This window comes from Giraffa tippelskirchi, chromosome 3 (genome assembly GCF_054371585.1).
Source record: "Giraffa tippelskirchi isolate mGirTip1 chromosome 3, T2T-mGirTip1v1.2.pri, whole genome shotgun sequence".
NCBI classification, from domain to species: domain Eukaryota; kingdom Metazoa; phylum Chordata; class Mammalia; order Artiodactyla; family Giraffidae; genus Giraffa; species Giraffa tippelskirchi.
The window spans coordinates 134,884,966-134,957,054 of NC_137277.1; the positions used below are offsets into that span (position 1 = coordinate 134,884,966).

Below are 72,089 nucleotides of genomic sequence, written 5' to 3' on the forward strand. Positions count from 1 at the left end.
GCTGTACATTATGTCCTTTTTGCTTATCTATATCATACAGAGTAGTTTGTAGCTCTTAAACCCATACTGTATCTTGCTTCACCCTCCTTTCTTCTATACACTGGCAACAATTAGTTGTTCTCTATACCTGTGAAATTGATTCTATTTTGTTATATATATACACACATTAAAATTTTTTTATACATTGGTTTTTATTTTTTATATTCCACATAAAAGTGATATGTATCTGACTTACTTCACTAAATTTAATATTCTCAAGGTTCATCTATGTTGTTGTAAATGGTCATTTCATTCTTTATATGAATGAACAATATTCCACAGTATTTTATGTGTGTAAAATACACCACATCTTCTTTATTCATTCATCTAGTGATGGGCACTTAGGTTTTTTTCCATATGTTGGCTATTTTAAATAATGCTGGATATGAATATTCGGTTTATACACCTGTTTGAATAAGTGACTTCATTGTATCAAATATATATAAATCCATGAGTAAAATTACTGGATCAAATGGATGTTTCATTTTTAGTTTTTGAGGAATTTCCATCCTGTTTTCCATAGTGCTTGAAAAAATTTATATTTCCACCAAAAATATACAAGTGTTCCCTTTTCTCCACATCTTTGACAATATGTATTATTTGTGACCTTTAATGATAGCTATTCTGATAGGTTTGAGGAGATATTTCATTATGGATTTAATTTTCTTTTCTCTGAAGATTAGCAATGCTGAGCATCATAACATGTGCTTGTTTACATTCTCTATGTATTTGAAAGAATATCTAGTCAGATATTCTGCCCAAACTTAAATTGCGTTCTTTTTTATTTAGTTTTTACTATTGAACTAAAGTGGGCTTTTTACTATTGAAGTCAAGTGGGCCTTAGGAAGCATTACTATGAACAAAGTTAGTGGAGGTGATGGAAGTCCAGTTGAGCTATTTCAAATCCTAAAAGATGATGCTGTGAAAGTGCTGCACTCAACATGCCAGCAAATCTGGAAAGCTCAGAAGTGACCACAGGCCTGGAAAAAGGTCATTTTTAATTCCAATCCCAAAGACAGGCAATGCCAAAGAATGTTCAAACTACCGCACAATTGCACTCATCTCACATGCTAGCAAAGTAATGCTCAAAATTCTCCAAGTGAGGCTTCAACAGTATGTCATCCGTGAGCTTCCAGATGTTCAAGCTGGATTTAGAAAAGGCAGAGGAACAAGTGATCAAATTGCCAACATCTGCAGGATCGTTGAAAAAACAAGAGAGTTATAAAAAAACATCTATTTCTGCTTTATGAAATATGCCAAAGCCTTTGACTGTGTGGATCACAACAAACTGTAGAAAATTCTTAAAGTGATGGGAATACCAGACCACCTTACCTGCCTCCTGAGAAATCTGCATGCAGGTCAAGAAGCAAAGTTGAAACTGGACATGGAAAAACAGACTGGTTCCAAATAGGGAAAGGAGTACATCAAGGCTGTATATTGTCACCCTGTTATTTAACTTATAGGCAGAGTGAATCATGTGAAACAGGGCTGGATGAAGCACAACCTGGAATCAAGATTGCCGGTAGAAATATCAATAACCTCAGATATGCAGATGACACCACTCTTATGGCATAAAGTGAAGAAGAACTAAAGAGCCTCTTGATGAAAGTGAAAGAGGGGAGTGAAAAAGTTGGCTTAAAGCTCAGCATTCAGAAAACTAAGATCATGGCATCCAGTCCCATTGGTTTATGGCAAATAGATGGGGAAATAATGGAAACAGTGAGAGACTTTACTTTTTTGGGCTCCAAAATCACTGCAGATGGTGACTGCAGCCATGAAATTAAAAGACGCTTACTCCTTGGAAGGAAGGTTATGACCAACCTAGATAGCATATTTAAAAGCAGAGACATTACTTTGCCAACAAAGGTCCATCTAGTCAAGGCTAGGGTTTTTCCAGTGGTCATGTATGGATGTGAGAGTTGGACGGTGAAGAAAGCTGAGTGCAGAAGAATTGATGCTTTTGAACTGTGGTGTTGGAGAAGACTCTTGAGAGTCCCTTGGTCTGCAAGGAGATCCAACCAATCCATCCTAAAGGAGATCAGTCCCAGGTGTTCATTGGAAGGACTGATGTTGAAGCTGAAACTCCAATACTTTGGCCACCTCATGTGAAGAGTTGACTCATTGGAAAAGACCCTAATTCTGGGAAGGATTGGGGGCAGGAGGAGAAGGGGATGACAGAGGATGAGATGGTTGGATGGCATCACCGACTCGATGGACATGGGTTTGGGTAAACTCTGGGAGTTGGTGATGGACAGGGAGGCCTGGCGTGCTGCGATTCATGGGGTCGCAAAGAGTGGGACATGCCTGAGTGACTGAACTGAACTGAATACATATGTGGTAATATTTCACTGAACCTTCAGTGTTCATTTAGTAGTAGCGTTAGTCACTCAGTAATGACCGACTCTTTGCTACCCCACAGACTGTAACATGCCAGGGTCCTTTGTCCATGGCATTTTCCAGGCAAGAATACTGGAATGGGTTGCCATTCCCTTCTCCAGAGGAGCTAGCTGACCCAGGGATCAAACCTGTGCAATGCAGGTGGGTTCTTTACTGTCTGTTTTATGGGGAAATCCTAATGTTCATTTACGTGTCTTTTCAAATGCTTATTTGCCCTGTCTAACCTCTTAAATGAAATGTCTGTTTATGTCACTTGCCATTTTCTAACTTGATTTCTGTTTGCTTGTTTACTTTTGAACTGTGAGAGTTTTTATATATTCTAGATATAAACCTTTTTGGGGTATATGGTTTTATACACATTTTCCCAATCTATAGCTTGTCTTTTCAGCCTCTTTATATGGGCTTTTGCAGACCAAATATTTTTAATTTTGACGAATAATTTTTCAATGTGTTTTTATGGTTTATGCTTTTCATGTCAAGTTTTGCTTAGCCATATGTATCAGAGATTTTCTCTTATTTTCTTAACTTTTAAGCATTTTAAAAAATAATTATAGTTTTACATTTCATGTTTAAATTTATTATTGGTTTGACTTAATCACATAAAGGTGTGAGGTCTGAGTTGAGGTCTATATTTTTCGACAATATTTGTTGAAAAAATTACCCTCTCACAATTGGATTTCTTTTGTTCTTTCCTCAAAATTCAGTTAATAATATCTGATGACTCTACTTCTGTGTCTTGTCTTTACCATTGCATTATTTACACATTGTCTTGAATTTTATTGGTATAAAATAAGTCTTTAAGGTTGCATAGAATGATTCTTCCCTCTTTATTCACTTTTCAATATAAATTTTAGAATATGTTTGCTATGAGTAAAAAAGTCTATATCAATAAGTAGTTTTGATAGGAATTGTCTTAATCATATGAATCCCCTTGGGGAATATTGATGCTATTACTATGGTGAGTCTTCGAATCTGTGAGCAAGTTATGTGTCTCTGCTTATTTATGTTGTCATTGATTTTTTTACCCATATTTGTATTTTTCAACACACAAACTCTACATTTGTTTATATGGGCATATATTTAACTTTTCATTTCCTTTAGAGTGACTCTGAGTGGTTTTGCACTTTAAATTTTGATTCCTACATGTTCATTATTAGTAGAATGATTGATTCTTACATGTTGCACCTCTATCCAATGAATTTTATCAGTTTTAGGGGTTGTGTCTGTGTGTTTGTATGTAGAGTATCTGAAATTTTCTCTATATATAATCATTTATAGCCTTTTGTTTTCAAGTTATATGATACATGTATATATATATATATACACATACACACACATTGGCCTATTAAGCTAGATAGAAGTTCTGGTACTTTAGTCAGTAATATTGGTGAAAGTGGATACTCTCTCTTTTTCTCCAGTCTTATAGAGAAAGAATTCAGTTTTCCACACTTAGGTATGATACTGGGTATGAAGTTTTATTTGTTTTTGTTATTTTGGGTAAAAGAATATGCTCTTTCTCAAATTGAAGGAGTTCCCTTCTGTTACTGGCTTGGTGAGAGTTTTTCGTTTAATTGCTCACTTTTAAACAGGAATAGCTTCAGGATTCTAACAAAACCAATATGAATCTTTCATCTTCATTGATAGATGACATATTTCCTTCTTAGCCTGTTTATACAGTGGACTATATTAATTGATTTTTAAAACATTGAACCAGTTTTTCATACTTGAAATAAATCTCACTTGGTCATGTATAATTATTTTATACATAGTTGAATTGGGTTTTCTGTATTTTCTTGATATTTTGTCTAACTTCATGAGATATATGTATTTGTAGTTTTCTTTTTTACACTGTCTTTGTCTGCTTTAGGTATCAGAATAATACTGTTATTACATAGTCAGTTGGGAAATGTTTTTTCAACTTCTATAATCATATAAATACTACCTGGAGGTTACACTTTTTCACTTATTATTGGATTAATATCAAAGTGTTACAACTTTATGTTCCCTATTGGAGGTTCTGTTCAGTTCAGTTCAGTCACTCAGTTGTGTCTGACTCTTTGTGACCCCATGGACTACAGCAAGCCAGGCCTCCCTGTCAATTGCCAACTCCCAGAGTTAACTCAAACTCATGTCCGTCATGTCAGTGATGCCATCCAACCATCTCATCCTCTGTCATCTCCTTCTCCTCCTGCCTTCAATCTTTCCCAGCATCAGGGTCTTTTCCAATCAGTAGGTTCTTCCTATCAGATGGCCAAAATATCGGAGTTTCAGCTTCAGCATCAGTCCTTCCAATAAATATTCAGGACTGATTTCCTTTCGGGTTGACTGGTTGGATCTCCTTGCAGTCCACGGGACTCTCAAGAGTCTTCTCCAACACCACAGTTCCAAAGCATCAATTCTTCGGTGCTCAGCTTTCTTTATAGTCCAACTCTCACAACCATACATGGCTACTGGAAAAACCATAGCTTTGACTAGACAGACTTTTGTCTGCAAAGTAATGTCTCTGCTTTTGAATATGCTATCTAGTTTGGTCATAGCTTTCCTTCCAAGGAGCAAGCGTCTTTCTGGGAAGCTCTGGGAATAAATCAATTCCCTTGTCCTTTCTAGTTTCTGAAGGTCACCTATATTCCTTGATCCATTTCTTCTTCATTTATCTTTTGTAAAAGTCAACAACTAAAAAGATTACTTTTTCTTATATTCCCATTTGTCCAGTTCTCTCTCTACTGTCTCCCTCCTCTAGTTTAAGTCATCTCCTGATTACATTGAGCCTACCAATAAAATGCAGGATAATCTCCAAGCTGGCACTGTTTCTACTATTATACGATTCTACAAACATATGTGAGCCTTCCATGCATTTCTCTGGGATTCACTCCATTAGACAAACATTTCCTCTACTTAATCTCATCTAGATTTTTTGGTTTCTGCTTAAATGGCTGAGAGGATCTATGAGTCATATGCTTAATTTCCTCACAGAGCCTTTCACATGAGTAAATACTCTGACTTTTTTATCTTTTTGAGATATCAGCAAAGGGCTGTCTAGCCACATTTTTGGCTTTTTCTCTAGAGCAGATTTCTTACCATGAATCTCCTAGTGTAATGTTTTTTGTGATCTGATAGACTGTGACTATTCCAAATCACCAACTTCTGATTTCATTTTGCTTAACATTTCTTATCTATAGCTGTCTCTTTCTTTGCACATTTTGCTATAAGTGGCAAGAAGAAACCAGGCAGCAAGACTTTGCTGGGAAATTTTCTCAACCGAATGCGAAATTACACATTTTACAATTCTGTGCAGCTTTCTCCTACTGTATAGCAAGAAACAGCTTTTCTACAATTTCTAACAAAACTGTTCTTCATTTCCACTTGAGCAATTGCCCTCATGAACAGTGCTATAAATGCACATGGTTTTACAAATAATCTACTCATCACAATTTAGGTATTCTCAAAGGCAATATATACTTTATCTACCATTCTTCTTGCTTTTTCCTAGAGCCTTTAACATTCATGTTTTTACTAACATTTGTTCAGGTCAATTTAAGCTTTTTCTATCATGTTCCTCAAAAATTTTCCAGCCTTTTCCCACTGCCAAATTCCAAAGGCACTCCTTGTTTGTAATTTGTTTTAGCATCACTCTATTTCAGTTAGGAAAATCTATATTATAGAGCTATATTGATGCTGTAGCAAATTACCATAAATGTCATGGCTTAAAGGAAAACACATTTATTATCTTACAGTTTTTTTGTCTTGTTTTGTTTGTAAATCAGAGGTCTGACACTGGCCTCACTAGGCTAAAATTAATTTGTTCAAGGCTATGTTCCTCTACAAAGGCTTTAGGGAGGAATCTGTTTCCTTTGTTTGACTTGTTTGTTTTTTCAGTTTCTAGAGGCCACCAGCATTCCTTGGCTTTTGGTCCCTACTCCATCTTCATTAGCAATTTCCTGCTAAGGCTTTCTCATGCTGCCATCTGTCTGATTCTCTCTCTTTTGCTTCCCACTTCAATTTTTAGAGACCACAGTAATTACATTGGACCCACCCAGATAATTCAAGAGATTCTCCGTAGTTTAATATCAGTTGAGTAAGTAGAAATTAGCAGCCTTACTTATATCTTCAACCTTGAGTTATCTTTGATAACATATTTACAGATTCCCAGGATTAGGGTGTTGACCTCTTTGGGGCCATTAATATAATTACCACAAATAGTAAAATTCCAGATGATCATATATGCAAAGTTGCTATATAGTTCTCAGCTTCTCAGGAGGTGCTCAGATTCTAGGAGTTTTAAGGAGCTGTGGATTAAAGTTGACAGCATTTTTCTCTACCACTTTTTCTAAGAGCATAAAGGTGTGTTGGACAGGGACTCTGGTTTATCAGTCTGGAAGATATGCCTGTTGTTCACAAAGATACAAATATTGATAACGTATGTTAACCTCAAACTCAACAACAGAGCAAATCCCTTCCAAAGGTTTTACCTTCATATGTTTCTCTCTTTTGGTACCAAGTCGGCATCAGCTAGATTAGTTTAATTTTAAACAATTAACTTTAAAAAGACACCTTAAATGAAAAGGGGTTTGATTTGAACTATTTTCTTGCAAGCTCTTAGAAAAGAGATTTGAATATCTATCTAGAGTTTTATGTAAACCTTAAATTTACACATATTAAATTTGTTTGGGGACTGTGTAATTTCCTCGGTTCTGTAGATCAATGTTACAGCTCAGTCACAGTTCAGTTTTATTTGGTAAGCAAAGGAAAATACATCCTCGAGCATGAGGGTGGGCTGACCCAAAAGAAGTGAAGAGAAGAGCACGAGTCTCAATTTTGACTCCTCTTTTTTTTAAATTTCTTCTCCCCTTGAACCTGCCCTATGTAAGTTGGGCTAGCCAGGAGAGATGTTTGTTTCACCTGAGGTTCTCACTCTGGTCCTGGGACCTTCCTTTGTTCTATTTTTGCAGGCTTTTCCCTTCTTTGTCTTTTAGCCACCACCATTCCAATCCCAAAGAAAGGCAATGCCAAAGAATGCTCAAACTACTGCACCATTGCACTCATCTCACACACTAATAAAGTAATGCTCAAAATTCTCCAAGCCAGGCTTCAGCAATACATGAACCATGAACTTCCAGATGTTCAAGCTGGTTTTAGACAAGGCAGAGGAATGAGAGATCAAATTGCCAACATCTGCTGGATCATCAAAAAAGCAAGAGAGTTCCAGAAAAACATCTATTTCTGCTTTATGGAATATGCCAAAGCCTTTGACTGTGTGGATCACAATAAACTGTGGAAAATTCTGAAAGAGATGGGAATACCAGACCACCTGACCTGCCTCTTGAGAAACCTGTATGCAGGTCAGGAAGCAACAGTTAGAACTGGACAAGGAACAACAGACTGGTTCCAAATAGGAAGAGGAGTATGTCAAAGCTTTATATTGTCACCCTGCTTATTTAACTTATATGCAGAGTACATCACGAGAAACGGTGGGCTGGAAGAAACACAAGCTGGAATCAAGATTGCTGGGAGAAATATCGATAACCTCAGATATGCAGATAACACCACCCTTATGGCAGAAAGTGAATAAGAACTAAAGAGCCTCTTGATGAAAGTAATTAGCCTCCAATTAAAATAAATAAATTAAAAAAAAAAAAGAAAGCGAAAGAGGAGAGTGAAAAAGTTGGCTTAAAGCTCAACATTCAGAAAACTAAGATCATAGCATCTGGTCCCATCACTTCATGGGAAATAGATGGGGAAACAGTGAAAACAGTGGCTGACTTTATTTTTCTGGGCTTCAAAATCACTGCAGATGGTGATTGTAGCCATGAAATTAAAAGACGCTTACTCCTTGGAAGGAAAACTATGACCAACCTAGACAGCATATTTAAAAGCAGAGACATTACTTTGTCAACACAGGTCCATCTAGTCAAGGCTATGGTTTTTCCAGTGGTCATGTATGGATGTGAGAGTTGGACAATAAAGAAAGCTGAGTGCCAAAGAATTGATGCTTTTGAACTGTGATGTTAGAGAAGACTCTTGAGCATCCCTTGGACTGCAAGGAGATCCAACCAATCCATCCTAAAGGAGATCAGTCCCGGGTGTTCATTGGAAGGACTGATACTGAAGCTGAAGCTCCAATACTTTGGCCACCTGATGTGAAGAGCTGACTCATTGGAAAGACCCTGATGCTGGGAAAGATTGAGGGCAGAAGGAGAAGGGGACGACAGAGGATGAGATGGCTGGATGGCATCACCAACTCGATGGACATGGGTTTGGGTGGACTCCAGGAGTTGGTGACAGACAGGGAGCCCTGGTGTGCTGCGATTCATGGGATCGCAAAGAGTCGGACATGACTGAGCAACTGAACTGAGGTGATTCTGGACTCCTTTTTTCTATTCTAACTACCTAACAAATTCAATTAAAATTAAACTGTGCAGTCCAAAGTACATTTGCTGGTTGAATTTAGCCTCCTGGCCATACTCCATCTTTCTTGAAAACACTCAAAATTTTTTAAAACTTTTGAGATGACTGCAAGGGAGACAACATTCTTGCAAGCTGGTATGATTTTTGCGATGTGTGATGAGAGTCTCACTTTCATGTTTTATTATTCTCAAGTTCCAATAGCTATAAAGATGAAAAATAAATATATGGTGTTACCTGATGGCTATTTTTTTCTCTAAAATTTCAATTTTATTTTCAAATTAAGGAAGCTGGAGAAAAAAAAAAAAAGGTCTTTTTAAAGGTACTTTCTGCACAGTTCCCATTTCCCAACCATGCTCTCTTTTCTCAGGGCATCTCAGAGTGGATCAGAGATAAAGGGTAAGGCAGGAATTATGTAAATTACTAAGCTTCCCTTCTTTCTTCCACAGTTGCCATTACCTGAAAATGATTACATTCTATTATAGCAACTACAGCAACTTTTAACTCACTGACAAAACTTTTTTACATATAAATAACTTGCCAATCTAATAAAGGCATAGAAACTACTTGTTATGGTAATGGATGAGAAACTTTCAACTAGTCAATGACAATATGATTTTTTTCAGAAACTAACAGATAATGATAGATAATAGAATGGCATCAGATTGAGTTTTCTCTTGTCTTATAGATTATTAGAATAAGACTCAAAAAAAAGTCTTGTTACATTTATCAAAATTTTGTGCTTTGATTTCTTTTGAATTTGATACTTTCCCAGTAGAATCAGGAACTGTTATTGAAAAAAAAAAATACTCACAGAGATACACTTTAGACAGATAATTCTCTGTGTAGTGTTGCTTTCTGTACATTATCTTTTTGCCATTCCAAACTAAATTCTCACAATGGAACTCAGATGATCATTCCAGCCAGAACAATTCAGATCAACTCTTAGGGAGTCTCTTAATTAAACTGCTCATAAAACATGTTGCTTTTACCATTTGTTCCAGAAATTGTCCCCACCTAACCCCCAAATATTCTTCCCATGGGGAGTGCTACTAGTTATGTGGGGAAGGTATGACTCACGAATTTTGATCAACCAGAGTGCTAATCTCAACTCTGCCACTTACCAGCCTGTGACTATCCATAGCAGTATTCTCATGTATAATGTAGATGAAAATTATACCTCTCAATATAACCATATTGAAAGATTAAGTAGGTTAAATGAGGGACATCTTTAAAGTGACTGGCATGGTTCCTGACTTAGAGTAGTTTCTCAAAAGTTGTTAATGCCTCCTGTTCTTCTCTTCACCTCTACATCTGGCTCTAGATTTATCTATTTCTAGATGTAACGCTGGCTAATATTTCTTTTTGATCATTGCCTTGTTTAATGTTGTCTCACTAGATTACACATATGTTCTAGTTATTGTTTATAACTTGATATATATTCTGAGCAGGTTTTGTGTTTTTACCTCCTTATATCTGCCTTTATTCTAGAAAATGATACTTATGATGGTGTGAATTATAAAAAGAATGAGCAAGACCAGGAAGAGAACTCATTTTGACCTCATTTATATTCCCAATAGTTATGTTCACTATCACTAAGTTAGAAACAAATAAGATATGTATATTCCTTCTCACTAGGGAGAATAAAAATTAGTAGTATAGCTTATCAGTTACTTTCTACACCCATATATTACAAGGGACATTCATAAGCTCAGAACAAATTATTTTCTTAGGCTCAAAAGTCAAAACACTCTTCACTTGATGATGACTATTTATCCTTAATGATACTTCTTGACATAATATTTTACTTCTGCTTACTTTGGTAGACTTCCCAGATAACAATAAGAATAGTGATTACTTACAATTAAGAGTAAACACTGGCTGGTCAGGAAATCTTTTCATCACATTTTTCTTAGAAATAGATGTAATTTTTTCAAGTTTAAAGATGAGAGAACTAAGCCTTTGGATAATAAAATAAAATTGACAAATGTCAGAGGCTAAAAAAGGAGAGAGATAGGCTTTCCATTCAAATGTGTTTAGATCCAAAATCCATACCCTTCTACCAAACTCAAGTACTCCCCCTTGTATTCATCTTTTCCTCTTGGTTCTACAGACCTTGCTTGTGTCTCTCTGTTTAAAATGACTTTCTGACTATATTGTTATTATCTGCCAGATATCGCACACTTAAATAGACTTCTAGATTATTTCCCTCTAGGCTTGTCTTATCCTTTTGCTGCCTGTGTTTTGGCTCATGAAGCAAAAGTTCATGAGAACAACCACAGAAACAGATTCCAAGACAGCAATGGCAGTGGATGGTTGTATCAGCTCATATATATAGCCCCATTGCTAGGGAATTGCTATTTGACTGCCAGTCACACACTGCAACAGATTTTAGTTAAATCAAGCTTTGACATGATTGGAACAAAAACCAAATGAAACATCTGCCAAAACAGAAACTGTATCAAACTCCTAAACAGAAAGAATGTCTCTAATGGTATAACATCTGAACAATAGTAAAACTAGTTTCTATAAAGTTTCACAAAATTGTCAATGAATTTTTTGGTGTCAGTGGAAAATATTTTTTCTATTCTTTTCATTCTCATCTAAGAATTATTTTCCAAATGTACAAGAAAGAAATAAGTTGAAGTATCAGAATATTGGGTAAGACTCAATTCAATTGAATTCAGTGACTATGTAGTCATTCAAGAAGAAATGGAACCCACCTGCTAGGCATCTGGGACGCATTCTGCATCAGTAGTGTCTAGATAACAATATACTGCCTGATGAAAAGAGAGGCTCGTATATGTCCAAATAGCAGCTGATTTGCTGAGTTTTCCCATTTTACCTTAATGTTTGTGATTATATAAACATCCCATATTAGCAAAACTTAAATAGGCCTCCCTTTGCATGACTGAACATCACCATCTATGAATGAAAGTGAAAGTCACTTAGTTGTGTCTGCCTCTTTGTGATCCCGTGGTCTATACAGTCCATGGAATTCTCCAGGCCAGAATACTGGAGTGGGTAGCCATTCCCTTCCCCAAGGGATCTTCTCAACCCAGGGGTCAAACGCAGGTCTCCCACATTGCAGGCAGATTCCTTACCAACTGAGCTGTCAGAGTGCATTTTGACTGGGTTGTACAATAAAAAAGCAATATCATATGATACAAAGTTCCCAAGAAGGATTGACTATGATGCTTGCTCCTTAGGTTAGCCTTACTCATGGTTGTACAATGTCTTTTCCATTTCTAAACGTGAGATGCAAATACAGTAGTGTCTACAGAGGAAAAAGAACCCATCATCTTATGTCTCTAATTTTATGTCATTCTGGACCACTTGGCCGTCTGAAAATGAAACAGGAGGGAAATGGGCAAGGCACAACTTTTGAAAGAATGACATAGCCTAAGGACGCAACACAAACTGATTAAAATCAAATGGGTCCAAGAAGGAAGACAAATCAACTTTGACTGGACCTTGCTCCTCAATCAGCAAGCTAATTGATATACCCAGAGGTGCCATTAGGGTTCCAAGACCAACCTTCAATGGACCTTAAAGTAGGTATTGGCCCAATTCCTGGAAATCTCCACCCTTCCCCAAAATAGTTGGAAGAATCCTCCCACTCATTAGCCTATGAAATTACCCAGCCATAAAATCTAACCAGTCTGTATTTCAAGGCTGTGCTTGCCCTGTGTGATGGCCCACATTCTGTCTGTGGATTGTGTTTCCTTTCTGAATAAATCTACTACTTACCTATCACTTTGTCTCCCACTGAATTCTTTCTGTGATGAGACATCAAGAATCTGAGTTTCATTAGGTCCTGAAAACCAGATCTATGAACTCAGTTGAAAGACTGTGAGTTTTGGCTGGGTTTGAGTCCCAGACGTGTAGGTTAGAGTCCCAAACTGGGTTTCGACTGGATTCGAGTCCCAGCACGTGTGTTCAAGTCCCAATCTGAGGTAAACGGTTTCAAAACCAGGCACCAACAGAGGGAGTGGGATTATCCAGGCTGTGTTAGGTTGATCATTCAAGGTCAGTCTATGATGTAGAGAATAAAACACCATTATCATCAAGGCACATGGGACTGCACATCAGATGTGTCCTTGCTATTACCACTGTGTGATATAAGAAGTAGTTGAGGACAAGAAGTTGAAAGCAGCAGTTACATTGATGAAACCAACAAAAACAATAATAATATATCTCCAAACCAAAGTATTGCTCTCTTGAGATTGATTGATTGATGTAGGTTTCCTAAGCAATTAATTAGGGAGGAGGTTAGACATGACTATACATTTTTCTTTACAAAATATATTTGGTTTGTATTTTATCATCTGTGACTTTGAGCAAGGTAATTAATCAGCTATCGCTTGGATTCCTTGCTGAAAAATGAGAACCTTACTAATAATTGTTCTAACTATGTCCTAGCCATTACAAGATAATATGATAGTCAGATGAGCCATTATTTTTCATTCAGTGATCTTTTAACAAGTTCTTCCTACATGTACTGAATATAAAAATGCATAAATGCATATTTATACCCACATAATATTATTATTTTAATCATATTAACTTTTTTGAATGTCACAACTAGTTCAATTTTAAATACTCAATTACAGAAATGAATATATAAACACATAGATTATTTTTACTGTTCTTCTTCAATTTGTGCCTGGAGTCTTCTGAAAAAAAAGTTTATTTTGGATTCTCATCAATATAATCTCCATACCCTGAAACATACAAAAAAAAAAAAAGAAGCAGAGAAAAAAAATTAAAGCAGACAAGACTTTGTATTAAAATAAACTTTGTTTTCTCCTTTTAATTGACTTCATTTTATGCTAATAATTTCCCTTTGAACATAATCCTGCTTCCCCAACTGAAAATTTTTAGAATCAGAAGCCTATGTTTATGACTTTTTTTATGGACTCAAGAGGTTACACAGAGCATATTAAGTCCTAAACTTTTTGGACAAATCACCACTGCTGTTATTGTGAAGATTTTCTTTTTATGAGTAGAATTTAACAGCTCATAAAATTCTCTTGCAGTTATGTTCATTTGGATTACAGACTTGTGCACTTGGTTAGCAAAACTATTGCTTGGAGACTCTACTCAAATTGAATGACTATTTACCGACAAAATTAGTGAACATACTACTTTTCTAATGCAAACTTATCTGAATGGCTTTAGGGTATAAACATAACATGCCTATTGCTCTGTATACAGCTGTGTCATAATATGAAAATTGCAAAGGAAGAGGGATAAATTGGCTATTAAAAACTAGATCTTTGCATGTTTTGAGTGAGTACTACTGACCAGCATTTTAGGGTGTGGCTGGAATCCACCATAAGTTAGCAGTCCAGTGTCTGTCTCCTCAGCATGCACATACGCATGCATGCTAAGTCACTACAGTTGTGTACATATGCTTTGCAATCCTGTGGACTGTAGCCTGCTAAGCTCTTCTCTCCATGGGATTCTCCAGGCAAGAATACTGGAGTGGGTTACCATGCCCTCCTCCAGAGGATCTTCCCCACCCAAGGATCAAACCCTCATCTTATGTCTCCTGCATTGACAGGCAGGTTCTTCACCACTAGTGCCACAAATATTAGTTCACACCCCACTCAACACCACCTAATCCAGCTCTGCAACTCTCTCTTGCTCCCATTACCTGCCAAAGGTACTGGCAATATGCACATTTTCATGTGAAACCCATTGCCTATAAACTTTTTATCACTAAAAGTAGTTCATAATTTATTTTACACTATATCTCAAATTCGTTCTATCTTCCTCTACTAATTGTCATTCAGACACCGTCACCTAATATGCTTTCCACACCCAATCTCTTCTCCCTAATCTATTCTGTATAAGGGCAGATGAATCTTCAATTGTTTACCATCATCGTCTGCATAATCATCATTTGCATTGATCATCCATTCCATGCTAATTATGAAACTTCACCAATGAGATTTCACTATTCCAGTCATGTATGACAGGTATTATTACCCCAATTACCCAGAATATTAAATAAAGGCTCAGAGAAGGATAGTAACTTCCCCAAGATCACACAATTGAAGTGTGGCAGAGCCAAAATTAAAACACAGATCAATGAGACTCCAAAGTCTCATTTTTAGCCATGTCACTGATGATGGGGACTTGAAACTGAAAAGAACCTATCAATTTTAGAGAAGCTGCTGTGGTTGGATGTAACCATGATATTTGTCTATCATTCAAAATCAACTCAGGTATCTTCTCTTAAAAATTCCCATGAGGGATAATTTTTGTTTATATCAGTCACAAAAGATAAATTGAGAAACCATAAACAGATGCTATAAATTGGTCAATGTACTTTACTTGTATGCAAAGAATACATTGATATATTTGCTATATGATCTTTCATTATGTTAGTCCATCTGGAACATGGTATGAACACAATTAATATGAGCTAATTAAAATGATTATTGGTAAATTTCTTAACCAGGATTATGCAAGCTACTTTATTGTGATTTATACATTACAGTTGAACTCTGGTGCCCCATTTTACCTTATGCATTGATCAGTATGAATGTGTAATCACATGATAACAGAAAATTGCTGGGAATTCTGCATAACTAGTGTGAAGTTATTCAAAGTTTTGTTTTGTGCACAATTCACAAAATCTTCTGTTGCTGGTTCAGTTCCAAACTGCAAATACACAAACATAAGAAAAGCAATATATGCTGGAATGATTATTTTCCAAACTGAATTTATTTAGGAAAAAAGCAGGAAAAGATGTTCCATGAAGAAAGAATTTTATGTTCAAAAGATATTTGAGGAATCTTACATAAAATATTCCTATCTTGGAGACACAATGAACTTTAATATATTATGAGCCCTAAGAAATCTAAAAAAAAAAAGCTTTTATTTTTAATGCTGTTTCTAAAATATATTTGACCAGAGAATATTTGGTCAAATAAAATGAAAATAAATACAATAAAATTATTTTATTTATTTTTATTTTATTTTTTTCTTGTATGACTTTAGTATCCCATAATATGTATTTTAGAAAGTGTTAATTTGTATGTTTCTTTAAACATGAATGCCATGGGTTTTTTCTTTATTTTATCATTTTATTTTTTTCTTGTATGACTTTAGTATCCCATAACACATATTTTAGAAAGTGTTAATTTGTACGTTTCTTTAAACATGAATGCCATCTCCAAATGTGTGCTAACTATGAATATTGAAACAATAGAACAGTATGTGTTTAGTTGTCTCAAAATAAAAACTAATTTGTCTTGAAAGCTCTTCCCATTTTCCAAACCTATTTTCATTTATTATCTCATTGGAGCTTCATCAGTTATATTTTAGTTGCAATATCTCTGGTTGAATTTTCATCATGGCATTACAGGAATCTTGGTGTTTTACTGCTTATTTCCATCCAATCAGACATTTTTCCTATACAGTTCCATTGTTGAATTAAAACCATGAAATGTCATCCAAAGCTGTTCATTGTATGTCTGCAACTATTGTAATTTGAGAACCTTCATCAACTTACCCTGTCTTAGCTATATAATCTTATTTTCCACTGGTCTCCAATACATTCATTCTGAATTATATTAGTGTGAAGTAATTAAATAGAACCACCAAAGAACCATTTCTAGAATAAAAATTGAGTAGTCTTACAATAGAAGATTCAAAACATCTATATTTCTATTTAATAAGGTTGTATCTACATCTTAGGCTCAATTTACAAGGTAACACATCTCCTTTAAGGGTCATAAAATAGTCTATCTACATCCAGAAGTGTGGAAAAAACAGAACATAGAATAAGGCAGGCAGAGCTATGCTACATGAAAGCAGGAAGAGAATAATCTTAAATTCACACTTAAAGGATATACTTTTCTCTTCCTAATCCAATAAATCTTTGGACCAATTCTCTACCCCATTTGACTATACATAGAATCTGGGATTAAGGTATCTACCTTTGTTTCTCTAACAAAAGATATAGTATTGGACAAACAAAAGAGGAACAATAGAAACTAGAACCTAAATCTTCATGGAATAACATTAGCAATTTCCTTGACTTGGCATTTTTACTACTTCATTAATTCAAGGTAAGTTTAAATTCAGTATATGCCAGTGCTATCTAGTATCTTGAGTGAGTGAATGAAAGTCACTCAGTCGTGTCCGACTCTTTGTGACCCCATGAACTATACAGTCCATGGAATTCTCCAGGCCAGAATACTGGAGTGGGTAGCCTTTCCCTTCTCCAGGGAATCTTCCCAACCCAGTGATCGAACCCAGGTCTCTTGCATTGCAGGCAGATTCTTTACCAGCTGAGCTACAAGGGAAGCCCATCTAGTATCTTAAATGTATATAAATATATTTACTGTGTGATTTTGTCATCCTTAATATATAGTTTTATCATCTGCATTAGGGTTCTTTAGAGAAACAGACCAATTACATAATGTATGTGTGTGTGTGTGAACTGAAAAGCCCCCAAGATCTTCAGTTGGTAAAGCTATTAATGTAGTTCTGGTCTGGTCCAAAGTCCTGAGAACTAGGCGAATCAGTGGTGTATGTTCTAATTAAAACCCAGCAGGTTTGAGACTCAAGAAGTGTCACTGCTTCAGTCTACTTCCAAAGGCCAGAAAAGACCAGGGTCACGCTCAACTCCCCATACAGAAGGCATTCCCTCTTGCTTTTTGTTCTGTTCAGGTCTTCAGCTGATTGGATGAGGCCCATCCACATCAGGGAGGGCCATTTGCTCTCTTAGTGTGTTACATATTAATCTCATGCAGACACATCCTCACAGACACACCCAGAATCATTTTTGACCAAAGTTTTGGGAACCCTATGGTCTTGTCAGGTTGACATATAAAATTAACCATCTTTACCCCCATCTGGTATCCCAATTTTTGTGGCTGCAAAGGAGTATGACAGGGCTGTATGTTGTCATCCTGCTTATTCAACTTATGTGCAGAGTGCACCATGTAAACTATTGAGCTGGACAAATCATAAGCTGGAATCAAGACTGCCAGGAGAAATATCAACAACCTTAGATATACAGATGATACCACTCCAAAAGTGAAAAGGAACTAAAAAGCCACTTGATGAGGGTGAGAGAGGACTGTGAAAAAGCTGACTTGAAACTTAACAGTAAAAAAACTAACATCATGACATCTAGTCCCACCACTTCATGGCAAATAGAGGGGAAAAAGTAGAAGCAGTGACATTTTATTTTCTTGGGCTCTGAAATCCCTGCGATTGGTGACTGCAGCCATGAAGCTAAGACACTTGCTCCTTGGAAGTAAAGCTATGACAAACCTAGTCAGTGTATTAAAAAGCAGAGACATCAGTTTGCTGACAAAGGCCTGTATAGTCAAAGCTATGGTTTTTCCAGTAGTCATGTATCGATGTGAGAGTTGGACAATAAAAAAGGCTGAGTGCTGAAGAATTGATGCTTTTGAATTGTGGTGCTGGGGAAGACTCTTGAGAGTCCCTTGAACTGCAAGGAGATCAAACTAGTCAATCCTAAAGAAAATCAACCTGAAATATGCACTGGAAGGACTGTTGCTGAAGCCCTGATACTTTGAATATCTGATGTGAAGAGCCAACTCATTGGAAAAGACTCTGATGTTGGGAAAGATTGAAAGCAAAAGGAGAAGAGGGCAGCAAAGGATCATCGACTCAATGGACATGAATTTGAGCAAACTCTGGGAGATAGTGGAAGACAGAGGATCCTGGCATGCTACAGTCCATGGGATCATGAAGAGTTGGACACAACTTAGCAACAAAACAACAGCAAGCCAGGGGACACCTCTATCACCTAGCTCTGGCAGCCAATGGGTCCCACAGAAATATAACTAATGGAGAAAGAGTATTAAATAGGTGTCACTCCCAGGGCACAGTAGGAGGCAACAGACCCACGAACTCCTGTGAAGAAGGCCTTTCAGCTAACTCTCATGGCTGTGCCCTGAGGGGTAGTCATCTAAACATCCATTTGAGACTGATTAAAACACTGGCTTTTAGAAGTGGCAAAACCTGCCTGCCAATGCGGGAGATGTGAAAGATGTGGGTTCAGTCCCTGTATTGGGAAGATCCCCTGGAGGAGGGCATGGCAACCCATTCCAGTATTCTTGCCTTGAGAATCCCATGGACAGGTGAGCCTAGTGGGCTACAGTCCAAAGGGTCACACAGAGTTGTACACAACTCAAGCGACTTAGCACGCATGCATGATACTTTCCAGAAATATCAAAGGGTGTGAATCCTCTGCATACTCTCTCTGCTGCTCTCCAGAGCACTGTGGAGAACTGGATTCACTTCTCCTGAGCAAGGAGGGAAGAATTCTGTTGGCCAGACTGGGCAATAGTAGGTAAGCAACATCTTTGGAAAATGCCACTAGTGTCATACTCTAATCCCAGGGATGTGGAAATGTTGAACACAATGGTGAGTAGAAAAAAACCTGGGGTTGCACCTTACTCCAATTCATACACCTGCTTCTTAGAGCCTGCATGCAGGGCTTTCTTAGCATATGCTTATAAAGTAAATATATGTGTCAACTGGCAAGTGAATGAATAAATGACTGTAAAATTAAATGAGTGAATAAATGAAATAAAAGTCATGACCATTGGTCACACATTTTTTCTTTCTTCATTAGAATATTCTAACATCCTTTATTTCATGTTGAATTTAGAGATTGGACCCAGTGGCTTAATTTACACTGTGGGATGATGAGTATTTTTCTAAATATTTCTATTGTAAATTCAATGAGATTAAATATATATGTGCACTTGACACCAAATCACTAATTTTCATGTCAAGGAATTTATTAGGGTTAAATTAGTGCAAGTAAATTATTCACAAGCTGATGTAGATTTCAAGTTGAAATGCTAGTTATTATTCATATTAAAATTATGAATAATGTTCACAGGTAGCCTTATTTCTATAGTGTGTTATTTTTAGTTTCTTTCTTTTGAGTCTTGGTTTGATATAATGGTAATGAGTCATTTGACAGGCAAAATGAATGTTTGCCATGATATAATATTTAAGGCAATTATCAAAAATTAGTCACTGATCCATTTTCTCCTGAAAGGTTTGTGAAGACTTTCCTAGTTGTTTGATTCATATCAATCTTTGCTCTCCCTGAAAGTTTGTTTCTTTTTAAATATCCATATTTCTCATTTTGTAGTTCATATTTTTGTTGCTAGCTATATTAATTTTCTGTTTTAATCTTGCTAGGGAAGAAAGTCATCTTTTTAAAATCCCATTTATACTTACATGCATTCAGCGTAGAATGGTTTACGTAACATTAATTGTATTGTCTAATAGCACTTACAAGGCACCAAACTCTCATCTAGACTCCACAGATACTGTGGTGAAAATGGGATTCTCAACCTGAAATCATTAGCTTACAGCCTAGCACTATAATTTCTCAATTGATTTGTATACAATGCTAAATTGAGATTCTTAGTCGTTGGAAAAACCTTTATTAAAACTAAATATTTGTGTATGCTCCTCTGGGAAGAAACACTTTTGCCCCCATGGGAAAAAACAAAAATCACTTTTCCTACTGGAAGCTTTTCCTCAAAATAGGTTCTTACTTTATTACATCCGAAGTGACAAATTGTCACATACTTCTAACCTAAGTCCCATCTAAGGAAGGAAATGTGAATATTTGTGAGTGTATGTATGCAGGCAAGGTGGCAAGGAGGCTACAAATACTCCTACTTTCTCAGCAAGGTGAATATCAAGGGTCCCAAAAACCTGGTGGGGAAGGATGACTTGCAGCCCCTATAACAGTGTTGGTGTGAGGGTGGACTTGTGGATAATAAATTCAGCTTTAGATGGGGCAGAAACACCTTTCTGTGTCAATATCTAAGTGGAGGAATCTAGGTTTCTGTTGTTGGTCATCTTTCACTCAAGTCTTGGAATTGACGATACTGGAACTATTTGGGCAATTAATGTTAAGTAACATTAACCCTAATGCTGGCATTAAAACAGTATGACAGTCTGACTAAGCAGTTGTTTTTGTTCAGTCACCCAGTCGTGTCAGACTCTCTGAGGGAGACAGGTTAGGACACAATGAGATAGGGAATAGAAAATGTAATGGCACAAACCAGTCAGTAAACTAGAGACATAAGCTATTTCCAACCAGTTTCAAATATATACTCTCAGGTGTCCCATATGAACACTTTCCAATTTAGTTGGGGTGTTCCAACTGTCTTTTCTTATCTTCGCGTGCATGAGCTCCCACTTATCTTAAAAATATAGGAGAATCTTTTGAAAATTCAAAACAAAGAAACACAAATCACAAGGGATACCATAAATTCTACATACAAATTCAAGAAAAAATAAAGAAAGTGTGATCTCCTATAGAAAGAGGTAAATAATATATCTCAAAATATATTATATGAGAAATATATGTTCTAAAATCAAGAAGTCAAATGAGGTTCAGGTAAACGAGATTGTATATTACAGACCTGTACTTAAATGGACCAACAAGATTTGCATATGATTCTACTTTTGTAAATGAAAATATTTCAACACAACAATTAAGAAATTTGTTCAGCAACCAGCAAAAGGGTACTGCATATAAAACTAGGCTACTTGGAAAATAAAAGACTGAGCTTTATGTGAGGGATGGTAAGATTGTTGGTGTATGCAAGATATACTCTCTACAATAAAGCATTGGTCATCTTACCCTGATTAGCTTTCATTATGTCACCTTTTAAACTTTATCAGAAGCAACTTTAGAAAGCCTCATCTCTAGGTCATACATGAAGCTCCCATTGTAACAGCCTAGAGGGATTGTTTGGGGAAGGAAGAGGGAGTAGACGTTCAAGAGGAAGGGGACACATGTATACCTATGGCCAATTCATGTTGATGTACGGCAAAAACCATCACAATATTGTAAAATAACCATTCTCCAATTAAAAAATAAATAAATAATAAAAAAGAAAGAAATTCTCATTTCATAATGTATTGAGATCTACTAATGAATAATCTTTGGTTTCATAAATTCTGATAAATGCAAATAAGCAGCAACGGAGGAGCCTGGTAGGCTACAGTCCACGGGGTCGCAAAGAGTCGGATACGACTGAACGCCTTCCCTTTCCCTTTCCCTTTTCCCTATGTTGGATAATGGAACATTACCCAACATGGACATGGAACAACAAACTGGAAGAGAAGACTGGTTCCAAATTGGGAACAACAGACTGGAACAATAGACTGGTTCCAAACTGGGAAAGGAGTACTGCAAGGCTGTATATTGTCACCCTGCTTATTTAACTTATACGTGGAGTGAATCATGCAAAATACTGGGCTGGATGAAGCACAAGCTGGAATCAAGATTGCTGAGAGAGATATCAATAACTTCAGATAAGCAGATGACACCACCCTTATTGCAGAAAGTGAGGAGGAGCTAAAGAGCCTCTTAATGAAAGTGAAAGAAGAGAGTGAAAAATCTGGCTTAAAACTCAACATTCAGAAAACTAAGATCATGCCAACTAAGACCATCACTTCATGGCAAATAGATGGGGAAACAATGGAAACAGTGACAGACTTTATTTTTCTGGGCTCCAAAATCACTGCAGATGGTGACTGCAGCCATGAAATTAAAAGATGCTTACTCCTTGGAAGAAAAGTTATGACCAATCTAGACAATATGCTAAAAAGCAGAGACATCACTTTGCCACCCAAGTCCTTCTAGTCAAAGCTATGGTTTTTCCAGTAGTAATGTATGAATGTGAGAGTTGGACTATAAAGAAATTTGAGCACAGAAGAATTGATGCTTTTGAACTGTGGTGTTGAGGACGACTCTTGAGAGTCCCTTGGACTGCAAGGAGATCCAATCAGTCCATCCTAAAGGAAATCAGTCCTGAATATTCATTGGAAGGACTGATGCTGAAGCTGAAGCTCTGATACTTTGGCCACCTGATGTGAGGAACTGATTCATTGGAAAAGACCCTGATGCTGGGAAAGATTGAAGATGGGAGGAGAAGGGGATGACAGAGGATGAGATGGTTGGATGGCATCACCGACTCAATGGACATGTGTTTGAATAAACTCTAGGAGTTGACGATGGACAGGGAGGCCTGGCGTGCTGCAGTCCATGGGGTCACAAAGAATCAGACACGACTGAGCTACTGAACTGAACTGAATGTTGAGTAATCTGAAAGCTTACTAAGAAGTAAACCCTATTTAAATAATCCTCTGTTCTAGTGTCTGAAGTTCTTCTTCTCTTTTTAAAATTTTGTATCATTCCTCTATGCCTCTAATGATTTTTCAATTTCTGAGAATTAACCACATCAGTTATTACCCATTGCCAGTTTTGAAAGTTTAACATTGAACACAATAGATACTCAAGAGCAGAGGATACTAATAAGAGAAAATAGTCTAGATGAAAGGGTGGACCACAAAGGAAATCTTCACAAAGGTTTAAATTAGTCTTGGGACTGGCTCTTGTGCAGTCTCTGTAGGTGAAAGAGTGGCAGAATGTGGAGCAGGGGAGAATATTACACTTGTCCCTTTGAATAACCTTGGAAGATTTCAAATTGGCAATCCTGAGAGTGTAGCTCATGGATTTGACATGTAATTATATTGTACTTAACTCCTTTGAGGTGCAGGTTTTTGAATTTCCTCCATACATTGATCTCTCTGTCATTTTATTTTAAAAATCTTCATCTGCAAAGCAAGAAATTAACAAGCCCAACTTTGGGACCTCTACTTTGCCTATTTAATGAAGTCTCATCTGAATTTGAATTTTAAATATTTTCTTTCCTCATCAAACTGATTTTCAAATATATTATTCTTCATTATCTTTAAAGATGACTACAAATGTAATGACCTAATGTTATAGGAAACTATATTTAGGGGTTAGTGATGACTTTCAGAATATGTTTAATTCAAAAACTCAAAGGAAAACTAGTTTTTAAATCATTAGTATTGTCCTTTTGCCCTTTCCAGTTTATTTAAATTTTTTAAAATTATCTTCATTTACCTCTGATCCCACTGGCCAGAAAAAAGATTACTATATTGTTACTGAGTCCTGTCTCTGTCTCTGTGCTAAGTTGCTTCAGTCTTGTCTGACTCTTTGCAACCCTACAGATCGTGGCCTGCCAGGCTCCTCTGTCCATGGGATTCTCCAGGCAAGAATACCAGAGTGAGTTGCCATTTCCTACTCCAAGGATTCTTGCCAACCCAGGGATTAAACCTGGGTCTTGTATGTCCCCTGCATTGGCAGGTGTGTTCTTTGCCACTAGTGCCACCTGGGAAGCCCTAATGAACCCTAGATAGTTTATAAATAAATAAAGCACTGTCTCCTCAAATTATTATACCAAATGCCCACTTTCTACACCATGTGCATGATTATTTAACATAAAGAGGTAGAAGTAACAGTGATTTTGGAATTAAAGACAATAAATTCTAGATCCACCACATTTTTGTCCTTAGGAAACTTAGCTAATTTGAAGAAACACTACACTTAGCAGAGTTATTTTCCTCACATATAAATGAGGACTATTATATCTACCTTTCAAGGTTACTGTGAGAATTAAATGATGTTACAAGTAGTTTTGTAGATAGAAACATGAATTGCCAATAAACATATCAAGTTATAAAAATTTATGTGATCAAGGAAGCACAAATTGAATGTAAGTTTTTAATAGAATGCCAGAAGTAATTAAAAAAAAAAAGAACTATAGCTATATACATACAGGGAAAATATCAGTCTGGATCAAATAAGGACAGAAAATCACAGAATCACAGAGCAATTTAAACAGAAAATTTTAATATAAATAACCATAACAAGGGATTGTAGTAACAAGGCATTGTCTAATGGAAAGTAGCAAGAACTCTAATGAAGAGTGGCCACCACACCTTGAGTAAGTAGAGCAGCCAGGTTGGAAACACTTGCCAGGAATGAGATTCAGCCCTTGATGGGGTGAGCATATCCATGGCCTCTGAATGGCAAAAATGTCACTGTGCTCTCATGCTGCAAAACATTCTAGAATTCTGCCTTTGGGGACTTAATAGAGATCTGCCCTCAAGGAAGTTAGTCACCAGAGCTAATATACCAGGAAACCACCTGTAAAGAAGTGCAGGGAAGGCTCTTAGCTCACTTTGTTGACATCCATAAACTGCAGGAGATGAGGACAGGATAAAATGTGGCAGATACAGAACCAGGGTCTGGGGAATCTGTGTGTCCAGAATGGTATACTGGAACCAGGAAGAGAGATCCTTTCATCCTGATTCGACTTACTAGGGCCATATACTGGCAACGCTTAGCACTGTACCAGCTGACTAAGGACAAAAAGAAGAAAAGGTCCAGATTCAATTTCACAGAACAGACAAAAAGGATACTTGTAGAACTGAGAGGAAAGAAATCAAACCAGACTTGCAAACATCTTTGAGCAGAAATTATATAAGTTATAGATGAATAACTACAATCATTTTCATCTACATTACTATATTCATGTAAACTTAAATTCAAGATCCATACATATGATAAAAATGTGAAGGAAAGCAGACATAAAATTCAGGTTTATAACAGGAAATGGGTATATGTGAAGGCAGGTTTTAAATGGTTTCCAAGTTGTTGATGATGCTGAGAAGTGATGAAATGTGTGAACTGAGGTGCCTTGTAAAATCCCAAGGATTCAAAAAATACATTGGCATCAATAAAGAAGAGGTTAAAATTGAACCATAAATCACAGAACATATTCTTGGGTGAAAGTAGTTTGAAAGTTTAGCCATAAGAACTTTCAATACACTTTAGTGCCCCATGGAAAGAACACCCAAAGACGAACACCTATCTCCAAGACAGAACTTTAAATAGATATTTTTCCAAAAAAGTGACCTGGATGTGCAGCAGTTATAGCAAAGGATAGAAGTGAGATGAATCAAGGGACTCAACCGGCATTTGCACATAGATTAGTATGAGCACAATGTTTACAGTCTGGCTTCCACATTGTCTCAGCCTGGTGTCTTCTCCCTTTATTCTCCTTGGATAAGAGTTTCAGGTTGTTCTTCCCTGGAAAAGCTAACATTCGAGGAAAGATCTCTGTTGAGAGTCCTTCTCGATAAAAGGAGAGCAACTAGACCAAGTACACAAAACTAAAACCAGCTTGTCAATAAATCCTAATCCAAGAACACTATGTTTGCAACAAGCATCAGTTTTAATGTCAACAACCAATAACATATCCAGGGGCATCAGTGAGAGAAAGATAAGCAAAGGTACACAAAAATGGGAAGTGATGGAATTTAGATGATTTTTGAAAAATAAATGCTTCAGGCTCACAAATGTTATGATGTTGCATCTATATGACAAGAAAATATATGACACAAAATATTAAAGGATCTTAAGGAAAAGAAAAAAAATTCAAGTATATTAATGACTTCTGGAAAATAAAAAACATTATCGCAAGATAAAATATTTATATACAGAAATGGACTATAGGGTAAAAAAATCTTAAAAAGTAAAATAAAAATGACAATAAAATGGAAATTATTAAAAAAGTAAATAAAAATCTACAAGAATTAATCCAAAACTTAAACAAGTCAGTGAAAAAATCTTCCAAAATGAGGGATTAGAGGAAATATATAATTGTTAACAGATTGTATTTTTCAAAGGTGATCATGATATCTCCCTTCTCATATGACTTTGACACTGCTTCCACTCAGACATGAGATTCATATTTTTCCATATCATAAGGATCATGATCTCCTTATAATGAAAAGAATGTGGTGGAAGTGATATCATGTGATTTCTCAGATTATATCAGAAGAAGCAACACAACCTCTTTAGGTCACTGAAAACACACAGTCTTGGACTCTTGAGCCCCAGTATAAGAAACAAAAAATATGATCATTCTGAAGCTGCTACACTGTGAGGGAGTTTAGTCAAAGGGAAAATTACATTTGGAGGCACTCCATTTGTATATCCTAGTCTATAAATTTTCCCACCTCAAATGAGGTTGTAACTAGCAGTTTCTTCCTTTGCTCCTCAGGTTGCTTCAGGTTGTAATTGGTACAGATTCTGATCCTTGACAGCAAAACTTCAGACTCTAATTCCTCCAGCTTCTTCCTTATTTATTTATCCATGAGTTTCTATATTACTTCTTTGACAGGCATCTTATTTATAGCGTCTCTAATCTAACCCAGACAGATAAAGTATCTCTTTTCAGATTAAGAAAATGCAATGGCTTCAAGAATATTCCTGAATATTCAAGAATATTCTTTTAAAGAATTCAATTTCTTTAAAAGATTGGAATAATTTGAGTTTTCTATTTCTTCTAGAGTCAGTTTTAGTCAGTATTACTTTTTAAAGAATTTATGTTTTTATCTACACTGCCAAATTTGCTGACAGAATTTTTCACAAAGTTATTTTATCATCCATTTATATATACTTACAGGATCTTGAGATCTACATTTTTTATTCTTAATATTAGTAATTCTCTCTCTCTTCCTTCCTCCCTCTCTTTCTCTATTTGTTAACAGACCTCTTGATATTTTATCAATTTTATGAAGCTTTCCAAATGAGTTTTTAATACTAATTGATCTTGTTTTTTATATTTGTCTTTATTTCTGCTTTTATCCATATTATTTCTTTTCCTCTATTTTTCTTTAGTTTATTTTGCTTTTGTTTTTTAACTTCTTGGAAGAGGTATTTAGATCTCTTGTCAAAACTTTGTTTGTAATATATTTATTTGGGTTATAAAATTGTATTTAATATCGGATTTAGACTCATCCTATAGCTTGATATATTTTATTTTTATTATCTTTGGATCCCTAATGTGTTCTTATTTACATTGTGATTATTTCCCTAATTCATGTCAAAATGTATTTCTCTAATGACAAATGAATCAAAGAATAATTTTTACTAAATAGTAAAATAGCCATATTTAAATGATAGTGTTAATAGATACATTGTATTAATAAAAATATTAATAGCATCATCACATACTATTTGGTTCCATATATATTATACACATTAATGTAACCTTACATCTCTATAAACAATTGAGCAACTAACACATCTCTATAAATTGATAAATGTTAAACATATAAAAAAAGCTAAAGATAAATCAATGAATTTATCTAATAACCAAAAAGAATTAATACTTAAACTTAAATTTGGAGATATCTAATTGGACTTGTTTACATAACATTGGTAAAATGTCTCAGAAAGATGCATGGTAAAAGTTTTTGTTACCTATCCATTGTTCTTTAGTCGTGATTCTTGAATTTCTATTTAAATTATTTAATTTTTTTTTCTTGAGTGCTTAGCATATTGAAGTGTCTGGTGTTTAATTGATAGAAATGTATTCACCTGCCTAAATAATTCACTCCCCTATCTCTTTGTCTGCTTGAGGAACCATAAACTGAATTATTATAGTTTACCTTCCTTTGCTTCTCTGGAAAATTTTTCTCTATCCACTCACCCCAAATAAATTCATACGTTCAGAATCCCAATGGAGTTTAATAGTTTTGCTTAGGGGTTTGACAATTCACTTATTATGATAATAGACCTGAAACTTCCTAATTTTACCTTGCTCATAATCTTCATCCTTTAACTCTTATCTTCTTGAGTGTTTTTGACTGAATGAATAATAGCTGTATAAATTACAGAATCATCCTATTAAAGCTTGTCAGTTTTGCCAATAACTCTTAATCCAAAATTTTGCTAAAAGTTTGGTTGGGGATTAAAATTTAAATCTTTTGGTTTAACGTGTCATCATCTTCTCCTCCAATCTTTTCTTATTTATTTTAAATTTTGAAGTTTGCTATCTTCTGACCTGTCAAGGTGTGGGTAGGAAGTTGAGATAAGAATGGGTGGTAGATAAGCCCTTACGTAGGGCAGGCCCTGGATGAAAATAACCACACAGATACATGCATAGAAGGAGATCCTGGGCAGAGATGCAGAGCAACCCAGCTGTTAGTCAGGATGCAGCAATGTTCCATGCATGGATTGCTGTCTTCTCCTCCATGGGGTAGGAGGAAAAGGGTGCAGGAAGATTGATACACAGTTAAAATGGATTTGAATACTCTCCTCCTACTGGCATTTTGTGTGTGGCAATTTTGTAACTAGTACAGATTTCTATAGCCCCAAATCATTTTTCACACTCATTTGTTTAAATATTCATTTCTCCAACTGAACACTGACTTTGAATGAACTGTATTTTTACTACAAAATTTTAAGATCATTCCATGAAAATAAATATACCAAATGCATACATATACATCCAAATAATTCATTTACAAATTGTTGTCTTTTTTTTAAAATAAATGGCAGGTCATGTTTGCTTTGCTCTTGTATGTATTTATAGTTTATCAAAGTTTTAATTAACAACCATAAGAACCTTTGCTTTGGAAGTTCAGTTTATTGGTGCTCTCTGATTTAAGACTACCATTAGTTCACACAATAAATAATTAGTAACTATCTACTCCACGTCAGACCCTGTTGTAGAGGCCACGCAAACAGAACAGTCATAGGAAATGATGACTCTGCTTCATAAAATTACAATCTAGAAGGATAAATACAATAAATAAGCAATGAAAAAGTAACTGTAGAAATAAGTGCTTAGAAGAAAAACAGAGTGGGATAAGGAAGAGTAAGTGATGGAGAATAGCTGTTTTGGGTAAGATAATCAGTAAACAAGGCTTCCTGAGAGCCTCAGTGGTAAAGAATCCACCTGCCAATGCAGGAGACATGAGTGTGATCCCTGGGTTGGGAAGATCTCCTGGAGAAGGAAATGGCAACCCACTCCAGTATTCTTGCCTAGGAAATCCCATGAACAGAGGAGCCTGGTGGGCTATGGAGTCACAAACAGTCTGACACAAATGAGTATGCATGTGCAGTACAGTAGTCAGTAAACAACCCTTTAAGAAGGTACAAATTTGAATGGAGACCTCACTGGTGTGAAATTTCAGCCCATAAAAAATCTGGGGTGAATGGACTCAAAGTCATATATTCAAATACAGAGAAGACAAGCTGATTAACTAAGGGACGTCATTCTTGTTTTCTGTCACTAAGTCATGTCCAACTCTTTAAAACTCCATGGGCTGAAATACACCAGGCCCCTTCGTACTCCATTATCTCCTAGAATTTGCTCAAATTCATGTCTATTGAGTTGGTGAGGCTATCTAACATTCTCTGCCACCCCATTCTCCTTTTGCCTTCAATCTTTCCCAGCAACAGAGAAACTCATTCCCTTTTCCAATGAGTCAGCTCTTCATATAAGGTAGCCAAATATTGGAGCTTCAGCTTCAACATCAGTCCTTCCAATGAATACTCAGGATTGATCTTCTTTAGGATTGACTGGCTTCATCTCCTTGCAGTCCAAGGGACTCTCAAGAATCTTCTCTTGAGCAACACACCACAGTTCAAAAACATCAATTCTTTAGCACTCAGTCTTCTTCATGCTGCAGCTCGCACATCTCTGTGTGACAACTGGGAAAACCATAGCTTGAGTATATGGACATTTTTCAGCAAAAATGATATCTCTGCTTTTTAATACACTGCCTAGGCTTTCCTTTCAAGGAACAAGTGTCTTTTAATTTCATGACTACAGTCACCATACACAGTGATTTTGGAGACCAAGAAAATAAAATCTGTCACTGCTTCCACTCTTCTTCTTCTATTTGCCATAAAGTGATAGGAGCAGATGCAATGATCTTATTTTTTTGAATGTTGAGTTTTAAGCCAACATTTTCACTCTCCCCTTTCACCCTCATGAAGAAGCTCTTCAATTCCACTTCACCTTCTGCTATTAGAGTGGTATCGTCTACATAGCTGAGGTTGTTGATATTTCTCCTGGCAAGCTTGATTCCAGCTTGTGAGTCATCTAGCCTGGCATTTCACATGATGTAGTCTGCATGTAAGTGAAATAAAGAGATGAAAATATACAGCCTTGTCATACTCCTTTCCCAATTTGGAACCAGTCAGTTGTTCCATGTCCAGTTCTAATTGTTGGTTCTTGACCTGCAAACAGGATTCTCAGGAGACAGGTAAGGTGTTCTGGTATTCCCATTGCTTAAAGAATTTTCCACAGTTTGTTTTGATCCACACAGTCAAAAGCTTTAGCATAAATGAAGCAGAAGTAGATTTTTTTTTTTTCTGGAATTTCCTTGCTTTCTTTATGATCCAACGAATGTTGGCAATTTGATCTCTGGTGCTTTTGCCTTTTCAAAACCCAGCTTGTACATTTGGAATTTCCTGGTTCATGTATTGCTAAAGTCCAGCTTGAAGGATTTTGAGCATAACTACAAGCATATGAAATGCGCACAATTATATGGTAGTTTGAACATTCTTTGGCATTGCCCTTCTTTGAGATTGGAATGAAAACTGACCTTTTCCAGTCCTATGGCCACTGCTGAGTTATCCAAATTTGCTGATATATTGAATGCAGCACTTTAGCAGCATCAACTAAGGGGTATATATGTGCCTTTAACTGAGTTTTTGCCTAAAGACAAGACATTCACCTAAAAGTCCCTTGTAAATTTAAGATATTATATCTCAAACAAATAGTTTAGAGTGGCTCAATAATTGTCTTATCTAACCAGCAATACCATCATGAACTGACAGAGTTTGTGGCTTTTATTTTGCTATTTTGGAATAGGTGATTGCTTTTCCCTCAGGGAACCAGCTTGGTGGCATAATCTCCAAATGACACATAGAGGAACTGCATATCTAGAAAAGATGAGAGATTTTTTTTTTTCCTATGCCTTCCATTTTATTACCAAGGGAAAACCTTCTTAGACTTTTAACTGCACACTTTTTACATCCCCCTGGCTAGAATTGGAACTCGTTAATGTTTTCTAGATGGAGAGGAAGTAGTTTTGATAAGGGTCTGATATTTTCAACCCATTTAGTAGAAAATAAACTCCCTAAGTAGCCACAAAGTCTCTGTGAGTGTGTGTGTTTGTATGTGTATGTGTAACTATTGAGTAGCTATCAATATCTGTTAAATAAAATATTTTTATTCAATACTGAAGCTATAGAAAACCTTAGCCACTACCCATAATTCACCTTAGAAAGCCATCATTCTTTATTTTACTGCTGAGAAAGAAAGACAGAGACTGAATGTCTTGTTTAAGATCACTAAGGAAATAGAATAACAAGGACTCTTAGGATCCAGCAAGAATGTTATTTCCATTAAGCTCTTGCTTCCAAGTTAAAAAAAGTGTATCTATTCTTAGGAGAAAATCCTCCCAGAGGGCAAGAAAACATTAATTTATGTGTATTGTTATTAGAGCGCTCAGGATTTTTTGCATTGTCAGCAATAATTTCTAAATCTCACTGTACATAATAAATACTTAATGATAAAAATATATGCCAGTATTATTTTCTACTCCCAACAGCATTTTGAAAATGATAACTTTTTAGTGTATAGGTTTAATGCTGTAGTATACTAATGTCTTTTGGCGATTCATTGTGAAACTTTTGTTCCATAGAATGAAGGGGGACTAATAAAAAAATTCACACACCAAATTTAAGCAATTGCATTTTTGTTATATGCTACATTTTATGGTGGAAATTTATACATTTAGATGGATATTCATATGTTTCAAATATCTGATGTCTGGAATCGTATTAATCTAACATTACTCAAATCATGAAAGCATTAATGGAAAAACATAAATAAGAAACCATCACCAATTGTTTTAGTGTAGAATGAGTAGTAACATAACAGTTTCTGCATAAGCATCTGATACTCTGTTCTCCCTGGAAGGAGTTTGCTGGTAGAGAATTTCTGGTATGAGGAAGAATATATCAGTTTCTGGTAATCAGTTCTAAGCAGCAAGCTCTTAATAAATCACTTTCATACATAGAGTAAAGATGAAATCTGAGCATTTCAGGATAGAGTATTAGGTAAATGTTTAATCTATTTTTAATGTGGATCACAAATGCAATGCATTGTTGGCTTTTTAAAATAGTTTTTTTTTCCTCCTACAAAAGCCTTTTCTCTATAATAACTATCAGCTACACTCCAAAACGGAAAAACTCTCTTAAACTGATATTGTTAAGTTAACAGAACAAGTAGAAGAGAACAGGCAAAATTATTCTCATTTCTTCATTCTGTCAACTCAACATTGATTATTTCATCCTTCATTCTTTTGTCATTCATCCAAGTGTACAACACAATGGTGATTAGAGATTAAAGGTATCATTTGTTAAAATAATAAACACTTCATGCCTTCAACTATCTCAAATACATCAATGGATCATTACACTTCCATGAGAGTCTGGTGACAGAAGGGAGCATGGGATTCAGTCAGTCACAGGAGACAAGAAATAATCTCAGGGAGGTAGAAATTAAAGGAAGCTCCCTAAATAATACCAGGGCTTTCCTAGTAGCTTAGCTGGTAAAGAATCCACCTGCAATGCAGGAGGCCCCAGTTCCATTCTTGGGTCAGGAAGATCCCCTGGAGAAGGGATAAGCTACCCACACCAGTATTCATGGGCTTCCCTGGTGGCTCAGATGGTAAAGAATCTGCACACAATGAGGAAGACCTGGGTTCAATCCCTGGTTGGGGAAGATCTCCTGAAGGAGGGCATGGGGAGAATCCCCATGGACAGAAGAGCCTGGTGGGCTACAGTACATAGGGTCACAAAGAGTTGGACATGACTGAGCAACTAAGTACAGCACAGCACCCTACATAAAGTTACATCTCACCTAAATCCTAGCACATGAGTAAAATGTATTAACTGGGAAACAGAGAAACAGGAAAGAATCCAGCAAAAAGAAGAGTACAGATAGTCCCTCACCTATGCTGCTTCAACTTAGGATTTTTCAACTTTGCAATAGTGTACAAATCCATTTGTATTCAGTAGGAATTGTATTTTGAATTTTGATTTTGACTTTTGATCTTTTTTCCTAGACTAGATATGCAGTGTGATACTCTCTAGTGATGCTGGGCAGTGGCTGTGAACTGTAGCTCCCAGTCAGTCACATGACCACAAGGGTAAATAAGCAATACACTTACAGCTATTCTGTACCCAAAAATACACTCTATTTTTCACTTTCAATAGCCAATTAGTTACATGAGCTATTCAACACAGTTTTAGAACAGACTTTGCATCAGATAATTTTACCCAACTCTAGGCTAATGCAAGTGTTATGAGCATTTTTAAGGTAAGTTAGGCTAAGCTGTGGTATTCAGTAGATTAGATGTATTAAGTGCATTTTTGAACTAAGGTATTTTCAACTTATGATGGATTTACCAAGAAATAACCCTATCATAATTTAAGAAAGATCTGTAGATGTAAAATTGCATTCTGTGTTTGGAAAAACATAAGCAAGCCCACCAGCCAATCCAATGACTCCCATACCTATCAAAAAATGAACCCCCTTTCAGCCAACATTTTGCAGATGAAGTTGGAGAATATTGTCCTAAACAATCTATTATAAATACTACTCCAAGCTAAGGGATTCAAAAATACCATCTGAGAGGGAAACCACATAAAAAACAAAAGGAGAATGTGTCAGCAAGTTCATCTGACCAAGGGCAGATCATATGGTGTCTTGGGTAAGATGCTTGAGCTGGGGCTTAAATAAGAGATGTATATGACATGTGGTTATCAATCAAAACCAAACACATACATGTGGTATCATATTTGTCTTTCTTTGTTGGTTTACTTCACTTAGTATGATAACCTCTAGATCCATTCCTATTGCTGAAAATGTCATTATTTCATTCTTCTTTATGGCTGAATAGTATTCCATTATATATATATATATATATATAAACATTTGGGGACATATATCTGTCAATGAACTTGTAGTTTGTTTTCATATTTTGGCTATTGTAAATTGGCTGTTATGAACATTGGGGTGCATAACATTAATGAACTCATTTACAAAACAGAAATAGATCCAAAGACATAGAAAACAAACTTATGATTACAAAAGCTTACAAAAAGGGGTAAATTTGGCATTTGGGATTAACATGTACATACTACTATATATATATAATAGACAACCATCAGGGACCTACTGTACAGCACAGGGTACTATACTAAGTATTTTGTAATAGCCTATAAAGGGAAAGAATCTGAAAAAGAAAGTGTATATATATATACTATTCCTACATGCTATATATATATATATATATATATATATATATATATCAATCACTGTGCTATACACCTGAAACTATACAGCATTGTAAATCAACTATGCTCCAATGAACAAACAAGCAAAGTACAGAAAACTTTGAGTAATTAGGAGAAAGTCTGAAAGAGGGAGTGGGAAGTGCCAATGCCAACAGATTTCATTTTCTCTTTATGTAGCATTGCTTCTTTAAAAATTTAAGGATAGTTTTTAAAGGCCCTTATTGCTGGTTATAGTTACAGAGCACTAGCTACTAGCTAGTTGGCACACATTCCTGGATGTGAATATCCTTAGCATGGTACCCTGCTCCAGAACAAATATGGCAAAAATAAGTTGCTTTTCTATGTGGTCTCATGTAAAGTAATTTTTAAAATCCTCCTCCTCCCAGTATCCATCAATATCCTTTTTGATCAAGATATTTGTGAGCTCTGTAGTCCTGAAGATGTAGACTGAGGAGAACACAGGAAAGTTTTTTTTTTTTTTTTTCCTTTTTAGAGACCTTAGAATAATTCTTATTCTAACCCTCTTCTTTCCCTTCCTCTCCTTCTAGTCTTTCCTTTTCCTCCTCTTCTTTCTTTTTTTTTTAAATGATCTTAGCAGTGCAATGGTAAGTTTTTATACAAGATAGAGTGAAATTAAGAAGTTTTATTGAGAATACTCTGCCATTAGGAGCCTTTCTCTACCAGTGAGCTGTAAATTCCAGAAGGCAAAGAAGATTTGAGTGGCAAAGTAAGGGATTCTAGAAGATGATGCAAAATAAAGGCATGAAGACATGGTGGCAGTATGAAAACTGAGAGCAAGCAAAAATATATACAACTACATATTTCTGATTACAAAATATTTTTGTCATAAAGTATAGTATTAAAATTAAAAAATACACATATTCAAATACAAAATTGTGCTAACAATAATAACAGTCCCAAATATAAGCTCTTGTTCCAAACCCTTTCAGGTTTCCTTCTCTGTATGTATTTTCACTGAAGTCACAGTATGTATCAATGCTGTCTTGCTTTATACATGAATATCACTAAAGCACTAGCAGAATCCCTGAAACAGTATTACATAAGTATTTGTTCTGAGTTACACTTCCCTTGGCCCATGCCTGAGCTTTATATAAATCATTTGTCACTCACAGCAGCCATAGGAGGAAAGTTCTGGGATTGTCCCACTCTTAGAAATAATGAAAGTGAAGAATTGAGAAATTAAACTTCAAAAACTTAGGGTTACTAAGGTTATATACCTAATGCCACTTCACAAGGACCTGATGGAGTCAGGAACCAGATCCAGGTGGTCACTTTCCATATTGAAGTTCTTAACCTCCATGACTCTGAGAGATTGCAGCAAACACCTTGACACTGGTGGACTTCATTTTTTCCTATTATTCTTAACATTTTAGAGAGTTGTGACACTCCAATGTTCCCTAAGCAGCTCTTCCTTTGCTTTGGATGCAAACTTGTGAGACTGTCCATCTAGATGCCACCCAGAGTTTCTTTGGTCCCTAGTTGAAGGAGGTGGCTACATGGGAGTAGAATGTGTATCAATGCGTGCCGAAGTTGCCATGGATTCCATGTTCTTACCAGGGGAGATGTGGAAGTCAATCAATGGACCCAGCACAGGTAATGTCTTCCCTCATTCCATACTCTTTGTTAGAGTGTCCAGATTGAGAGCTTTTATTTGACTGTTATATAGTGAACCCCTCAAGAGCTTCCAGATTGTTTAGGGTTTGTTAGGCATTGAATATGCCTTACATATTTGACCTGATATAAAGCTCAGAAGACATCTGTCAGGTCCACACATCATGCTAATTTCATCAGCGCAAGAACTTGAGGCCTTTGGAGAGAGACATGCCCAAATTTAGGTAGAAAGAAATATTAGGTAGAAAACAAGAGTTGGGATTTAAGCAAGCACATCTTTGGTCTTTTCACTCTGCTTTCTATCCTCAGTGTGAGGGCTGCTTTGCATTGGTCACCACTGTGGATATATGGCCACAATCTATTTGAATTTTGCTCTCAATAAACTTAAATTATAGATGTAAAAAAAATTAGACCTACGAAAGTGCAAACTGTTCAAGAATCTTCCAGCAGTCTAAGTGCTACACTCATCATCCAAAGAGAAAATCCAGAAGAGGGAGAGTCATAGAGTTAGTGAAGGATTCTCCTTTAGCTGCAAAATACACTCTTGAGAGTCCCTTGGACTGCAAGAAGATCCAACCAGTCCATCCTAAAGGAAATCAGTCCTGAACATTCATTGGAAAGACTGATGCTAAAGCTGAAGCTCCAATACTTTGGCCACCTGATTCAAAGAGCTGACTCATTTGAAAAGACCCTGATGCTGGGAAAGATTGAGGGCAGGAGGAGAAGGGGATGACAGAGGATGAGATGGTTGGATGGCATCACAGACTCAATGGACATGGGTTTGGGTGGACTCTGGGAGTTGATGATGGACAGGGAGGCCTGACATGCTACGGTTCATGGGGTCACAAATAGTCAGACATGACTGAGCGACTGAACTGAACTGACACTGATTGAAATAAAAGCTAAACTTTTCATCAGCAAAATCTTTTTATTAAATTATAAATTGTGCTCAACATCTCTGTTACCAAGTACAAGTTCATGTGCCCACCATGCAGTGAGGCCAAACAATGTTGAAACGTCCAAGTTTGGAACAGAAAAAGGTGTGTTGCAGGACCCTGCAAGGAGATTATTAGGTGGCTCCTATACCCCTAATCCCTGAACTCCTAGAAAGTTTTTAGCAGAGCTCTTTTAAAGGCAGGTGAGGGAGGGACATGGTTGCTTGTTGCAAACTTCGTGATTTTGGAATTGTTCTTGCTGCCATTTACACAGGCCATAATATTTCTATAAACCTCTAATGAGACAAATAAGACAAATAAGAAGAGGTGGCAAGAATACACAGAAGAACTGTACAAAAAAGATCTTCACAAGCCAGAAAATCACGATAGTGTGATCTGTCACCTAGAGCCAGACGTCCTGGAATGTGAAGTCAAGGGGGCCTTAGAAAGCATCACTACGAACTAAGCTAGTGGAGGTGATGGAATTCCAGTTGAGCTATTTCAAATCCTCAAAGATGATGCTGTGAAAGTGCTGCACCCGATACGCCAGTGAATTTGGAAAACTCAGCAGTGGCCACAGGACAAGAAAAGGTCAGTTTTCATTCCAATCCCTAAGAACGGCAATGCCAAAGAATTTTCAAACTACCACACAATTGCACTCATCTCACATGTTAGTAAAGTAAAGGTCAAAAATCTCCAAGCCAGGCTTCAACAATACGTGAACTGTGAATTTCCAGATGTTCAAGCTGGTTTTAGAAAAGGCAGAGGAACCAGAGATCAAATTGCCAACATCTGCTGGATCATACAAAAAGCAAGAGAGTTCCAGAAAAACATCTGTTTCTGCTTTATTGACCATGCCAAAGCCTTTGACTGTGTGGATCACAATAAACTTTGGAGAATTCTGGAAGAGTTCAGGTCCACCTGACCTGCCTCTTGAGAAAGCTGTATGCAGTTCAGGGAGCAACAGTCAGAACTGGACATGGAACAACAAACTGGTTCCAAATAGGAAAAGGAGTACATCAAGGCTGTATATTGTCACCCTGCTTATTTAACTTATATGCAGAGTACATCATGAGGAATGCTGAGCTGGATGAAGCACAGGCTGGAATCAAGATTGCTGGGAGAAGTATCAATAACCTCAGATATGCAGATGGCACCACCTTTATGGAAGAAAGTGAAGAAGAACTAAAGAGCCTCTTGATGAAAGTGAAAGAGGAAAGTGAAAAAGTTGGCTTAAAGCTCAACATTCAGAAAACAAAGATCATATCATCTGATCCCATCACTTCATGGCAAACAGATGGAGAAACAGTGGAAACAGTGGCTGACTTTATTTTTGGGGGCTCCAGAATCACTGCAGATGGTGACTGCACCCATGAAATAAAAAGACTCCTCCTCCTTGGAAGAAAAGTTATGACCAACCTAGACAGTATGCTAAAAAGCAGAGACATTATTCTACCAACAAAGGTCCGTCTAGTCAAGGCTATAGTTTTTCCAGTAGTCATGTATGGATGTAAGAATTGGACCATAAAGAAAGCTGAGTACTGAAGAATTGATGCTTTTGAACTGTGGTGTTGGAGAAGACTCTTGAGGGTCCCTTGGACTGCAAAGAAATCCAACCAGTCCATCCTAAAGAAAATCAGTCCTGAAGATTCAATGGAAGGACTGATGTTGAAGCTGAAACTCCAATACTTTGGCCACCTGATGCGAAGAGCTGACTCATTTGAGAAGACCCCAATGCTTGGAAAGACTGAAGGCAGGAGGAGAAGGGGATGACAGAGGATGAGATGGTTGGATGGTATCGCTGACTCAATGGACATGAGTTTGAGTAAACTCCGGGAGTTGGTGATGGACAGAGAAGCATGGCGTTCTGCTGTTCCTGGGATCTCAAAAAGTCAGACACAACTAAGCGACTGAACTGAAGACAAATATTATTCTCTGTTCTGCAAATTTTTATCTCTATATGAATGAATGTTTAAAGGTCAGAACCTTGAGAATGTGTTATCTTGTATATTTCAGGCTTTAGACAACATTCTTTTACAAAAGGTGCAAAGCTAGCATAATTAAGCACAGTCAACAGGGCACAAAGTTTAAAGTAAAAGGAACAGATCTAATATGGGGTCAGATTTGTTCTTCCAAATTTGTTCTTCCAGATTTGTTTTCTGGGTCTCAAAAGGTGACTCCAAGATCAGTTACATGGGCATACATCACACAGCAACGTATTAGAAGTAGGATGCTCAAGACACACCCATTCCTGCCAAATTATACCCTCTGGGGGTGAGACTCAGCATCTGTGTTGAGCAAGTCACCCAGCTAGCTCTGGTGCACACTCAAGTTTGAAAACCACTGGTTTAGTGAGGGGGCCTGCAAACTTTTTTTCCCTCTAAAAGGCAAGATACTAAATAGCTTTATCTTTGAAAGCCATATAGTTGCTAATGCAGCTTCTCAGCACTGCTGTTGTAGCATGAAGATAGTCGTGGACAGTACATTAATGAGTGATCATGACGGCACTCATAAAGCCTTCTTCAGGGACTCCAAGCTTTGACTTTCAAATAATTTTCATGTTCCACAAAATGCTGTTTCTTATAACTTTTTTACAGCTTTTAAAAACATGTAAGAAACATTCTTGAATGTGTGCATGCTTGTTTCAATCTTTGCAACCCCAAGAACTGTAACCTGGCAGGCACCTCTATCCTTGGGATTCTCCAAACAAGAATACTGAAGTAGGTTGCCATGCCTTCCTCAAGGTGATCTTCCCAACCCAGGGATCAAACCTGCGTCTCCTGCATTGGAGGTTTTTCTTTATCAACTGAGCCACCTGGAAAGCCCAAGAAGTATTCTTAATCTTTGGGCAAATATCAGTGACCAGTTCGGGTTGGTTCATGATTTGCCAACTCCTCCTGTAGTATCTAGAAACATAAAGACCTTTTATTCCACAGAGACATTATTCAGTGTCTCAGCTCTGCCATAGGCTAGCTCTGGACTTCAGGGACTCAACCCATCTCCATCTCATTGCAGTTTCATCATGTGTCAAATGGAATCAATAATGTTTTTCTCTGAGTTTTTGTGAGACACCAAAAGTCAAATAACTAGTATATAAATGAGTCTCAATATGAATTCCCTCCAGTCTTCTAACAATCATACCTTTCCCAAGTAAATTCCAAGTAAAAATTCTTAGCCCTATTTTCTACAAAGATAAGTAAGTTCTTATCGAAACAGTAGTTACTCTGAGACACTTTTCTTCCAAATGAGGGATCTTTCAAATAATATCGTTACAGACTGAGCACTCTGCCTTCGCTCAGAAGACTGCTTTCTGTTCCAAAGTTTACAGGCCCAGAAGCCCACATCAGATATAGGCCTCACATTGCAGCTTCTTAACGGAGACAAAGAACAGATGGCTCCAATTAAGAAACAGCAGGAATGAAGCACACCTTCCTTTTCAAACCATCAGAACCAAGCAGACTGGGTCACAAGCAAAGAAGGCTTGCATTTAGACAGAAATAACCATGGACAATTTTTCACACCTGAGAATAGAGTTGGGGATGAGTTGATCATCTGTGCTGAAGGTAAAAAACCCAACAGAGAATGTTTGCGTATAAAAAGTTCCAATATTTCTGGAGTTTTGATTGATTGCTTATTTGGCAGAGAGACTATCCTCTGTCTCACAAAAGGTTGAGTGCTATTTTTTTAATTTTATTGAAAAATAGTTAACTTGCAATGTCATGTTAGTTTCAGGTATCCAGCAACTTTGATTAAGATATATGTATATACATATATACATGTATATATGTTCTTTTTTTACATTTTCTCCCATTATAGGTTATTACAAGATATTGAGTGTAATACAAACTATATACTCTATAGTCTATATAGAGTTTGTCTTTAGACTATACAATTGGTGTTTGTTGTCTATTTATTTTATATATAGTAGTGTATATATTTTAATCTCCAACTCTTGATTTATCCCCTGTACCATGCCTTTCCTCTTTGGTAACCGTAAGTCTCTTCTCTGTCTGTGAGTCTATTTCTGTTTTGTAAATAAATTCAGGTATATAAGTTTTTTTAGATTCCACATAGAAGCGATATCATATGATATTTTTCTTTCTCTGTCTGGATTACTTCACTTAGTACAATAATCTCTAGGTCCATCTGTGTCACAGCAAATGGCATTATTTCATTCTCTTTTTTTGTGCTCCAACTCATTGCAGCTCCATGGACTGTAGCCCACCAGGCTCCTCTGTCCATGGAATTTTCCAGGCAGGAATTCCACTTCCTACTCCAGAGGATCTTCTCAACCCAGGGATCGAACTCACATCTCTTGCATTTCCTGCATTGGCAGGCAGATTCTTTAACCTGGGAAGCCCCTGTTTTTTATGGCTGAGTAATATTCCATTGTGTATATATGTATGTATGTATGTATGTATAAATACATATATCCATCTTTGTTCATTCATCTTTTAATGGACGTTAGGTTGCTTCCAAGTCTTGGCTATTGTAAATAGTGTTGCTATGCACATAGGGGGTGCATATATCTTTCATATTATAGCTTTGTACAGACATATGTCCAGAAATGGGGTTGCTGGATCATATGATAGCTCTATTTTTAGCATTTAAGTAACATCCGTACTGTTCTTCATGGTGGGTGCACCAACTTACATTCTCACCAATAGTGTAGGAGGGTTTCCTTTTCTCCATGCCTCCTCCAGGTTTTATTGTTTGTAGACTTTTTCCATGATGACCATTCTCACCTGTGTGAAGTATATATTAGGATAGGTCTGTTGCTGTTCAGTTGCTATGACATGTTCGACTCTTTGCAAACCCATGAACTGCAGCATCCTGGGCCCCTCTGTCCTCCACAATCTCCCGGAGTTACTCAAATTCATATCCATTGAGTCAGTGATGCTATCTAACCATCTCATCCTCTGCTGCCCACTTCTCCTTTTGCCTTCAATCTTTCCCAGCATCAGGATCTTTTCCAATGAGTTGACTCTTCACATCTGGTGGCCAAAGTATTGAAACTTCAGCTTCAGCAGCAGTTCTTCCAGTGAATATTCAGTATAATTTCCTTTAGGATTTACTAGTTTGATATCCTTGAAGTCTGAGGGACTCTCAAGAATGTTTTTCACTACCACAATTTAAAAGCATCAATTCTTCTGCACTCAGGCTACTTTATGCTCCAACACTCGCATCCATATAAGACAAATGGAAAAACAATAGCTTTGACTATGTACAATTTTTCTGCTTTTTAATATGCTGTCTAGGTTTGCCATAGCTTTTCTTCCAAGGATCAAGTGTCTTTTAATTTCATGGCTGCAGTCACCATCCTGAGTTATTTTGGAATTCAAGAAAATAAAATCTATCACTGCTTCCACTTTTCCACCTTCTATATGTTATGAAGTGATGGGACCAGATGCCATGATCTTAAGTTTTATGAGTGGTGAGTTTCAAGCCAGCTTTTCCACTGTCTTCTTTCACCCTCATCAGGAGGCTTTTTGGTTCCTCTTCACTTTCTGCCATTAGAGTGGTATCATCTACATATCTGAGGTTGTTGATATTTCTCCCTTCAATCTTGGTTCCATCTTGTGATTCATCCAGCCTGGTATTTCACATAATGTACACTGTTGTTGTTGTTCAGTCGCTTAGTCGTGTCTGACTCTTTGTGACCCCATGGACTGCAGCATGCCAGGCTTCCTTGTCCTTCACCATCTCCCGGAGCTTGCTCAAATTCATATCCACTGAGTTGGTGATGCCATCCAACCATCTCATCTCCTCTGTTGTCCCCTTCTCCTCCTGCCTTCAATCTTTTTCAGCATCAGGGACTTTTCTAATGAGTCAGCTCTTTGCATCAAGTGGCCAAAGTATTGGCACTTCAGCTTCAGCATCAGTCCTTCCAGTGAGCTGACACTAATACCATATGCCACTTGTTTGCTGTATGATATTAAACAGCACCTTAAAGATTTCTCACTTTCCTCATGTTGTAAAAGTAATAAGGCTAAGTTTCCAAGGGTGCAGTAAAAAGCTTCACCTAGAAGATGCTCAAGAAGAGACAGTCAGCCACTGCGCTCCCAGAGTGCATTAAGTACCTTTCTTTCCAACTCCGCATCTATAGCTTGAAACCAGCCACATGCAAACACTAAAAATCAGGGCTTGCTTTTATTGTATTTAATTTTGGGGAAACACTTCTTAAAATTTACCTTACTTCACTCAGATCAGATTCCTGCACCTGCAGACTCTCTATACTTTACTCTTTAACTATAGAAAGAAATATTCTGTCTGTGATATTTCAGACTTCAACCAGAAGTTATAGGAAAGATGTATTTGAGGAAAAAATGACAGCATAGATATTATGACACTGTTGTTTACTTCCATTTAATAATGAAGCTCAATATCTTCAGGATGAAGAACTCAAAGGCCAAACTACATCTGAGGCAAAATTAACAAAGGCTACTTATTCATAAACTTACAGCATATAATTCATCAAGCTTCTTTGAGGGACTTCCTTGGTGGTTCACTCATTAAGAATCTGCCTCCCAGTGCAGGGGATGTGGGTTGAATCCTAGGCTGGGGAACTATGATCCCACATGCTACAAGGCAGCTAAGGCCACATGTCATAACTACTGAGCCTGTGAGCTGCAAGAAATTTGTTACCTTTCACTTCATTCTCATTTTTAAAAATGGTATGGCCAGAATATCTCTATTTTAGCCTCATATTCTCTTGAATTATTTCTTCAAGAACATCTGACATTTAATTTATACCTACATTTTTCCTGGATGCTGCAACTTGAATGAACCTAGAGAACATTATGCCCAGTAAAATAATCCAGTCAAAAAAGGACATATTGTATGATTCTCCTTATATAAGATGCAAACAGTAATCAAATACATAGAGACAGAAAGTGGAAAGGTGATTGCAACAGGTTGTGGGGAGAACACGTTGGGAAGTTAGCATTTAACAGGTACAAAGTTTCAGTCTTGGAAGAGGAAATATTTCTGGAGGCATAGTGATGATGGCTGTACAACAGTGTAAATGTACTTAATGTCACTGAACTGTGCTGTTAAAATTGGTTAAGGTGGTCAATTTTTGTAATACATGCTACCACAATGGAAAAAAAATTGTATAAAAATACTGCTTTAAACAGAAGGCAGCTTCTTGCAGATTACCTGAACACTTAAGTTCCTCACCGCTGCTCCATCCTGACTCTCCTCTGGTGGGGGGACTGCACAGAGCTTGTATCCACAGTCTCTTCAATGGCAACTCCATGTTCTCTTTCTTCCTCTTTTCCTTAATTTCTTGATAATTTCATAGTAGCATTAACTTTCATCTGGGAAGTTATTATTTAATTAAATTATTTAATTAAATGCTTGTAGGCCAGGTTTAAAAAAATAATTGAAATTTCACCTTCTTACTTTGAAGTCATAAGCTAATTTGGGGGAAAAATAGTACTATCTTTGTTTTTAAAAGAGGTTTGCATACTATTTATTTGGCTGTTCTAGGTCTTTGTTGCTGCACATGAACTTTCTTTAGTTGTGGCAAGCAGGGATTTCTCTTGTGGAGCATGGGCTCTAAGATGTGGTGGCTAGCAGTTTTGGCACATGATTTAGGTACCTTGTGGCATGTAGAGTCATTCCAGACCCACTCCAGTATTCTGGCCTGGAGAATTCCATGGACTGTGTAGTCCATTGGGTCGCAAAGAGTCGGAAATGACTGAGCAACCTTCACTTTCACTTTTTAGGTGCCTCCTGGCATGTAGAATATTCCCAGACCAGTGACTGAACCCATGTGCCAACCCCTTGCATTGGCACGAGAATTCTTAACCACTGGACTACCAAGGAAGGCCAGTAGTATCTTTTTTTGAGTTGCTCTATTATTCATCTAATTTTTGTAATTCTTCATAAATATCATCAGGTAATTTATTTAAATAATATATTCCTGAGATCAAAAAAATAAACAAAAAATAAACAAAAAACAAACACCCAGAGTTAAAATTGTAAGCAGATTCAACCTTGTCATTTTAGAGAAATAATAATTGAATATTTATATCATTGTGTGGTTCCTTAAACAAAAGTGCTTTAATTTTCAGGTACATTTTGTATATGTTTAAATGTTAAATAGTTATCTTATGGGAATACTGTATAAAGAATTGTAAATATAAATCAAACTCTGTGAATATCTGTCTTCATTTTTAATGTATAATACCACTCAATAAAATACTGAATATAAATTGCTCACCAATTTGTTAATTCTGCATAAAGGTTTTACTCAGCAAATGAAAGATGTCATCCTCTGTGAATAGCAAATTATTCAATTAAATGAAATTAAGAAGCCAGCATACAAACTATAAAATTAAATATATATCTTGATAAGAGTTAAAAAAATATTTAGTGCAATATATTCACTTTGTAATGCACTTACTTTGTTTATTGTTTTCTGTCTGCTTCTTATAAATATTTCATCACTTTGTTCATTAATTACAGTTTGCTTAGTGATTTCTAAACATATACATTAATTAATTCTCGGTGAACAGAAACATTGTCCCTATTATTAAAGATTGCTGAGGCATTATCTATCTTATGGTAATGTCTACTTAAAAAATAATCTGTACAAAAAGATAAAGATAGCTACTCCACATTTACTTACCCATGTGACCTGGTTTGAATATGGCATTCTTCACCAATTTCCATGGTCTACTAGCTGGTGTTTTTGAAAGTCAGCATTTTAGTTCTAGGGATTAGCAAACTTTTAGTGTCAAGGAGAAGATGGTAAATATTTTTAGCTTTGCTGGCCTGATCATCTTTGTTACAACTAATCAACTGTGTCATTATTGCATATAACCTGTAGATAGTATGTAGATCAATGAATATGACTATATCCCAAAGAAACTTTATTTCTGGATATTGAATTTCAAATTTCATATAATTTTAATGTATCATAAAATATTCCTTTGATTTGTTTCAACTATTAAATAAACAACTTCAGTCCAAAAATATACTAGACTAATGATGATTAATGATAACAGTGACAATTTCTGGTAGGATAGGATCATGGCCTTATTAATCAGCTAGAGTCCTCTTTTGTTTAAGAGCATTGTTTTTAAAGGAGTTCACAACACAAAGGCATAATATTTTCCATGATATTCATTAATTTATATTATTACATTAATATACCTGTCCATAAGACATCTTGTGGGCAAGAAAAGAAAATAAGGTATCTTTACCTTCCTTAGTATTTCTGTTTTCTGCATGGAAGAGATATAATACCTGTCTCAAAAATTATATGTATATATGTGTGTATGTGTGTGTGTGTATGTGTGTGTGTGTGTATAGGGATATACAATTTTGAATCTTTCATTTGTGAGGCAGGTATCTGTATCTATGTTTGTGAGAAATAGATATATAGATCTAGAGAGAGATAGAGATTGAACCTGAGAGTGAGAGTCTGGCACCTGGACATCTAATGAAAGATGCTTAATGAATGCAAGTCATAGTGTGCTAATGATTATTAATATTTTATTCATAGTCAACTTCTTCTCTACTTCACATTCTACTATGACACATAATAAAAGAATATGATCTTTTACATTGTATAGACACTAGGTAGGGAGCCCTAAGGAGACAGTCCCAACTTGGAAACCATCCTGCAAAATCATTATACTGGAGACAACAAAGATCATCCAACCAGGTTTATCTGTGAAGGGTTTCAGACTCACCTGTAAGACAGCCTTTTTAGACAACGGAACTGTTCAGGAATACACGCTTCTTACAAGAGTATGATTCAAGAATAGGATGTGATAGAGAAAATGCGGAAGGCAGAATGCTGGACCATTGTGAATACAATATAGGTCCATGGCTCAGACTGCTTCTGGCTTATTTTCTATGTATGCTTTTGAACCCAAGACTCATGGAATAGAGTAGTGATTTCTCATATCTCAATGCAGCTAAAGAGACAACATAAGTGAGAACTCTTTCATAAGCTATTTGCAAAAATGCAATAGAAATAACTATGAATCGGTCAGTTCAGTTCAGTCACTCAGTTGTGTCCGACTCTTTGCAACACCATGGACTACAGCATGCCAGGCCTCTCTGTCCATACCAACTCCCGGAGCTTGCTCAAACTCATGACCATTGAGTCTGTGATGCCATCCAACCATCTCATCCTCTGTCGTCCCCTTCTCTTCCTGCCTTCAATCTTTCCCAGCATCAAGGTCTTTTCTGATGAGTCAGCTCTTCGCATCAGGTGGCCAAAGTATTGGAGTTTCAGCTTCAATATCAGTCCTTCCAATGAATATTCAGGATTTATTTCCTTTAGGATTGACTGGTTTGATCTCCTTGAAGTCCAAGGGACTCTCAAGAGTCTTCTCCAACACCATAGTATTAACATACTCATTGTTTTGTCATTGAAACCATGGAAAAGTTAAGGTGATCTGAAAAGCAAGTCAAGTGGAATTTAGTTTGTAGATATCACGTTCCAGGGGGCATCAGAAGCATCTGGACAACTTTGGAATTTTTGGTCTCTACTATAAGTGTCTGTAGCAGCAAGGTCTCATAGTATCGTGGTAGAGCAGTACAGGGAAGCCTGGCTGCACTCCATCGGGTTGCAAAGAGTAGGATATGACTGAGTGACGGAACAACAATTGAGTAGCCTAGCAGACCATTCCATGAAGAAACAATTTCCTTCTTAGGACTCACAAAAGTATTTAAACAATTTCAGAAATCTATGATTCTCTAAGTTTTGAGTAAGGTCATTTTTATAGGGGGCAAATTTTTGAAACCAGTAAGTAGGTAAACCTGAATTTTAAACATATGGGAACTGTGGATGTTTAAGCCAATATATTGGGCTTTCCAGGTTGTGTTAGCAGTAAAGAACCTGTCTGCCAATGCAGGAGACAGAAGAGACAAGGTCCAATCCCTCGGTTGGGAAGATCTCCAGGAGAAGGGCATGGCAATGCACTCCAGTATTCTTGCCTGGAGAATCCCATGCACAGAGGAGCCTGGTGGCTACAATCCTTAGGATCTCAAAGAGTCATACACGACTGAAGCAACCTGGCTCTCACACATGCAAGCCAATATATTGGAGCTTCCCAGGTGGTACAGTGGTAAAAAAAATCACCTACCAGTGTAGGAGTCACAGAAGACCACAGTTCAATCCCTGGGTCTGGGAGATCCTCTGGGGTGGGAAATGGAAACTCTTTCCAGTATTCTTGCCTGGGAAATCCCATGGACAAAGGAGACTGGTGGTCTATAGTCCATGGGGTCACAGAGAGTCAGACACTACTGTGAGCATACACACACAGATGAGGCAATATATTACTGAAGATAAAATTAAAATCTGGAGAAGTAATGTGATTTTTTTCCCCACTATTGCAAAAATAGACTCAAAGTTGAGATGCCATATTTGAGTGAATATTTATTCATTCTTCTTCCCATTCCCAACACATTGCTTAATAAAATATTTTCATTTCTTTCATGTATTCTAACTTAATTTTAGTAGAAATATATCTTTCTTCTCAGTTCTTTCTTAGTAATGAGGACATGTGGTCTCTCTGTGCTCTCTCTCTATGGGTGTGTGTGTATATATATATATGTGTGTGTGTGTGTGTGCTGTGCTGTGCTAAGTCACTTCAGTTGTGTCTGACTCTGTGCAACCCTATGGACTGGAGCCCTCCTGGCTCCTATGTCCATGGAATTGTCCAGGCAAGGATACTGGAGTGGATTATCATGCCCTCCTCCAGGAGATCTTCCCCACCCAGGAATAAAAACCAGTTCTCCTGCATTGCAGGCAGATTCTTTACTGTCTGAGCTATATATATATATTATATACATATATATATATATATACACATATATATATATACACACACATATATACTTACATATACATACATATATATATATACACATGACAATGTAAGTATATGCACACATATTCATATATATATATCAAAAGAACATAAACTTGAATAATGTCAGCCAATATTAAAACAGAAAATAGAATGGGTTATTGTTTTGTTTTCCTTTAACTATTAAGTAATAATATTTAAAAACATTGACCACTTAAGGAATTTCCTGGCAGTCCAGTGTTTAATACTCCATATTTTCATTGCCGAGGGCATAGGTTTGATCTCTATTCAGAGGACTAAGATCTCACAAGCCGTGAGCCAGGGCCAAGAAATATGAATAAAGACACAAAAAATTTGAACTACTCAAAGGAGTATTGGCAAAGAGAGAATTTATATGAAATCTGTTTTCTTTTTTTCTTTTCCACTTAAGATAAAACTGAAGACCATAAAGTTATATTTTGGAAGAAGGATACTTCCCTTGACAATGTGCTATAGAAAATGTTTTAAAGTGTCATTTTTATTTTGTACTGCTTATATATATATATTTTCTTTTTTTTTCTGAGAAGAAGGAAAAAACTGTGGGCTGGTAAATGCATTCATGCTTATTTTCAAGCCTTCACATGATTCAACATTGAAGATTATTTGATATGACTTATGAGAATAAAGAATTAATAATCATGGTAAATTGTAACATGCCTCATTCAAATCTAAGTGTATCAAGTTTGGTGTAAGCTAGTCAAGAGAAGAGTGCAAACCTTGCATTATTTCATTGATAACTTATACGAACAGTTTTAGGTATCACTGTGGTATTGGATCTTGAAAAAATTTTTATGAAACTTTAAACAAATTATTTGATCTGTGATGGAAACCCCAAAAACAATCCCTCAAAACATCATCTCCTTAAACTCAATTTAGAGGAATAATGCTTTAAAATATTTTAATTAACGCATTGTAGGAATAGACAGTAGGTGTTTAAATACAAATCATTAATACAATGGGTATTCTTATAAAGAGAATTTGTGAAAGGACAGTATCAGACATTACAAAAACATTTTGGTAACATTTTCCATGCAGTGAAACACATCAAATCATCGTTATTTTGAACTTCTACATTGTCGTAATAGAAATTTCAAATAAAGTCTAAAGAAGTTTTAAGGGGACTCTTAAATTCACTCTCATTTGTAGCTCAGTGAGCATAATTAAATGAAAATTGTGGGATTACCTCATTCTTCTGAGAAAAGAATAAAGAGGAAAATGAAATCTCCTTAAAAAGATATAAACTATTTTCTTCAAAAATGTATTAGATCATAATAGCCAAATTGTCCAGAATACTATTGAAAATCACCCACAAGACCAAGAACTAAAAAATCAAAACTTTAATGAGAAAAAGTCAACTGAGGCCAAGACTGAAACGAATCAGATGTTAGAATTATCTGATAAGGAACTGAAAATGTCACTGAAAAGTGTTCCAAAATTAATTACAAAGTATGTGAGTATGTGTAAGCAAATGAAAAAATGCAAAATATCTATAAACAAAACCCCAGAAGTTATTTAAAGAAAAAAAGAAAGAAAGAAAGAAGCAAATGGAAATTACAGAACTAAAACATAGTGTCAATTAAAAAAAATCACCTGATGTGCTCAACAGTAGATTGCATATAACAGAGGATATAAACAGTAAGCTTGGGGAGGAAAGAACAACAGAATTCATATAATCTGAAAAAACAAATGACAATACACTAAAAAAAGACAATATTAATATCATCAAGATATCAGAATTAGAACAGAATGAACATGGGTCTGAAAGGTTACTTGAAGGAGTAATTGCTGATAATTTCCCAAATTTGACAACACACTAATTCATAGATCCAAGATTTTAAATGAACCCCAAACAGAACAAATCACAAAACATCCCAGGCAGGACACAATATCATTAAATCCTTGAAAAGTAAAAAACAAAGAAAAAATAAAACACACATGCATGCATGCATGTGCTCAGTTGTGTCCTACACTGGCAGGGGATTGACAGACAGAGATAAATGGAATATTATTAATAGAGCAATCTCAATTCAAATTATAGAGGAGTTCTCTTCAAAATCTAGGAAGCCAGAAAAAATTGACACAATATTTTTAAGTGGTGAAAGAAATGTGCTGTCATCCATCCATAGATTCTGTGTCCACTGAAATATGCTTGAGAAATGAAGAGGAAACAGAAGCATTAAGATGAATATCAGCTCAGTTCAGTCTCTCAGTTGTGTCCGACTCTTTGCGACCTCATGAACTGCAACATGCCAGGATTTCCTGTCCATCACTATGATGAATATGACCTATCCTAGAGAATGTTCAATGTTCACTTGAAAAGAATATGCATTACACTGCTTTGGGATGGCATATTCTGTAAATGTCTAAGTTCATGTCATTTAAAGTTCATATCATTTAAAATACAATGTTTACTTACTGATTTTCTGTCTAGATTATTTATCCATTGATGAAAGAGGGGTACTGTAATCTCCTACTATTTTTATTTCTTTCTATAAGTCTGTTAATATTTGCTTTACATAGTTTGGTGTTCCTATGTTAGGATATATAAATATTTACAAATGTTATATGCTTCTGTTGTACCTTTTTTGTCTCCTATTACAGTTCTAATCTTAAAGCTTATCTATCCTGTCTGATATGAGGTGAAATCCCTTGTGGCTCAGACAGTAAAGAATATGCCTGCAATACAAGAGACTTGGCTATGTTTCATTCCTAGGTCAGGAAGATCCCCTGGAGAAGGAAATGGCTACCCACTCCAGTATTCTTTCTTGGAGAATTCCATTGACAGAGCAGCTTTGCAGTCTATAGTCCATGGGGTTGCAAAGAGTCAGACACGACTGAGTGACTAACACTTTCACAGTCCTAGTCTTAAAGCCTAACTCGTCTGATTGCTATCCCAGCTTTCTTATGGTTTCTGTTTCCATGGAGTATCTTTTTCCATCTCTTTGCTTTCATTCTATGTGTATCCTTAAAGCTGAAGAGAGTTTCTTATAGAAAGCATCATATTTTTGTGTTTTGACTTTTTAAAAATTCTTTCAGTCACTCTGATTTTTTATTGTAGAATTTATTTTGCTTACATGTAAAATGATTATTTATAGGTATAATTATTGTCATTTTGTTCATTGTTTCCTGAAAGTTTTCCAACTTTTTTTGTTCTTCTCTTGCTTTTTTTTTTTTTTTTTTGGTGGTTTGATAACTTACTTTAGTGGTATACTTACATTTTTTGGTCATTTTTTGTATATCTACTATAATTTTTTGCTTTGCGATTACCACATGGTTTACATGAAACATCTTAGCTTTACAACAGTCTATTTTAAGCTGATAACTTAATTATGAACGTATTCTAAAATTTTACAATTTTCTCCTAGTTTTCTCCTGCATCCACACTTTATAATTTTTTTTCACAATTTACATCTTTTCTGCTAGAATATCCATCAACAATTATTGTAATTGTAATTGTTTGTACTGCTCTTGTTTTATTCTGAATTTATCTGTATGTTTACCTTTGCCAGTGATATATTTCTTTTTCTATTTTTCTCATTTGAGCCCTTTCATTTTAGCTGAAAGAAGCTCATTTAAAATTTCTTGTAAGGTCAATTTTAGTGATGAACTCCTCAGCTTTTGCTTTTCTGGAAAACTCTACATTTCTCCTTGTATTCAGAAGAATAACTTTGCTAGGTAGAATGTTTTCAGTTGATGATTTCTTTTCTTTTCTTTTCTTTTCAGCTTTTTGAACATGTCATGCCAGTCCCTGTTGGTCTGCAAAGTTGCTGCTGACAAGTGTCCTCATAGTCCCCTGCACATAAGGTGTTGATTTTCTCTTGCTGCTTTCAAGGTTCTCTCTTTGCCTGTGATTTTTAATGATTCAGTGATAATATGTTTTGGAATGGGTGTATTTGGATTCATCTTATTTGGAAATTTTCTGGACTGCCTGTCTGTTTTCTCCCACAAGTTTGGGCATCATTCAGCCATTGTTTCTTCAAATAAACCTTCTGCCTCTTTCTCTCTCTTCTCATTCTGTAACTTGTACAGTGTGAATAGAGTTGACCATTGAATAACATGGGTTTGAGCTGAGTGAGTCCGCTAATAGGTGCAACTTTTCAACAGTAAACCTTACAGCATTATATATAGTCTGTGGTTGGTTGAATTCTCAGATGTGGTAAGATAATTCAGTCACCTAAAAATTGTATGCAGTTTTGACAGCACAGATGATTGGCACACATAATCCCCACGTTGTTCAAGAGTCAACTGCACTGGTATACTTAGGTTGGCCTATAACTACCTTAAGCTAGCTACCCTCTTCATTATTTTTTTCTCTTACCTCCTCTGATTGGATGAAATTCATAACCCTGTTTTGAAGTTTGCTGACTCTCTCTTTCACTTTATCTAGACTGCTGTTGAAACTCTGCTGTCAATTATTTGATGTCAATTATTACATTTATTAATGTGATGTACTATATTATGATTTCTTTTTGGCACTTTCTTATATTTTTATATTTTTGCTGAAATCCTTACTTTGTTCATGGATTATTCTCATGACCTCAGCACCTTGAAGTCTTTATGACCATTGTTTACAGCTGTTTATCAGATAAGATTTTAGTCTCTGTTTCACTAAGGTTTTTTTCTAGGGTTTTACACTGTTCTTTTGTTTGGAACATATTCCTTTTTTTTTTCATTTTGCTTGACTTCCCGTGTTGGTTTCTATGTATTAGGTGAAATAGCCGTATCAACCACTCTTGAAGGTGTAGCCTCTTGGAGGTGATGATCCTTATTGCTTGACCTTTGCCCTACCTGTTTGTCGTTTCTCAAACCTTAGTGAATGCCCAAGCGACCTTGTTTTTTTCTTAGTGATTCTCAGGAGATGAGGGTGTGCCAAGACTTGTCAGTGTCCCAAAGGTGAGAATCTCCATCAGAATCTAGATCTAGGCTGACTGGAAGCCACACCCTCAAGATCACTGCCTTTGTTTTCTGTTTGGTCTAGTCTGATACTGATGCTTTCTTTGCAATGTCTTTGAATTCTTCAGTTGCAGAATTTCTGTTTAGTTCTTTTAATGATTTCTATCTCTTTTCTAAATTTCTCATTTTGTTCATTTACTACTTTTCTGATTTTGTTGACATATTTATTGTTTTCTTGTAACTTATTGAATTTCCTCAAATATTTTTTGCATTCTGTATCAGCTAAGTCACAAAATTGCCCATCGTTGGGCTTGGCTAGGGAGATGTATTGTTATCTTTTGGTAATAGCATGCTTCTTTGATTCTCCATATTGCTTGTAGCTTTGTGTTGCCGCTTTTGCATTTGAAGTAGCAGTCACCTTCTCCAGTCTTTACTAGCTGCTTTCAGGTGGGCGATACTTTTTGTTGGCCCTGCTTTTATCTGGTGCTTACTCTAACCTTGTGTGGATAATCTGCTCCATGCTTCTTGCTCCCTCTAGTGGCAGAACCCTTAAGCTTGTAAATCTTTTGATCTACAGATCATCAGCTACTAAAAACCTCTCTTTTATCTTCCTGATGCTGAAGCTAGGGCTCATTTTTGTGATTTGTCTCTCTCCTGTAGATTCTGGCATGTTTTCGGAGAGCACTCCATGTCTACCAGAGCCGGTTCTCTTTCCAGCCTTGGGAAGTGCACACAAGAAACCAGCTATAGTGGTGAGGTTTCCCTCGCAGCTTATAAATAGTCTTCTTGATGGAGTCCTGAACACAGTCAACAAGACCTATGCCCTTTTAGTGCTTTCTGATCTGCTTATCTGCCTTCTTCCTGCCATGGAGGTCTCCCTTCAGTGCTCCAAGTGCTTTGACGGAGAACTGTTTCTTTAGCAGCATCCTACAAAGCCAGAGGAGCCTGGCACTCTCTCACTGGTTTCCTTTTCCCTGATGGAAGTCGATTGCTGGCTAGTTTAGCTCTATGTCCTATCAAACCGGGGTGGGGTGGTGCTGACAGAGTTCTTATCCAAAGGCTCTCCTGATGCTCATGTCTGTCCAAGTCAGCACTCTCCAGGTATTCCCTGACTGTGGCTAACTGTGGCTGAGGCTGCCTTATAGACTTCTGCTAGTTTTATAGCCTATACCAAGGTCTGGCTGCCTGTTACCCAAGGCATAGGTGGCTGAGTCTCTTTCTAGGTCCCTTCACATGTGCAGCTGGATCCCACTATTCCCGAAGGATCACTTTTGTTCATAAATAGATGCCAAATTGTAGTTATTAAAATGGGGGACAAAAAGTAGGGAAATCTTATGCTGACATCTCTCCAGAGACCAGTTTTAAGGGAGCAAAACAAAATTCAAAACACTGAAAATAATAATTCCATTTTGAGCAACTGAATATATGAATAAACGATAGATAGACCATTTATAAAAATAGAACTCCAACCCACAACCTGTGGCAACCAGCCCAGGAAACCAACCCATTAGCTGCAGTAACCAACCCAGGATGTCAGCCTCCTATCTATGTCAGTCTTGTGGGAAGTCAGAACAAGAACATTGTCTCTAGTAACAATCCAGGAAATCAAACAATAACTCCAGTAACAACTGGCTCAGGATGGCCAGAATTTGATTAATAATTGACAGCTTCTCTAATTTTTGTCTCCACTTTCAACTGAGGACCAAATAGAAAAAGACAAATATGCGTTCTTGCCCCGTCACATAATCAAATAGAAAGCCTCCTTTCTGCTTAGCTTTCCTACCACTTCCCCATGGAAACAGCCTCCAGTCAGGGCATACTTGAAGCCTTCCCTCACTCTTCTGACTTCTCTTGGATCTCTGCCAAAACACAAGGGACAGTGGCTGACTTCATTGCTACAGCACTTTGAATAAATAACCCTCCCTTGTTCTTGTTTGATCGTTGCTTGTTTTTACAATTTCTCTTTCAAAAAAAAAAAAAAGAACAACACAAAAATCATGCAGGAAAGAGAGCTTTTGCCTATATCTATATAATTTTTTGTAGATAGTAGTTTTTTACCTATAGTTTTGTTTTTTTTGTTTTTTTTTACCTATCTCTATATAAAAAATAAAAGAGCTTTGATGTTGTCAGAAATTCCCTAACCATCCAGTGGTTAGGATTCTGCTTTCACTGCTGAGGGGTTGGATTCAATCCCTGGTTAGGGAACTAAGATCCTGCAAGACATGTTCCTAAAATTATAAAACAAACAAACAAACTCAAGTGCCTTAACAAAAAGAACTTAGGTGTTGTCTAGAACTGTCCACAGATTAGCTCCAAGACATCTGATGATCTTTTAAGACTCAAAATGCATTGCTCAACAGGGACAACTTCTTATGCTTCCAGTAATGTGAAGAATTGGTTGGTATCATGAGAGTAAGACTGTGTGTGCAACAGTGTGTACTAATGTAGAATCATTCCATACTCTCTGTGTTATTTATTGTCATTTATCCTTGCACATATTTATTAAAAGTTATGTACTAAGTATCCTCTTTGAATATGATAGAGGTGTGCCACTATTGATTTAGTGGCAAACAGGAACACAATTTAACTTCTTAGATACAGACCTCCAGCTCCAGGACAGGGGAAAATATTGAATTGAAAGTAATCTAGAATTTCAGTCCCACTACTAAATTTATGTGCAAATTTCTCCCCAATGATCCCAATTATAAGACCTGAAAGGGTACTCATATATGACCAAAGGTTTACCCCAAGTTCAGCTTTGACCCACAGACTGCAAAGGAATCTGAGATCACACTGCATTTGATTGAGGCAATAATTTCTGAAAAAGCCAGGAACACTGAAATGCAAGACAATTTAAAACTGAAAGAGATGATGGGCGTTTTTCTGGGACAAAATGAGAGAAGTGGGTTACAGATAAGTGGTTTAGGTGACTCAGATGAGCTGTCAACAAGGAACACAAACCCTTAGAGACCAGAGTGGAATGCAGCCCTTTGATAGGATGGAGTGTTATAGATGCTTCAAAAAAGGAAACGGTAGGTCCAAAGTACATACTTTTTGGAATGAATTAAACAGGAGTTGCATCAAAAATCTACATCTCCTTCTTAGAAACAAATTGAGCTATAAGTAGCTGCAGTGCAGCCTTCTAATTGTAACTCTGATGTTAAATACTCACTGACCTTAAAAGAATTAAGTGAACTTCACAGACCTTACATGAGTTACTGATTGATACACTGGAAAGATCAGAGACAGAGAAGTTTAGACATCATTTGTTCAGTCCATGATTGGACATTAAATGTCACCTTATTTCAAGTCTCTGCACTTCAGCTTTGTCATTTGCAGAAGAAAGGGGATGTCTTCCAGCCTCAGTGAGGAGTGGCGATGGTGGCAATGAACCACAGGCATGATGTGCGGGCAGCTCACACAAGGCTGTAGGGATGACCGGACGTGATGATTATCATTTAAATGATGACTTAGGATGGAGACTGTTCAGGTCACTTATGAGTCCAGGTTCTTGGATTTATGGGCTTCCCGGGTGATGATAGTGGTAAAAGAACCAGCCTGCAATGCAGGAGACATAAGAGGCACGGGTTCCATCCCTGGGTCATGAAGACCCATGGAGAAGTGAATGGCAACCCACTCCAGTATTCTTGTCTGGAGAATCCCATGGACAGAGGAGCCTCGTGGGTGACAGACCATGTGGTCACAAAGAGTCAGACAAGACTGAAGCGACTTAGCACACACTCATTTGGGTTTAAGATGTGGACAAAAGAAAGAGGGAGGCGGGGCTAAGATGGCGGAGGAATATGACGGGGAGACCACTCTCTCCTCCACAAATTTATCGAAAGAACATCTGAACGCTGAGCAAACTTCACAAAACTACTTCTGAAGGGTGGCAGAGGACGTCAGGCTTCCACAAAGACAGCGCATTATCTTCAAAAGAGGTAGGAGAAATTATAAAAGATAAAAAGAGAGACAAAAGAGTTAGGGACGGAGACCCATCCCGGGGAGGGAGTCGTAAAAGAGGAGAAATTTCCAAGCACCAGGAAACCCTCTCACCGGCGGGTGTGGGGGAAGATTTCTTATCTCGGAGGGCAACGTAACTGGGAGGAAAAAATAAATAAAACCCACAGATTACGTGCCTAAAGCAACTCCCAGCAAAGAACCCCAGACGCTCGCATCATCCGCCACCAGCAAGTGGGGGCTGAACGGAGAGGAGCGGGCGGCACTGCCTAGGGTAAGGACCGGGCCCGAGTGCCCTGAGGGCAATCTGAGGGAGCTAACGTGAGATAGTAACCTAAACTGTGGGACAGCCAGAGAGAGAGAACTATCCCACGAAAAGCCCAACTCTAAGGCACTGCCGGCCCGCTCACAGAACAAAGGACTGAGCGATACCAGAGGAGAGCTAGCCGGCTGCGGACCGCCCCATCCCCCGCCGGACACAGCGGGCAGGCGGGGCCACCCAGAGCTGGAAAGGGGCAAACTCGGCCCCAGAGAGGGCACCCCCTACCAAACTGCAAACAGGCTCCCAGTTTCTAAGCAAAGACAGCCTGAGATCCCAGAGGGTCGACAGCCGCCGGGAAGGTCGTAGCCAGAGACCAGTTCCCCAGAACCGACACAAAGCACACCGGAGCCGGGCGCGCCCGTAAACCGAGGCGGGGACCAGGGAGGTGATAAGCCGCACCGCCCCAACAGGGGAGAGCGCCCTCGCCAAACTCCTGGCCGCCTGGGCAGCTCCGACCGGGAACGGCACAAGCCGTGGGCGAAACCGAGTCTGCGCCTTTGTGGAGTAACCGGGAGCCTGAACTTGAGCGGCTTAGACCTGGGAAGTGCACGCATCTCAGGGCCCACTCCCCGGCCGAGTAACCTGAAGCCTGAGCAGGGTAGACGGGGAAAGCACACACGCCGTGAGCGGGGGCGAACCCAGTGCGGCCGAGACACTGCGAGCTCACCACACACACGCCAGGTTTGCAGTGTTCCTTCCTCCCCACAGCACGATTGAACAAGCGTACCTAAAGAGATCACCTCCACCCCTTTGTTGCAGGGCGGAAATTAGATACTGAATACATATACATATACATAGTATCGATAGAATATATATTTCATAGAATCTTAACAGTTACTGCAACAGGATTCTCCATTGATAACCACTCAGGCAGTGGGAATAAAGAAGAAATAGTTTTATAAATTCTTTTTAAAAGATGCTAATGCATGACATGTAAATTTTACATGTAAATTATCTCCTACTGTAAACACCATTATTACAAAAAAATATTAATACATAGTCAGTTCCACTCCCACATGCAGGCTGCCCTTGGCAGAATGGACTGAGAATGGTCATCCAGTTTGGGCCTTACCTCTTACTTTTTTAAGGGCAAGTCACTTAACCTTTCTATGCCTCTGGAATTTTATCTCTAATCTGGAGAAAGAAGCATCTCAGAGATTTCTTTATATGTGCGTGTATATGTGTGTGTGTGCACATGCATATTTAAACAAGCATTTTCTATATTTAATGGGAGTTCAAACTGAGTGGTAAAGTGACTTTCCCAAGTCAGAGCATGTTGGCTCATTCAGTCAATAAATGAATACCAACTTTCTGCCAGATCTTTTATGGAGATGAAAGAAACGCAGTTCTGCCTTCCAGGACACTTGGTGCAGTTGTGTTTTGAGGTCAGATCACTCACACACACAGCAGAACTGTGCATCCGTACTGTCAGCATTCTCTTTTGGGCAAATAGTGCAGCTCTTTAGAGATGGATCACTTTTTAGTTGACTGTGTGTCCTTCTGTCTTTCAGTTTCTTATCTGTCTGTCCATCCAAGTCTAGCAGGTTCTATTTTTTCATTTATTGAAGCATAGTAGATCTACAATGTTGTGTTAGTTTCTGGTGTACAGCAAAGTGATTCTGATACTCTTTTTCAGATTCTTTCCCATTAATGTTTATTACAAGATATTGAATGTATTCCCCTGGGCTATATAGCAAGTTTTGTTGTTTATATATTTTATATATAGTTGTGTGTATCTTTTAGTCCCACAGCTCCTAATTTATCCATCCTTTTTGGTAGCCATAGCTTTTTTTTTCTATATCTTTGAGTCTGTTTCTGTTCTGTAAATAAGTTCATTTGTAGATTATTTTTGATTCCACATATAAGGATGTTCGTTGATGGATTTTAGCTCTGTTGAAAATGGCCCATGGTGGTGGTGATGATGGTGGTAATAGCACTACTTATGGTGGGCATAAATGGCACTTTTTGACCCCACTTTACCTTTATCCTCATAACAACATGTGAAGTAGTTTCTGGCATTAATCCCATTTTACTGATGAAAAATCTAAGATTCAAGTTCACAAAGTTAGTAATTGCTAGAGTCAGGATTCAAACCTCACTAGACTGACCTCAGAGCCCACACACCAGGGTGACCCAAACTGGAATCCTCAAGTCATCAGCGGAGAGTAATCTGGAAGCCTGGCAGGAACATAATTTCAGGAGCCCTGATCCAACCTGCTGAATAAATAAATAACATTGCTGGGGTTTGGTGCCCCAAAGGGAACCCAACAAGTTCACCATGTGATTCCCAAGCAGATCAAAGCCCAAGAGTCACTGCCCTGACCCATTGGTGACTGAGTCAGCTTAGAATCCAGGCACCTGTGACTCTGTCCTTGGCTTGCAAGCTGCATAATCATCATCTTTAAGCACAACCCCTGGGCTAAGTCTCCACCTCTCAACCAGAACAGTGAAGGTTTCTAATCGAACAGTCGTGCTCAAACTCAGAAAGATTTGTAAAGATAAATTGAGGTGATATATTCAATCTAGTTAACTTTATATCCCATCAATGTAAAACACACAATTATATGCTTACAGTATTATTATAGATCATCAATACACAGTGATTATTATTTGCAGTTTAGCTTAAGGAAGTACAGCTTTAGCAACCTCCTCTCCTTCACCATTGCAACTCTTTTCTGGGATCTCTTCTTCATATTTTGTCCCCTTTTGATAATAACGGTCCCCAAAAACTTATTGACAGTTGCTCTCATGTGACATTTAAACATATACTGCCTTAGGTTTGTTTTTGTGTGTGCTGCTTCTTATTCTAGGTTGTAACTCTATTGAGATCTCTTTAAGAATTAGAATAGCATTTTCCAATTGCTTGCAAGAATGGATATGAATAATAAATAAGAAAATAAAGTGATTAAAATATGCCTTACAGGAGGCATTAAAGTGATGCCTTATTAAAAAATACTGCTTTGTCTGTTTCCCTCATGATGGAATGAATGAATTAGGCACAGGAAAAACTGACTGAAGTCCATTGAGTGTTAGTAAAGTGGAAAGGTCTATGGACAACTGAATTATTTCTCATAAATGAACAGAGCTTATTAACTATGACAAACCCATTTTCAAAGTCATTTATAAAACTCCTAAGAGGGTGAAGTTGCATCACATCTATTTTCATTTCTAATATGGGGCATGTTTTCTCAACAATGGTCTAATAATTCAACATGTGATGTTAGCAGTTTTTATCCTCTGTGTAGTAGAAAGCATTACCATTGGACCCCAAAGAGTCATGAAGTTCTTAGCTTAGTAGAAGAATTTCAGAGAAAGCCTCTGACAATACTTTATACCTCTCGTTATTACTTAACTGAGAATTATCAAAATGTTTAGAGTTGATTATTTCATATTATTGTAGGACTTTATCACTAGCTAAGGTGTAAAATAGTGCTGATAGTACTGAGGAAGTGCATTATATAATAAGAATATTTGATATAAAAGTTACTAAATATTTAGTTATTTGGAAGTAAAACTGAAGTGAATACCACAAGTGAAGGAATTTATGGGAACGAGGCAATCTAATACTATTACCTTGCAAATGAATTAATCCAGGTTAAAGAATTTTTATCATGTAGGTAGTGAAGGCTAATCTTTTGTTCACTGTTTAGTCAGGCATCACTGTATGCCACACTTCCCCGGTGGCTCAGATGGTAAAGAACCCACCTGCAATGCAGGAGGCCCAGGTTTGATCCCTGGGTAGAGAAGCTCCTCTGGAGAAGGAAATGGCAACCCACCCCAGTATTCTTGCCTGGAGAATTCTATGGACAGAGGAGCATGGTGAGCTACAGTCAATGGGGTCATAGGAGTTGGACACAACTAACACACACATACATGCTACCGTATGCTACAAAGGTAGGATACAAAAAGGCATTAGATACACTTTCTTAAAAGGAGATCAAGATACAGCTATGATTTGAAGATAGAAATTTCTGAGTTAAAGCATATCAATGGTTCAGTTCAGTTGCTCAGTTGTGTTTGACTCTTTGCAACCCCATGGACTGCAGCATGCCGGGCTTCCCTGTCCATCACCAACTCCCGCAGCTTACTCAAACTCATTGAGTAAGTTATCCCATCCAACCATCTCATCCTCTGTCATCCCCTTCTCCTCCTACCTTCAATCTTTCCCAGCATTAGGCTTTTCCAAGGAATCAGCTCTTCGTATGAGGTGGCCAAAGTATTGGAGTTTCAGCTTCAGCATCAATCCTTCCAATGAATATTCAGGACAGATTTCCTTTAGGATTGGCTGGTTTGATCTCCTTGCAATCCAAGGGACTCTCAGGTTTCTCCAATACCACAATTCAAAAACACCAATTCTTTATCAACTTTCTTTATCATCCAACTCTCACATCCATACTTGACGACTGGGAAAACCATGACTTTGACTAGACGGGCCTATGTTGACAAAGTAATGTCTCTCTTTTTAATATGTTATCTAGGTTGGTCATAGCTTTTCTTCCAAGGAGCAAATATCTTTTAATTTCATTGCTGCAATCACCATCTGCAGTGAATTTGGAACCCAAGAAAACAAATCTGTCACTGTTTCCATTGTTTCCCCATCTATTTGCTGTGAAGTGATGGGATTGGATGCTGTGATCTTTGGTTTTTGAATGTTGAGTTTTAAGCCAGCTTTTTCACTCTCCTCTTTCACTTTCATCAAGAGGCTCTTTAGTTCTTCTTCACTTTCTGCCATGAGGGTGGTGTCGTCTGCATATCTGAGGTTATTGATATTTCTCCTGGCAATCTTGATTCCAGCTTGTGCTTCATCCAGCCTGGCATTTCTCCTGATGTACTCTGCATATAAGTTAAATAAGCAGGGTGACAATATACAGCCTTGATGCACTCTTCTCTTAATTTGGAACCAGCCTGTTTTTACATGTCTGATTCTAACTGTTGCTTCTTGACCTGCATACAGATTTCTTAGGAGGTGGTCTGGTATTCCGTATCTTGAAGAATTTTCCACAGTTGTTGAGTGTCTCCTGTGGAGGTACAGTTCAGCAGGGGCCTGCCACAAGGACAGGGCTCTGGGTGCAGGACACCTGGTCACTCCACCATAGAGCTGCCAAGCAGATGACCCACAAACTGCAGAACAGTTATACCGAAGAAAGTCTCGTACTGTTAAGAAAATTCTAGGACCCATAGCAGATTTCCCAACCTGGGGATCTGGCAAAGGGACTGAGAACCCCCAGAGAATTTGACTTTGGAGGTGAGTAAGATTTGATTACAGAACTTACATGGGACTGGGGAAACAGACTCTTGGAGGGCACAAACAAAACCTCGTGTGCACCAGGACCCAGGAGAAAGGAGCAATGGCTCCATGAAAGACTGACCCAAGCTTGCTTTTGAGTGTCCAGGAGTCTCTGGCGGAGGCGTGGGTCAGTGGTTGCCTGCAGCAGGGTACAGGGCACTGAGTGTGGCAGAGTGAACACAGGACCTTGCGAAGGATGTCGCCATTACCTTCATTACCTCCACCATAGTTTTGCCTTGAATGAAACAACAGGGAGGGAACACAGCCCCGCCCATCAAACAGAAAATTGGATTAAAGATTTACTGAGCACTGCCCTGCCCATCAGAACAAGACCCAGTTTCCCCCACAGTCAGTCTCTCCTAATAGGCAGCTTCCATAAGCCTCTTATCCTTTTCCATCAGAGAGCAGACAGAATGAAAACCGCAATCACAGGAAATGAATCAAACAGATCACATGGACCACAGCCTTATCTAACTCAATGAAACTATAGCAATGTTAAATAAACTGATAAGCTGTTATGTTGCTGTTGTTGATGAAAAATCTACTTATGAAATGAACCACATGCAAAATTAAAATCACCAATAAAAACAGAAACAGAATTTTCAAAAAAGGAAGACACCTTCATTTTCATTTAACAAAACCTAGGTGTTCTTGAAGATATAAAGGATGTCTCAGGAAGTAGAATCAGTCTTTAAGAAGCTATGGCAACAAGGTTACAGGGGTTGCCTAGGAACAGGGTTCAGTTCACATGTCGTGTGTGAGTGGCTGGACATTGATAGAATGGTTCACAGCCTCTCTGCTTCCCTGACAAAGCTGGATAAACTGCCCTATTCCCACTTTGGCTAAGAGTTTGTAAGTCTGGCAGTCCTGCTGTTCCATGAGAGCCAGCAGTAGATGTGCTGGCATCATTTGATCTGATTTCATTCACAAAAGAGGATGAATGTTAAATGAGAAAAAGGTGAAGGACAGTGACTGAAAGTATGTCAGCATTTCAGGGGTGGAAGGGAAAGCGCCTCAAATGAATACACATTTAATACATATTAACTGTCTTCCTCTGTGACTATGATACCTTGTTAGCTGAAGTACTTAAAGATTTATAATCTGTATTGATGTATTAGTTTGCATTTTTTGAATTTGTATATACTCAATTTATTTAATAAGAATTTAAGTTAATAGAAGTCATATTTAGTGTACACTTGTGGCACGATCCTTCACATCCTTAATAAATGCTTACTAATTGACTAATTTTAACTTTTTCCTCTAATGTGAATGGTTAAAAAAGGTTTTCTTAAAAAAGGTCAAGTTAGCTACAAAGATAGGAGTTTATTTACTTGGAGGAATTATAGCCTTTTGGAGTGTCATAATGATTTTCAAAAAAAAGTTACTCAAGTCTCCTCTAATTGACATATTTTCAACAAAAATACACATAATCTTTAAAATTTTCCAAAGTATAAGTCCCAGAATATGGTCAGAGGCAATTCTCAATCATTCCAATTAATTAATGAATTTTGATGCTAATATTTTTAATTTTTTAAAGAAAATTATTCTGCCATGGTTTAACACATGCGTCAAGAGATTTAACTACAATTTCAGATTTCATTCAAGGATGACTCCAGTCTTTCATGGCTAAGAAATTCTGTGAAAAGTCACCTAACATACAAAGGTCACTAATTTCTAATAGGAACTATGAACATCAACTTATAACTTTGACCTCCAGTGACTCAAGATATGTCAAGTGGATACTGGGCACAAAGTAGTATAGTGGGCTATTTCTAAGTCAGTTTTTCTTCATTCTATTAATTGGACAGTTTGTCTCCAGAAGGAGAGAAAGATACAAAATTTTCACATTGAGGAATTTGATTTTAGATTAATGGAGGCTCTCATACAGACTATGAACTAGCAGTCTATTATTAAAACTATCTATTATTTAAACCCTTTATAAGTTGATTTACTTACTTGTACAATGGGAATGAATAACAATATCTAACATTAGGAGCTTCTGCAAAAATTAGAGATTGTGAATGCTGAGTATTTATTATAGAGATTGGAACATGGTAAGAATATAGTAAATGATCATATTTTGGTTATAGTTTTGTTTTCCCTATTTTCATTTTCCTTGTTAAGCTAGTTTATGAATTAGGCATAGCTTTGAATATTAACGAGTACTGTTGATTTATAATGCTGTGTTAGTTTCAGGTGTACATCAGTGGAATTTTTTCAACTTATTGGAAATACAAAAATAACATTTCAGTCTAAGCAGTGATGGATTTGAGCTTGTCAACATACTTTTTCTTTTTTTAGACTTTGCAAAAATACAGTGGTTAGATACTTTATTCTACAGTGGTTAAGAGTTCAGCTTTTGAGCCAGACAGACATGGGTTTGGCCCAGCTTTATCATCGACTTGTGTGGTAGAGTACAATTTCTAAAACATCACTTTAGAGTAAAACTGGGGAAATTTGAATAGATGGGTATATTGCATCCATATCCATATTCTCAGTTCAGTTCAGTTCAGTTGCCCAGTTGTGTCCAACTTTTTGCAACCCCATGGACTTCAGCACACCAGGCCTCCCTGTCCATCCCAACTCCCGGAGTTTATCCCAACTCCCGGAATTTACTCCAACTCTTGTCCATTGAGTCGGTGATGCCATCCAACCACCTCATCCTCTGTAGGCCCCTTCTCCTCCCAGCTTCAATCTTTCCCAGCATCAGGGTTTTTTCAAATAAGTAAGTTCTTCGCATCAGGTGGCCAAGGTATTGGAGTTTCAGGTTCAGCATCAGTCCTACCAATGAACACCCAGGACTGATCTCCTTTAGGATGGACTGGTTGGATCTCCTTGCAGTCCAAGGGACTCTCAAGAGTTTTCTCCAACACCACAGTTCAAAAGCATCAATTCTTCAGTGCTCAGCTTTCTTTATAGTCCAACTATCACAGCCATTCATGACTACCAGAAAAACCATAGCTTTGACTAGACGGACCTTTGTTGGAAAAATAATGTCTCTGCTTTTTAATATGGTGTCTAGGTTGGTCATAACTTTTCTTCCAAGGAGTGAGTGTCTTTTAATTTAATGGCTGCTGTCACCATCTGCATTATTTTGAGATGATACCTTTGGAGATAGCTGGATAAAGAACACATGGGATCTCTCTGTATTATTTTGCAGCTCTGAGAGTACCTACACTTATCCCAAAAATTTTAATTAAAAATGTCTAAAACACTGTCCTCTTGTCCCATATGTTCTTCCAGACATGTAACAATAGACAGAGTCTATTTCCTCTTCCCCTGAACCAGAGAGAGATGTTATAACCACATTGCTGAACAGAACGTGGCAGAAGAGATATTGTATGACATCCAATGCCATTTAAAAAAAACAAATTTATTCGAGTACTGTTGATTTATAATGCTGTGTTAGTTTCAGGTGTACAGCAAAGTGATTCAGTTATATATATGTGTGTGTGTGTGTGTGTGTGTGTGTGTACCTATATTCATTCTTTTTCAAATTCTTTTCCCTTATAGGCTATTACAAAATAATAAGTAGAGTTCCCTGTGCTGTATAGTAGGTCCTTGTTGTTTATCTATTATATATATATAGTAGTGTGTATACGTTAATCCCAAATTCCTAATTTACCCTCCCCTGCCACCCGCCATTATTTTCTAAGTCTGTCAGTCTGTTTATGTTTTGTAAATAAGTTCATTGGTATCAGATTTTTAGATTCCGCTTATAAGTGATATCACATGTTATTTATCTTTCTCTGTCTGACTTACTTCACGTAGTATGCTAATCTCTAGGTGCATCCATGTTGCAAATGGTATTATTTTGTTCTTTTTATGGCTGATTAGTATCCCATTGTGCATATGTGCTACATATTCTTTATCCAAGGACAGATGCCATGTTAATCTCCCTTAGCATTCTTGCCCTTGAGCCCAGTCCCTGTGGTGTGAGAAAGGTCAAACAGCTCACTTGGAGATGAACTGACACCTCCACTACCAGTCAGCATCCTTTGCCAGATGGGTGAATAATAAACTTTAGATGATTTTAACTGAGGCGCTAACCCTGTGGGTCACAGAAAGACCACTCTGATTATGCCTGGTGCAAATTTCTGACCCACAGAATGTGTGAATCTGTGAGCATAATAGGTGATTATTTTACATGAGTAATTTGGGGGGTAATATATAACATAGCCATCAGTAACTCTAATGACTAGGTTAGCTAGATTTCATAAATTTATTTAACAGCTTCACACCTCATTATTCCCATAGCTAGAAATATGTAAAAACACCATAGAAACTGTTAAATTCATATATGAGTATGAGAAAAATTATATACATAAAGTTAAGTGGATGACACTTAGAAATCTTGAAAAAAAGGGTAATCTATTTATATAATAATAGTAGGTATAAAATGCTGAAACTTTACTAAACACATGTGCCAGGCAAAACTTTGAGTGCCCTTCTAGGTACTGACTTGTTTAATTTGCATGACAACACTATGAGATAAGTTGTCCTGTTAGTACACATTTAATTTAGATAGCTGAGGTCTCAAGAATTTAGATCCCATAGCTAGAAATTTCTGTTCCTCTCTTTAAAGTGGATATTTTATTTTCTCTGTGTATATCTTTCTACCCTCAAGAACATCAAATGAGGCAGTTCTTGTTGTGTTCTGTTTTGAAAAATTAACCAACTCAGGTCTTGTGAAATGCCCCCAGTTCAGTTCAGTTCAGCTCAGTTCAGTTGCTCAGTTGCGTCTGACTCTTTGCAACCTCATGGAATGCAGTGCTCCAGGCTTCACTGTCCATCACCAACTCCTGGAGCTTGCTCAGAATCATGTCCATCAAGTCAGTGATGCCATCCAACCATCTCATCCTCTGTCATCTCCTTCTCCTCCTGCCTTCAATCTTTCCCAGCATCAGGGTCTTTTTTTAGACCTGAGTTTATCTTTGCAAGGATTTTTAAATTTTTTTACTGGAGTATCTTTGCTTTACAAAGTTGTTTTATCTTCTGCTGTAAAGCAAAATGAATCAGTTGTACATATACCCAGTCTGATTCAGATTTACTTCTTGTTTCAATGAGGCACTGAGGAAAAAGCCATGTGAACAAGAAATGTGTCCAGAGTCCAGCTGTCTTGGTATGAAACAAATTTCTACTGCTTTTCTGCTATATATGATCCATATTTCTTCATCTGAGATAAAGATTCTGTTCTTCACCTGAGGAAAGTATGTATAGTGTTAGTGGATTGCCTAGATGTGCAGTAGGCCTAACAAAGTCAGCTATTATCACTATGATTGTGAACTGAATTCGGACCTAGTGACACTTCTCAATTAGTTCACTGTCAAGGAAGAAGTCAAGCTTTCTCCAGTATCATAAACATGGAGTTGAACTATCCCAGCTCATTTCAAGGAAGGACTTGTTGGCTCTACCCAGGGTGAACAGCATGCAGTCTCTAGATTGTACCTCTTCAGGGTCTGCTCTAGCTGCAGAGAGCTGCCTCAGTCACAAGCACTTGCTTCCCAGGGCAACCAGCATCCAGTGACTGATCAAGCCAGGACATCAAAGCTCTGTGGTTGCATATCCTGGCTAAAGCAACTAGTGCTGCATTAAACACTGGGGTGTATGTTTCTTTTGCAATTACGGTTTTCTCAGGATATATACCCAGGAGTGGAATTACTGCATCATTTGGTAGTTCTACTTTTAGTTTTTTAAGGCACCTAAACACTGTATTACAAGGTGGCTGCACCAAACCACATTCCCACCAACAGTAGAAGGGTTCCCTTTTTCCACACTCTCTCCAGCATTTATCATCTGTAGATTTTTTTTTTTAATAATGGCCATCCAGACTGATGTGAGGTGATATTTCATTGTATTTTTGATTTGCATTTCTCTAATAATCAGTGGTGTTGAGCATCTTTTCATGGTCCATTGACAGAGGATGGATAAAGGATGGATATATATGTGTATATATATATATGTATACACACACACACACTGGAATATTACACAGCTATAAAAAGGAACATAATTGTGCTATTTTCAGAGACATGGGTGGACCTAGAGACTGCCATACAGAGTGAAGTAAGTCAGAAAGAGAAAAACAAATATCGCATATTAGCACATACATGTGGAATCTAGAAAAATGGTGCAGAGGAAACTATTTTCAAAGTGGAAATGGAGACACACATAGAGAACAAACGTATAGACACCAAGTGGGAAATGGGGGTGGGATAAATTGGGAGATTGGGATTCACACATATACACTACTATGTATAAAACAGAAAACTAATGAGAACCTTCTGTATAACACAGGAAACTCTACTTAATGTTCTCTGCTGACCTAAATGGTATGGGAATTCAAAAAATAGGGAATACATGTATATGTGTGGCAGATTCACTTCACTGTATACCAGGAAAAAAAAACCACAACACTGTAAAGCAACTACCCTAATGAATTTTTTTTTTTTAAAGCCCTGTGGTTTAAGACCAATGCAGTTTAACTCTGAATAAGCAATGACTGTTTCAGAGTGCCCCACCTTCCACTGAGTCGGCATTGTACTTTGACTTCTGCTGCTCAATTCTTCTTCCATCCCATTCCTTGTACAGGGGTTGGTTCCTAGTAAGCATCTTGCACTCTGACTTCTTTTCAATATATGTTTCTAGAAAGCCCATCCTGCAATAGCCAGCCTGAAATCTATTAAGAAAATGTGATCCAAGGAAAAGTGGAGGGAAATTGACATTGGTGGAGTGTCCACAATGTCACTAATCTAGTATTTTATAAAACAACTATTCCGTATCTCCCTCATGAGACCACATTCTTTTTACTCCCAATTTATGTGAAGCTTTTAGAGTTTACAGAATTTTTGTGGCCTGGCTAAGTTAAAAGGATGGTTCTTGTGGGTCCAGATGCAAATTCAAAGTAGCCACCTACACAGCCTGTGCTCATCCTGCTCTGTGGAACTGCTTTGTGGTTATAAGTCTTTATTTTAAAACTGCAACATATACTTTCAGTTGGACTTTGCTTACTCACAGCTTACACACTATGATGGGTGCACAGGCTGTGTCTTGTCTCACCGAATTTCATCTCTAATTTCAACTCTGTTAGTCTTAGACCTTTCCCTCTCTGAAATTCTTTGATTTCATATTTCCAAACTTCTGCAGCGAATCTGCACGTAGATTTCTGCTCAGTGGACAAGCCCCAATTATAACTTTGAACATGGACTTCATTGCCTTTCTCTACATCTTGTTAAGTCCTTTCTTATTTCCAGAATCTATTCATCACATCACCAGTTACGAGGTTTGCAAGGCCATCCTCTTGGGAACACAATGAATCTGTGCTGCTAAATTCCAGCCCTGCACATTCCTTACTACCTGTCTCCTTCGCTATATTCCCATGAGCCCTGGCCACTCGGTTCCTCACTGTCTTACCTAAGCTCCTACAATCACCTTCCATTCACCTACTTTCTGATGCCTTCCCTTGTGGCTCAGCTGGTAAAGAATCTGCCTGCAACACAGGAGACCTGAATTTGATCCCTGGTTGGAAAGATCCTCTGGAGAAGGGAAGGCTACCCACTCCAGTATTCTGGCCTGCAGGATTCCATGGAAAGTATAGTTCATGGGGTCGCAAAGAGTTGGACATGAATAAGTGACTTTCATTTTCACTTTTATCAGCTGATGTGTTTTGAAGCCCAGCTTCCGTCTCCTTCTTAAGTTTTCTCATGATCTCAGTATTTGATCCCAGTCATAGTTTAGATTCCTAGGATTCTTCTAGGGCCTACTCCATGCAGGGTAAAAATCAAATAACAGGGAGCAACTTTGCAACCTGTAGGTCAGATATGGTCAAACGTTATTTTAAATATGCTTTGTAAAACTGGAAATCTTTAACAAGTCAAAGATTTCATATAAAAAATTCATATTTCTGGTTTCTCTTTTGAAATACTGGGGGAAAAAAATGTAGTAATGTAGGATAAGGGAGTTAGAGAAGACGAGGTTCAGAATAAGAAGGAGACCGGCACTTTACAGGAACAGATCACCTTTAATGAGGTGAGAAGGGGCAGCAGTCAGATTAGTGAGCTGCTGTACTTACCTAAGAAAAGAGTAAGTATATATAGGCATGTATGTGGAAAGCTACTATCTTAAGGGGGCCTGTTCTTCTCCAAGGTTGTTCGGAGTAGTTATCTCTTAAATGTCTGGGGCAAGGAATTTCGGAGATCTGCCAGAGGCTGGACATGCCCAGAGCTGGGTGTAATCAACCTTAATATCCATTTTTTCTTTGGGT

At 37.4% G+C, this 72,089-nt stretch overlaps 1 long non-coding RNA gene across 1 annotated transcript; it reads right to left on the reverse strand.

Moving 5' to 3' along the window:
• Positions 1 to 15,295: 15,295 nt before the first annotated feature.
• On the reverse strand, positions 15,296 to 36,471 carry LOC145540721 (uncharacterized). The gene is made up of 2 exons (XR_014078521.1): positions 36,163 to 36,471; positions 15,296 to 15,510 (listed from the first exon to the last, which is right to left on the reverse strand). It is a non-coding gene; the product is annotated as an uncharacterized LOC145540721 (long non-coding RNA).
• Between the last annotated feature and the right edge of the window lie 35,618 nt (positions 36,472 to 72,089).